A 72,089-nucleotide genomic window follows, 5' to 3' on the forward strand; every position below is an offset into this window, starting at 1 on the left:
CTCTATATATACACTGCACAATACCACTCCTCCTGTCCTGTATACTGGGTGTAATTCTGAGTATCTGTATTATTCTGAATATACACACTGCACAGTACCCCTTATCCTGTCCTGTATACTGGGTGTAATTATTAGTATCTGTATTATCCTCTATATATACACTGCACAGTACCACTTCTTCTGTCCTCTATACTGGGTGTAATTATTAGTATCTGTATTATTCTGTATATATACACTGCACAGTACCACTTCTTGTGCCCTGTATACTGGGTGTAATTCTCAGTATCTGTATTATTCTGTATATATACACTGCACAGTACCACTTCTCCTGTCCTGTATACTGGGTGTAATTCTCAGTATCTGTATTATTCTGTATATATACACTGCACAGTACCACTTCTTCTGCCCTGTATACTGGGTGTAATTATCAGTATCTGTATTATTCTGTGTGTATATACACTGCACAGTACCACTTCTCCTGTCCTGTATACTGGGTGTAATTCTGAGTATCTGTATTATTCTGAATATACACACTGCACAGTACCCCTTATCCTGTCCTGTATACTGGGTGTAATTATTAGTATCTGTATTATCCTCTATATATACACTGCACAGTACCACTTCTTCTGTCCTCTATACTGGGTGTAATTATTAGTATCTGTATTATTCTGTATATATACACTGCACAGTACCACTTCTTGTGCCCTGTATACTGGGTGTAATTCTCAGTATCTGTATTATTCTGTATATATACACTGCACAGTACCACTTCTCCTGTCCTGTATACTGGGTGTAATTCTCAGTATCTGTATTATTCTGTATATATACACTGCACAGTACCACTTCTTCTGCCCTGTATACTGGGTGTAATTATCAGTATCTGTATTATTCTGTGTGTATATACACTGCACAGTACCACTTCTCCTGTCCTGTATACTGGGTGTAATTCTCAGTATCTGTATTATTCTGTATATATACACTGCACAGTACCACTTCTTCTGCCCTGTATACTGGGTGTAATTATCAGTATCTGTATTATTCTGTATATATACACTTCACAGTACCACTTCTCCTGTCCTGTTTACTGGGCGTAATTATCAGTATCTGTATTATCCTCTATATATACACTGCACAGTACCACTTCTTCTGTCCTGTATACTGGGTGTAATTCTCAGTATCTGTATTATTCTGTATATATACACTGCACAGTACCACTTATCCTGTCCTGTATACTGGGTGTAATTTTCAGTATCTGTATTATTCTGTATATATACACAATGCACAGTGCCCCTTATCCTGTCCTGTATACTGGGTGTAATTATTAGTATCTGTATTATCCTCTATATATACACTGCACAGTACCACTTCTCCTGTCCTGTATACTGGGTGTAATTCTCAGTATCTGTATTATTCTGTATATATACACTGCACAGTACCACTTCTCCTGTCCTGTATACTGGGTGTAATTGTCAGGATCTGTATTATTCTGTATATATACACTGCACAGTACCACTTCTCCGGTCCTGTATACTGGGTGTAATTATTAGTATCTGTATTATTCTGTATATATACACTGCACAGTACCACTTCTCCTGTCCTGTATACTGGGTGTAATTCTCAGTATCTGTATTATTCTGTATATATACACAGTACAGTACCACTTCTCCTGTCCTGTATACTGGGTGTAATTCTCAGTATCTGTATTATTCTGTATATATACACTGCACAGTACCACTTCTCCTGTCCTGTATACTGGGTGTAATTCTCAGTTTCTGTATTATTCTGTATATATACACTGCACAGTACCACTTCTCCTGTCCTGTATACTGGGTGTAATTGTCAGGATCTGTATTATTCTGTATATATACACTGCACAGTACCACTTCTGTCCTGTATAGTGGGTGTAATTCTCAGTATCTGTATTATTCTGTATATATACACTGCACAGTACCACTTCTCCTGTCCTGTATACTGGGTGTAATTCTCAGTATCTGTATTATTCTGTATATATACACTGCACAGTACCACTTCTTCTGCCCTGTATACTGGGTGTAATTCTCAGTATCTGTATTATTCTGTATATATACACTGCACAGTACCACTTCTTCTGCCCTGTATACTGGGTGTAATTATCAGTATCTGTATTATTCTGTATATATACACTGCACAGTACCACTTCTCCTGTCCTGTATACTGGGTGTAATTGTCAGGATCTGTATTATTCTGTATATATACACTGCACAGTACCACTTCTCCTGTCCTGTATACTGGGTGTAATTCTCAGTATCTGTATTATTCTGTATATATACACTGCACAGTACCACTTCTCCTGTCCTGTATACTGGGTGTAATTCTCAGTATCTGTATTATTCTGTATATATACACTGCACAGTACCACTTCTTCTGCCCTGTATACTGGGTGTAATTCTCAGTATCTGTATTATTCTGTATATATACACTGCACAGTACCACTTCTCCTGTCCTGTTTACTGGGCGTAATTATTAGTATCTGTATTATCCTCTATATATACACTGCACAATACCACTCCTCCTGTCCTGTATACTGGGTGTAATTCTCAGTATCTGTATTATTCTGAATATACACACTGCACAGTACCCCTTATCCTGTCCTGTATACTGGGTGTAATTATTAGTATCTGTATTATCCTCTATATATACACTGCACAGTACCACTTCTTCTGTCCTCTATACTGGGTGTAATTATTAGTATCTGTATTATTCTGTATATATACACTGCACAGTACCACTTCTTGTGCCCTGTATACTGGGTGTAATTCTCAGTATCTGTATTATTCTGTATATATACACTGCACAGTACCACTTCTCCTGTCCTGTATACTGGGTGTAATTCTCAGTATCTGTATTATTCTGTATATATACACTGCACAGTACCACTTCTTCTGCCCTGTATACTGGGTGTAATTATCAGTATCTGTATTATTCTGTGTGTATATACACTGCACAGTACCACTTCTCCTGTCCTGTATACTGGGTGTAATTCTCAGTATCTGTATTATTCTGTATATATACACTGCACAGTACCACTTCTTCTGCCCTGTATACTGGGTGTAATTATCAGTATCTGTATTATTCTGTATATATACACTTCACAGTACCACTTCTCCTGTCCTGTTTACTGGGCGTAATTATCAGTATCTGTATTATCCTCTATATATACACTGCACAGTACCACTTCTCCTGTCCTGTATACTGGGTGTAATTCTCAGTATCTGTATTTTTCTGTATATATACACTGCACAGTACTACTTCTGTCCTGTATACTGGGTGTAATTATCAGTATCTGTATTTTTCTGTATATATACACTGCACAGTACCACTCCTCCTGTCCTGTATACTGGGTGTAATTATCAGTATCTTTATTATTCTGTATATACACACTGCACAGTACCACTCCTCCTGTCCTGTTTACTGGGTGTAATTATTAGTATCTGTATTATTCTGTATATATACACTGCACAGTACCACTTCTCCTGTTCTGTATACTGGGTGTAATTCTCAGTATCTGTATTATTCTGTATATATACACTGCACAGTACCACTCCTCCTGTCCTGTATACTGGGTGTAATTATCAGTATCTGTATTATTCTGTATATATACACTGCACAGTACCACTCCTCCTGTCCTGTATACTGGGTGTAATTATCAGTATCTTTATTATTCTGTATATATACACTGCACAGTACCACTTCTGTCCTGTATACTGGGTGTAATTTTCAGTATCTGTATTTTTCTGTATATATACACTGCACAGTACCACTTCTGTCCTGTATACTGGGTGTAATTTTCAGTATCTGTATTATTCTGTATATATACACTGCACAGTACCACTTCTCCTGTCCTGTATACTGGGTGTAATTATCAGTATCTTTATTATTCTGTATATACACACTGCACAGTACCACTCCTCCTGTCCTGTATACTGGGTGTAATTATCAGTATCTGTATTATTCTGTATATATACACTGCACAGTACCACTTCTCCTGTTCTGTATACTGGGTGTAATTCTCAGTATCTGCATTATTCTGTATATATACACTGCACAGTACCACTTCTGTCCTGTATACTGGGTGTAATTTTCAGTATCTGTATTTTTCTGTATATATACACTGCACAGTACCACTTCTGTCCTGTATACTGGGTGTAATTTTCAGTATCTGTATTATTCTGTATATATACACTGCACAGTACCACTTCTCCTGTCCTGTATACTGGGTGTAATTATTAGTATCTGTATTATCCTCTATATATACACTGCACAGTACCACTTCTGTCCTGTATATTGGGTGTAATTATCAGTATCTGTATTTTTCTGTATATATACACAGTACAGTACCACTTCTCCTGTCCTGTATACTGGGTGTAATTTTCAGTATCTGTATTTTTCTGTATATATACACTGCACAGTACCACTTCTGTCCTGTATACTGGGTGTAATTTTCAGTATCTGTATTATTCTGTATATATACACTGCACAGTACCACTTCTCCTGTCCTGTATACTGGGTGTAATTATTAGTATCTGTATTATCCTCTATATATACACTGCACAGTACCACTTCTGTCCTGTATATTGGGTGTAATTATCAGTATCTGTATTTTTCTGTATATATACACTGCACAGTACCACTTCTGTCCTGTATACTGGGTGTAATTCTCAGTATCTGTATTATTCTGTATATATACACTGCACAGTACCACTTCTCCTGTTCTGTATACTGGGTGTAATTCTCAGTATCTGTATTATTCTGTATATATACACTGCACAGTACCACTTCTGTCCTGTATACTGGGTGTAATTTTCAGTATCTGTATTTTTCTGTATATATACACTGCACAGTACCATTTCTCCTGTTCTGTATACTGGGTGTAATTGTCAGGATCTGTATTATTCTGTATATATACACTGCACAGTACCACTTCTGTCCTGTATACTGGGTGTAATTTTCAGTATCTGTATTTTTCTGTATATATACACTGCACAGTACCACTTCTGTCCTGTATACTGGGTGTAATTTTCAGTATCTGTATTTTTCTGTATATATACACTGCACAGTACCACTTCTCCTGTCCTGTATACTGGGTGTAATTGTCAGGATCTGTATTATTCTGTATATATACACTGCACAGTACCACTTCTGTCCTGTATACTGGGTGTAATTCTCAGTATCTGTATTATTCTGTATATATACACTGCACAGTACCACTTCTTCTGTCCTGTATACTGGGTGTAATTCTCAGTATCTGTATTATTCTGTATATATACACTGCACAGTACCACTTCTCCTGTCCTGTTTACTGGGTGTAATTATTAGTATCTGTATTATCCTCTATATATACACAGTACAGTACCACTTCTTCTGTCCTGTATACTGGGTGTAATTGTCAGGATCTGTATTTTTCTGTATATATACACTGCACAGTACCACTTCTTCTGTCCTGTTTACTGGGTGTAATTATTAGTATCTGTATTATTCTGTATATATACACTGCACAGTACCACTTCCCCTGTCCTGTATAATGGGTGTAATACTCAGTGTCTGTATTATTCTGTATATATACACTGCACAGTACCACTTCTCCTGTCCTGTTTACTGGGTGTAATTATTAGTATCTGTATTATCCTCTATATATACACTGCACAGTACCACTTCTTCTGTCCTGTATACTGGGTGTAATTCTCAGTATCTGTATTATTCTGTATATATACACTGCACAGTACCACTTCTCCTGTCCTGTATACTGGGTGTAATTCTCAGTATCTGTATTATTCTGTATATATATACACTGCACAGTACCACTTCTTCTGCCCTCTTTACTGGGTGTAATTATCAGTATCTGTATTATTCTGTATATATACACTGCACAGTACCACTTCTCCTGTCCTGTATACTGGGTGTAATTATCAGTATCTGTATTATTCTGTATATATACACTGCACAGTACCAATTCTCCTGTCCTGTATACTGGGTGTAATTATCAGTATCTGTATTATTCTGTATATATACACTGCACAGTACCACTTCTCCTGTCCTGTATACTGGGTGTAATTATCAGTATCTGTATTATTCTGTATATATACACTGCACAGTACCACTTCTTCTGCCCTGTATACTGGGTGTAATTATCAGTATCTGTATTATTCTGTATATATATATATATACACTGCACAGTACCACTCCTCCTGTCCTGTATACTGGGTGTAATTATCAGTATCTGTATTATTCTGTATATATACACTGCACAGTACCACTTCTTCTGTCCTATATACTGGGTGTAATTCTCAGTATCTGTATTATTCTGTATATATACACTGCACAGTACCACTTCTCCTGTCCTGTATACTGGGTGTAATTATCAGTATCTGTATTATTCTGTATATATACACTGCACAGTACCACTTCTCCTGTCCTGTATACTGGGTGTAATTATCAGTATCTGTATTATTCTGTATATATACACTGCACAGTACCACTTCTCCTGTCCTGTATACTGGGTGTAATTATCAGTATCTGTATTATTCTGTATATATACACTGCACAGTACCACTTCTCCTGTCCTGTATACTGGGTGTAATTCTCAGTATCTGTATTATTCTGTATATATACACTGCACAGTACCACTTCTCCTGTCCTGTATACTGGGTGTAATTATCAGTATCTGTATTATTCTGTATATATACACTGCACAGTACCACTTCTCCTGTCCTGTTTACTGGGTGTAATTATTAGTATCTGTATTATCCTCTATATATACACTGCACAGTACCACTTCTTCTGTCCTGTATACTGGGTGTAATTCTCAGTATCTGTATTATTCTGTATATATACACTGCACAGTACCACTTATCCTGTCCTGTATACTGGGTGTAATTCTCAGTATCTGTATTATTCTGTATATATACACAATGCACAGTGCCCCTTATCCTGTCCTGTATACTGGGTGTAATTATTAGTATCTGTATTATCCTCTATATATACACTGCACAGTACCACTTCTCCTGTCCTGTATACTGGGTGTAATTCTCAGTATCTGTATTATTCTGTATATATACACTGCACAGTACCACTTCTCCTGTCCTGTATACTGGGTGTAATTCTCAGTTTCTGTATTATTCTGTATATATACACTGCACAGTACCACTTCTCCTGTCCTGTATACTGGGTGTAATTGTCAGGATCTGTATTATTCTGTATATATACACTGCACAGTACCACTTCTGTCCTGTATAGTGGGTGTAATTCTCAGTATCTGTATTATTCTGTATATATACACTGCACAGTACCACTTCTCCTGTCCTGTATACTGGGTGTAATTCTCAGTATCTGTATTATTCTGTATATATACACTGCACAGTACCACTTCTTCTGCCCTGTATACTGGGTGTAATTCTCAGTATCTGTATTATTCTGTATATATACACTGCACAGTACCACTTCTTCTGCCCTGTATACTGGGTGTAATTATCAGTATCTGTATTATTCTGTATATATACACTGCACAGTACCACTTCTCCTGTCCTGTATACTGGGTGTAATTGTCAGGATCTGTATTATTCTGTATATATACACTGCACAGTACCACTTCTCCTGTCCTGTATACTGGGTGTAATTCTCAGTATCTGTATTATTCTGTATATATACACTGCACAGTACCACTTCTCCTGTCCTGTATACTGGGTGTAATTCTCAGTATCTGTATTATTCTGTATATATACACTGCACAGTACCACTTCTTCTGCCCTGTATACTGGGTGTAATTCTCAGTATCTGTATTATTCTGTATATATACACTGCACAGTACCACTTCTCCTGTCCTGTTTACTGGGCGTAATTATTAGTATCTGTATTATCCTCTATATATACACTGCACAATACCACTCCTCCTGTCCTGTATACTGGGTGTAATTCTGAGTATCTGTATTATTCTGAATATACACACTGCACAGTACCCCTTATCCTGTCCTGTATACTGGGTGTAATTATTAGTATCTGTATTATCCTCTATATATACACTGCACAGTACCACTTCTTCTGTCCTCTATACTGGGTGTAATTATTAGTATCTGTATTATTCTGTATATATACACTGCACAGTACCACTTCTTGTGCCCTGTATACTGGGTGTAATTCTCAGTATCTGTATTATTCTGTATATATACACTGCACAGTACCACTTCTCCTGTCCTGTATACTGGGTGTAATTCTCAGTATCTGTATTATTCTGTATATATACACTGCACAGTACCACTTCTTCTGCCCTGTATACTGGGTGTAATTATCAGTATCTGTATTATTCTGTGTGTATATACACTGCACAGTACCACTTCTCCTGTCCTGTATACTGGGTGTAATTCTCAGTATCTGTATTATTCTGTATATATACACTGCACAGTACCACTTCTTCTGCCCTGTATACTGGGTGTAATTATCAGTATCTGTATTATTCTGTATATATACACTTCACAGTACCACTTCTCCTGTCCTGTTTACTGGGCGTAATTATCAGTATCTGTATTATCCTCTATATATACACTGCACAGTACCACTTCTTCTGTCCTGTATACTGGGTGTAATTCTCAGTATCTGTATTATTCTGTATATATACACTGCACAGTACCACTTATCCTGTCCTGTATACTGGGTGTAATTTTCAGTATCTGTATTATTCTGTATATATACACAATGCACAGTGCCCCTTATCCTGTCCTGTATACTGGGTGTAATTATTAGTATCTGTATTATCCTCTATATATACACTGCACAGTACCACTTCTCCTGTCCTGTATACTGGGTGTAATTCTCAGTATCTGTATTATTCTGTATATATACACTGCACAGTACCACTTCTCCTGTCCTGTATACTGGGTGTAATTGTCAGGATCTGTATTATTCTGTATATATACACTGCACAGTACCACTTCTCCGGTCCTGTATACTGGGTGTAATTATTAGTATCTGTATTATTCTGTATATATACACTGCACAGTACCACTTCTCCTGTCCTGTATACTGGGTGTAATTCTCAGTATCTGTATTATTCTGTATATATACACAGTACAGTACCACTTCTCCTGTCCTGTATACTGGGTGTAATTCTCAGTATCTGTATTATTCTGTATATATACACTGCACAGTACCACTTCTCCTGTCCTGTATACTGGGTGTAATTCTCAGTTTCTGTATTATTCTGTATATATACACTGCACAGTACCACTTCTCCTGTCCTGTATACTGGGTGTAATTGTCAGGATCTGTATTATTCTGTATATATACACTGCACAGTACCACTTCTGTCCTGTATAGTGGGTGTAATTCTCAGTATCTGTATTATTCTGTATATATACACTGCACAGTACCACTTCTCCTGTCCTGTATACTGGGTGTAATTCTCAGTATCTGTATTATTCTGTATATATACACTGCACAGTACCACTTCTTCTGCCCTGTATACTGGGTGTAATTCTCAGTATCTGTATTATTCTGTATATATACACTGCACAGTACCACTTCTTCTGCCCTGTATACTGGGTGTAATTATCAGTATCTGTATTATTCTGTATATATACACTGCACAGTACCACTTCTCCTGTCCTGTATACTGGGTGTAATTGTCAGGATCTGTATTATTCTGTATATATACACTGCACAGTACCACTTCTCCTGTCCTGTATACTGGGTGTAATTCTCAGTATCTGTATTATTCTGTATATATACACTGCACAGTACCACTTCTCCTGTCCTGTATACTGGGTGTAATTCTCAGTATCTGTATTATTCTGTATATATACACTGCACAGTACCACTTCTTCTGCCCTGTATACTGGGTGTAATTCTCAGTATCTGTATTATTCTGTATATATACACTGCACAGTACCACTTCTCCTGTCCTGTTTACTGGGCGTAATTATTAGTATCTGTATTATCCTCTATATATACACTGCACAATACCACTCCTCCTGTCCTGTATACTGGGTGTAATTCTCAGTATCTGTATTATTCTGAATATACACACTGCACAGTACCCCTTATCCTGTCCTGTATACTGGGTGTAATTATTAGTATCTGTATTATCCTCTATATATACACTGCACAGTACCACTTCTTCTGTCCTCTATACTGGGTGTAATTATTAGTATCTGTATTATTCTGTATATATACACTGCACAGTACCACTTCTTGTGCCCTGTATACTGGGTGTAATTCTCAGTATCTGTATTATTCTGTATATATACACTGCACAGTACCACTTCTCCTGTCCTGTATACTGGGTGTAATTCTCAGTATCTGTATTATTCTGTATATATACACTGCACAGTACCACTTCTTCTGCCCTGTATACTGGGTGTAATTATCAGTATCTGTATTATTCTGTGTGTATATACACTGCACAGTACCACTTCTCCTGTCCTGTATACTGGGTGTAATTCTCAGTATCTGTATTATTCTGTATATATACACTGCACAGTACCACTTCTTCTGCCCTGTATACTGGGTGTAATTATCAGTATCTGTATTATTCTGTATATATACACTTCACAGTACCACTTCTCCTGTCCTGTTTACTGGGCGTAATTATCAGTATCTGTATTATCCTCTATATATACACTGCACAGTACCACTTCTCCTGTCCTGTATACTGGGTGTAATTCTCAGTATCTGTATTATCCTCTATATATACACTGCACAGTACCACTTCTCCTGTCCTGTATACTGGGTGTAATTATCAGTATCTGTATTATCCTCTATATATACACTGCACAGTACCACTTCTCCTGTCCTGTATACTGGGTGTAATTCTCAGTATCTGTATTTTTCTGTATATATACACTGCACAGTACTACTTCTGTCCTGTATACTGGGTGTAATTATCAGTATCTGTATTTTTCTGTATATATACACTGCACAGTACCACTCCTCCTGTCCTGTATACTGGGTGTAATTATCAGTATCTTTATTATTCTGTATATACACACTGCACAGTACCACTCCTCCTGTCCTGTTTACTGGGTGTAATTATTAGTATCTGTATTATTCTGTATATATACACTGCACAGTACCACTTCTCCTGTTCTGTATACTGGGTGTAATTCTCAGTATCTGTATTATTCTGTATATATACACTGCACAGTACCACTCCTCCTGTCCTGTATACTGGGTGTAATTATCAGTATCTGTATTATTCTGTATATATACACTGCACAGTACCACTCCTCCTGTCCTGTATACTGGGTGTAATTATCAGTATCTTTATTATTCTGTATATATACACTGCACAGTACCACTTCTGTCCTGTATACTGGGTGTAATTTTCAGTATCTGTATTTTTCTGTATATATACACTGCACAGTACCACTTCTGTCCTGTATACTGGGTGTAATTTTCAGTATCTGTATTATTCTGTATATATACACTGCACAGTACCACTTCTCCTGTCCTGTATACTGGGTGTAATTATCAGTATCTTTATTATTCTGTATATACACACTGCACAGTACCACTCCTCCTGTCCTGTATACTGGGTGTAATTATCAGTATCTGTATTATTCTGTATATATACACTGCACAGTACCACTTCTCCTGTCCTGTATACTGGGTGTAATTATCAGTATCTGTATTATTCTGTATATACACACTGCACAGTACCACTCCTCCTGTCCTGTATACTGGGTGTAATTATCAGTATCTGTATTATTCTGTATATATACACTGCACAGTACCACTCCTCCTGTCCTGTATACTGGGTGTAATTATCAGTATCTGTATTATTCTGTATATATACACTGCACAGTACCACTCCTCCTGTCCTGTATACTGGGTGTAATTCTCAGTATCTGTATTATCCTCTATATATACACTGCACAGTACCACTTCTCCTGTTCTGTATACTGGGTGTAATTCTCAGTATCTGCATTATTCTGTATATATACACTGCACAGTACCACTTCTGTCCTGTATACTGGGTGTAATTTTCAGTATCTGTATTTTTCTGTATATATACACTGCACAGTACCACTTCTGTCCTGTATACTGGGTGTAATTTTCAGTATCTGTATTATTCTGTATATATACACTGCACAGTACCACTTCTCCTGTCCTGTATACTGGGTGTAATTATTAGTATCTGTATTATCCTCTATATATACACTGCACAGTACCACTTCTGTCCTGTATATTGGGTGTAATTATCAGTATCTGTATTTTTCTGTATATATACACAGTACAGTACCACTTCTCCTGTCCTGTATACTGGGTGTAATTTTCAGTATCTGTATTTTTCTGTATATATACACTGCACAGTACCACTTCTGTCCTGTATACTGGGTGTAATTTTCAGTATCTGTATTATTCTGTATATATACACTGCACAGTACCACTTCTCCTGTCCTGTATACTGGGTGTAATTATTAGTATCTGTATTATCCTCTATATATACACTGCACAGTACCACTTCTGTCCTGTATATTGGGTGTAATTATCAGTATCTGTATTTTTCTGTATATATACACAGTACAGTACCACTTCTCCTGTCCTGTATACTGGGTGTAATTTTCAGTATCTGTATTTTTCTGTATATATACACTGCACAGTACCACTTCTGTCCTGTATACTGGGTGTAATTTTCAGTATCTGTATTATTCTGTATATATACACTGCACAGTACCACTTCTCCTGTCCTGTATACTGGGTGTAATTATTAGTATCTGTATTATCCTCTATATATACACTGCACAGTACCACTTCTGTCCTGTATATTGGGTGTAATTATCAGTATCTGTATTTTTCTGTATATATACACTGCACAGTACCACTTCTGTCCTGTATACTGGGTGTAATTCTCAGTATCTGTATTATTCTGTATATATACACTGCACAGTACCACTTCTCCTGTTCTGTATACTGGGTGTAATTCTCAGTATCTGTATTATTCTGTATATATACACTGCACAGTACCACTTCTGTCCTGTATACTGGGTGTAATTTTCAGTATCTGTATTTTTCTGTATATATACACTGCACAGTACCATTTCTCCTGTTCTGTATACTGGGTGTAATTGTCAGGATCTGTATTATTCTGTATATATACACTGCACAGTACCACTTCTGTCCTGTATACTGGGTGTAATTTTCAGTATCTGTATTTTTCTGTATATATACACTGCACAGTACCACTTCTGTCCTGTATACTGGGTGTAATTTTCAGTATCTGTATTTTTCTGTATATATACACTGCACAGTACCACTTCTCCTGTCCTGTATACTGGGTGTAATTGTCAGGATCTGTATTATTCTGTATATATACACTGCACAGTACCACTTCTGTCCTGTATACTGGGTGTAATTTTCAGTATCTGTATTTTTCTGTATATACAGTGGGGCAAAAAAGTATTTAGTCAGTCAGCAATAGTGCAAGTTCCACCACTTAAAAAGATGAGAGGCGTCTGTAATTTACATCATAGGTAGACCTCAACTATGGGAGACAAACTGAGAAAAAAAAATCCAGAAAATCACATTGTCTGTTTTTTTATCATTTTATTTGCATATTATGGTGGAAAATAAGTATTTGGTCAGAAACAAAATTTCATCTCAATACTTTGTAATATATCCTTTGTTGGCAATGACAGGGGTCAAACGTTTTCTGTAAGTCTTCACAAGGTTGCCACACACTGTTGTTGTTATGTTGGCCCATTCCTCCATGCAGATCTCCTCTAGAGCAGTGATGTTTTTGGCTTTTCGCTTGGCAACACGGACTTTCAACTCCCTCCATAGGTTTTCTATAGGGTTGAAATCTGGAGACTGGCTAGGCCACTCCAGGACCTTGAAATGCTTCTTACGAAGCCACTCCTTCGTTGCCCTGGCAGTGTGCTTTGGATCATTGTCATGTTGAAAGACCCAGCCACGTTTCATCTTCAATGCCCTTGCTGATGGAAGGAGGTTTGCACTCAAAATCTCACGATACATGGCCCCATTCATTCTTTCATGTACCCGGATCAGTCGTCCTGGCCCCTTTGCAGAGAAACAGCCCCAAAGCATGATGTTTCCACCACCATGCTTTACAGTAGGTTTGGTGTTTGATGGATGCAACTCAGTATTCTTTTTCCTCCAAACACGACAAGTTGTGTTTCTACCAAACAGTTCCAGTTTGGTTTCATCAGACCATAGGACATTCTCCCAAAACTACTCTGGATCATCCAAATGCTCTCTAGCAAACTTCAGACGGGCCCGGACATGTACTGGCTTAAGCAGTGGGACACGTCTGGCACTGCAGGATCTGAGTCCATGGTGGCGTAGTGTGTTACTTATGGTAGACCTTGTTACATTGGTCCCAGCTCTCTGCAGTTCATTTACTAGGTCCCCCCGCGTGGTTCTGGGATTTTTGCTCACCGTTCTTGTGATCATTCTGACCCCACGGGGTGGGATTTTGCGTGGAGCCCCAGATCGAGGGAGATTATCAGTGGTCTTGTATGTCTTCCATTTTCTAATTATTGCTCCCACTGTTGATTTCTTCACTCAAAGCTGGTTGGCTATTGCAGATTCAGTCTTCCCAGCCTGGTGCAGGGCTACAATTTTGTTTCTGGTGTCCTTTGACAGCTCTTTGGTCTTCACCATAGTGGAGTTTGGAGTCAGACTGTTTGAGGGTGTGCACAGGTGTCTTTTTATACTGATAACAAGTTTAAACAGGTGCCATTACTACAGGTAATGAGTGGAGGAAAGAGGAGACTTTTAAAGAAGAAGTTACAGGTCTGTGAGAGCCAGAAATCTTGATTGTTTGCTTCTGACCAAATACTTATTTTCCACCATAATATGCAAATAAAATGATAAAAAAACAGACAATGTGATTTTCTGGATTTTTTTTCCTCAGTTTGTCTCCCATAGTTGAGGTCTACCTATGATGTAAATTACAGACGCCTCTCATCTTTTTAAGTGGTGGAACTTGCACTATTGCTGACTGACTAAATACTTTTTTGCCCCACTGTATACACTGCACAGTACCATTTCTCCTGTTCTGTATACTGGGTGTAATTGTCAGGATCTGTATTATTCTGTATATATACACTGCACAGTACCACTTCTGTCCTGTATACTGGGTGTAATTTTCAGTATCTGTATTTTTCTGTATATATACACTGCACAGTACCACTTCTCCTGTCCTGTATACTGGGTGTAATTATTAGTATCTGTATTATCCTCTATATATACACTGCACAGTACCACTTCTCCTGTCCTTATCAGTATCTGTATTATCCTGTATATATACACTGCACAGTACCACTTCTGTCCTGTATACTGGGTGTAATTATCAGTATATGTATTATTCTGTATATATACACTGCACAGTACCACTTCTCCTGTCCTTATCAGTATCTGTATTATTCTGTATATGCACACATATTGGTTTATTATTTTCTAAATCCCTATGGGCAAATAAAACAAAATCTTGAAAACCTGTTTAAAAGGATTATCACGAGTTTGAAGGTTATCTCTTATCCTCTGGATAGTGGATAACTCTCCAACTGCTGGGAATCCGACCTCTGGGACCCCCAAAATCCCGAGAACCAGAGCTCTGAAGAACGCCATGTAAATGGAACAATCATATCACTGTTGCACCATTTACCTGTGGCTCTTCAAGTAACTCCTCCAAGAGATTGCTGAGGAGCATGACCAAGCAAACCAAAATTCATTGATTGGGGAGTGTTATCGCTTGTGGGCTGGTGGGATTAGTGTGGCAGAGCTACGTTTTTGTCCCAGTCAGGTTCTGCCAGTCTGTGTCTTCACTCTGAATTCTCATGTGATCTTGGAATAAAAAAACACAAAATAATGCACCAGTGGTGAGTGCCCCTTATTTTTCTTCTCTTCATTTTTGAAGATTGTACAGCTGCATAGCTGAGCACCATCATGTCTGACGTTCTGTTTTAACAAGCATTGAATAATCCAGTGGTATATACTTGCAGCAGGGCTGATCGGCTGCTTTTTTTAAAGGAAACCCTAAAAATAACATTTTGTATTTATTGATTTTTTTTTATATCAATGCTCTTCTCAAGTGCTGTACCTGATAATGCAGCTCCTTTCCAATCTGTAAACTGTTATTTATTCCATAAGCTAATGATACAAATGAGTAATACATGGAATGTTATCTTTCTTCCCTATAAAAAAATTGCTTCCCGCACTCATGAATACTTCACTAATCTCCTAATCTCTTAGTTTATTACAACTTATGATATTATTGTTCTTCTTGAGAACATGCTCGGGGTATAAGACATATCTCAAAAGTGGGAGGAACATGGCCAAGTCCACATCCCACCGCAGTGACTGAGATCTTCTCCAGGGACACTGGTGACTTGATTGTGAAGTTCTGCAGAAGTGTGGTGATAAAAATGAAATGCTCCATAAGAGCCAAGCTCTTGCCCGGACAAATTCTTTTACCTGGAAATAAAAGATGGTGAATATAAAAAAACATCTAGAATCGGTGACATATTCGGCTTTATATTACATACACATTCATTTTAAAGGGCTTATCCGGGATTTTTTATTTTTTTACTATGTGCCTAAGAACTAACAAGCAGGTATTTGCTACCTACCTGCTTGTTGTGACTGCCGTGGATTCTCTTTTGCTCTGTTGACGGGGCGTACTGCCGAAGTCATGCTTATTGACAGCCTCTCCCCACTACATAACTGCGGAGAGCCAGCTGGCAATCAGCATGACGCGGTCAGTCACACCCCGTGAAACAAAGCAGCCCAGGAGAGGAAAAGCTGCTCTGTTGACTTGGAGCAAACAAATGTTATATGGCTGGTAACACCCAGCTGTCATTTAATTTATACATTTCCAAGTGGAATATCTCCAGAATTCGATGCCCTGTTTGGTCCAAAATCCATGTTTTCACTAAAATATTAGTGTCAGAAACTAGTTTCATGTCACCCTCACCTGCAGAAAATGGCACCAAGGACTCGTTCTTCATCAGTTTACCATTTTCATCCAAAAAGTTTTTTGGGTCAAAATTCTTAGGGTTCTTGAACTGTGTCTCGTCATTGTGCACACCTGTAAGAACTGGAGTGAAAACTGTTCCCTGTGATTTGGAAAATAATTAGAAAATGATGAGTAAACTTTTTTTAATGCTTTTTTTAATTTTTAATATTTTCCTTTGTCTAAATTGGTACTTACTTTCTTGAATATATAATTGCGAATCTTAGTATCCATGGTCAATTCATGGGGAAGACCCAATGGTGTCACATCACCAAATCTCTGAACTTCATGTATAAAAGCGTCTGTGTACGGCATTTTGAATCTGTCCTCAAAATTTGGTGGACGTTGGCCAATTACGTTGTCTATCTCATTGTAAACTTTCTCTGAGGAAAACAAAAAAATTATAGAATTTTTATATGTTGTTTAAACGGGAGCTATTATCTAAAAATTACCTAATGTTTAAATCATGTTCTCGTGTTATATGTATTTTTTATATAATTTTGGAAATGTTTTTTGTTTCATATTACTATCATTAATTCTTTTCTGTAAGTCGTAATTTTGCAATTTCATGGTACTTAGGTTTTTTTTCACTCAAACCCACTGTTCTTTCAGGAAGAATTTATCACAAGGTTCCAGATTATCAAGGGCAGTATCATAATGACAAGCAACACCGCTTTAACTGATGTCATATTTTTGTCATGATTAATAACAGTTTTATGCCTGAAATGTGTCATTTTATTGCCTTGATGCAATATTATTAATGTACCTGTAATTATATAAACTGTACTAATAAATTGGTGAAGTTTTATATTCAAACAAGTGGATGCCAATGTGTCATGCCGTTCTGTCTGTATCTGCTTTTCGGTGTGACAATGCATGTCTGTGCATGACTTTCCACATGTGTCAGTGCATGCAGTCACAGCCAGATGCCCTGAGCCTCAGTTCCTGCACTGATTGTGCTGTAATGGTTTCGGTTTGTGCTAAGGGTGTGCGTGGCCACACCTCCCCTGTTTTTATCAGGGTTAGGGTGTGTACTTGAAATGCTGTCCCCAGCCAATTGCTGAGGGGCAGATCCTATATAAAGTTCCCCTGCCCTTTGGGCAGGGCTGGAGCTACTCACAAAGCTCCTGAACTTTGCTATGTGTGTTTGTGTTCATGCACCTCTCCTGTCTATGTTTTGGTATCAAAGTCCTTGCCTTGATTCCTGTTCAGTCCTGTTCTGGTGCCTGTCCTGGAGGCGGTATAGCCAGGCCTGAATCCTTGATCCTGTAACTGTCCTGTCTGAACTGTGTTTGCTGTGATTATGTTCCTGGAATACCTCTGCATCTGGAGCCTCACACCCTGTGACTTTGAGTCTCTTGTAACCGATGTTTCTGCTGAGCATCTACAACTCTGTGCTCTTACTACCATGCGGTGTTAACCCTGTTTGGTCCACGTCCAGTACGGCGGTGCTTGCACCATCACGCTTCAGTTCCTTCCTAGGTCTGATGCCCGGAGCCTGACAACCGCAGTCTGGAACCTGATGGCCCTGCTGGAGCTTGGAGCCTGATGACTGGTGCTGCTTGTAGGTCGTGTCGGATGTCCAGAACCGAACGACTCCTGTCTGATGTCTGCCGGTGACCCTGGGTCCAGATGTTCTGATGTTCTGTCTGTACCCTGATGTCGTGCCTGCGTCCTGATGACCTTGTGTACCCTGATGTCCTGTGTCTGATGTCCTGATATAACTTGTGCCCTTGGCTGCCACACCAGTGTCCCAGTCGACGACCTGGGCTGCCACGCCAGTGTCCCAGATGTCTATCCAGTATTCCTGATGTCCTGAGACCTTGCCTGTGTCCTGATGTCTGTCCTGATGTCCTGTCTGTACCCTGATGTCTTGCCTGCATCCTAATGTAAGAAGAAGAAGAACAATATGCGGCACTCACCCCAATATAGCTGTGAAGATCGTGAACTTTATTGGAGAACAACTTGAAAATACATCCGTATTCACATAATTGGAAACGTGAATATAACCACTGAACTAATGTGATTAGTGCATAACTGTGACATATTAAAATAAATCTACATACAGACGGACACTACCTAAAGGATACTTCAAATTTGATATCACATACCATACGATATTATTTTCTTTACAAGTATTATTTGACAAATCAATATTCGACAAATCAGTCTGTATGTAGATTTATTTTAATATGTCATAGTTATGCACTAATCACATTAGTTCAGTGGTTATATTCACGTTTCCAATTATGTGTACATGTTAGAGATCCTTTAAAAGGAAATGACTTGTTGTAATCTACTATCCAGACCCGTCGAAGCACCTGTGTGTGTGAAACGGCCGTCGTCCATGTGCTCCTATACCGCACCCTCATGTTTTACCTGATGTCCTGACGGATGTATTTTCAAGTTGTTCTCCAATAAAGTTCACGATCTTCACAGCTATATTGGGGTGAGTGCCGCATATTGTTCTTCTTCTTCTTACATTTGGACTTGTCGCTGAATATTCCTTATGCTGAGCACCAATACCCTGAGCTTTCGTGACGCCTGACATACAGCTGCCCATTAAGAGTCCCGTTTTGGAATACGTTACTACTCTAGTTCCGTCCTATCTTTGGTATTTCTTGCCTGCATCCTGTTGACCTTGTTTACCCTGATGTCCTGCCTGTGTCCTGATGTCTGGCCTATATGTGCCTCGGTGATCCGTTGGTGCCTTGGGGTCCACTGGGTGGTGCCCTTCTGGAGGTGTGGAATCGAGAGCCTGGCATAGTCATGTTTGGTTTGTGTACTGTGTGACTTTGCTTTGGTGGACTTTGCTTTCTCTGTGCCTGAAGTTATGCGGTGTGGTCGGGTCCTGCGTGTCTCTTTCCTTGTCCTCATGCTCAGCTGCCACAGAGCCCCGGTCTCTGCCCTCCCCTGGTTCGGGTTGCCTGGGTACCCCTCTGCAGTACAGAGGGTCCGTATTGCATCCCCGGGGGAGGTTGGTCGGCTTGGGGGCATCTATGGGGCTGGGCCGCATCAGCGGCTGCAGCTCACCATGACACTTTGTTTGCTTTATCTGCATTTCAAGATAAGCAAAGGTTTTTACTTTTTGTGCCAAAGATCTTCATAGCAAATCTACAAGAGCTGGGGAACTTTGTATTTTGTGCTCATCTGATGTCATGTCTGACCATGCTACTCCTCCCTTCCCAACGACTTTTGCCCATGCTCATTAGACACTTCAATACAAAAAGATAGTGTTTAGATCTGAATATTGAGGCTATGTACATGTGTTGTTTCTTGAAACAGCAAGAAGTTAGATTGTAAAAAAGCCCCAGTGGTCAGTGTGAAAATTGCAACATTTATAAAATAAAGGATATTGACCAAATTTTTTTCTTTAAATACTGATTTAAACGATAGGTCAATTTCTGATGATAGCTTTCATTTAAGTTCTCATAAGGCATTTAAAGATGTGTCTGATACTAGTTACATACCTGCTATACTGGGGTATTTCATAAGAAGCAATAATGTAAATCTCATAGTAGCGCTTACTGTTTCTGTCCCACCAAAGAACATGAGCAAAGTATTCATCACCAAAGTATCAGTATTGTAGATATCTGCTTTAGTCTTCCCTTCCTGTGTGTAGACAAGAGAAAATAGTGTATACAATGATAGAAAGTGCTTCTTAATATATATATGGGACAACTGATGGATATTTTTGTTTGGGAGGGGGTTACCTTCTCAATTTTGGTCAAGAAACAGTCAATAAAATCTCTTGGGTTATTACTGTCCAAAGTTTTCATGTTGATCTCCATTTTCTTCCTGATATAGTCTGCCATGAAAGAAAAGTTTTCCATCATTTTATGATGAGGTCCAGGTATATACTTCAGGACATTTGGGTAAATGTTGTATAGCTGAAATAAAAGAAAAAATATTAAATTAGATTAAATAAAAAACAGACACATCTACACCCATGTAAGGCTCCCACAGGAATTTCTGTATGCTCATTAGTTAACATATTCGGTCCTTTCTATAGTTAGGAGCAAACTTATAAATTTAACCAGGAGATGGTAATTCCTAAAAGGAAAATAACATAATTCCAATAATATTGAAAGAAGCACTTCTCCTCCCATCAAAGTTTTTATCCTCTTAGTATTGTGCATTTTTCATAATATATAGGGCTGTGTACTTACAATTGCTCATTTTACCTTTCTACCCAGATAATTTTTCTCTTTTCTGTTCTCTATGTAGAAACAGGAAGACTCTTGTCCCTACATGAATCATCATCTCTTCACCTCCGGACCCAGCTTCTCCCTCCTCTCCCTGCCAGGGACTCTTGCAATAACTCATGACTTGTACAGAGAAAATTTACCTCCTGCTCCTACATCTGCATGCGTCCTGCGTACCTATTTTTAACATTGGGTACGCAGGCCATGTGGATGTATGCGGATACATCCACGTGCGTCATTTTGACGCTGCGCTGAACTGCGTTGAATGCAACAAGTTGCATTTTGTTGCGGTTGGCGCAGCATCAAAACGATGCATGCGGACACATCCGCATGGCCTGCACACCCAATGTTAAAGTTAGGTACGTAGGACACATGCAGATGTAGGCGGAGCTGAATGGAAGAGGTGCGGCAGTGGGTGGGGCTTAACTGAGGAAATACACAGTCCTCCACAGCTCTGCCCAACGCAAATATGAAACTAACCTTAGTCAGTCGTACCATAGGCCAGTTACTAGTTTTGTAAATCTTCATGCACAATGTATAACATGTGTAATATGTATTTCTGCTGTATCATGCACTGACTGTATGTATTATGGTTGTATACAAATTCATCACTTCAATACATTATCATGTTCAATAAAAGCATAGACTCAACCACAGTCTTCTTATTGGACCACGGTATAGTGGTTTATCTGCCTGTATAGCTACATGAGTCTGCCTCATTTAGTGAGGATAGAGCAAAGCTATTTGTAGCTCATACCTTGGTGATCTAAAGCAGCTTAGTGATCAGAATGTTTTGCCCAGTGTGGTGATATGAATAATGGAGTTAAAAATAATGACAAAGGAGGTCTAGGCTTGTGACAAGGGTAAATTCTAGCATTGCTGGTAGCCTAATGTATTAAAAGATTTAGGGTTGCAGTGCAATTAATAATGTGTTTTGCTGAAAATAAGATCTACCCTGAAAATAAGCCCTAGCATGATTTTACAGGATTTTTAGAGTATGCTTGAAATATAAGCCCTACTCCAAAAATAAGCCCTAGTTACAGTCAAGGGCAAGGCCGATGCTAGGAAGGAAGGGGAAATCGTTTGATTGCAGTGATTGCCTCAAAAAGGTTGTGCAACAAAATATTAAGTTAAGGGTACCATCATTTCTGTCAAGGCCTATTTCATGAGTTTTATTTTTTAAAATTCTGTGGAGGCATGGTTAAAAAGCAATGTCTGACTTTCATTTGTTCATTTTCATAGATCTTTTATTTACTACTACTTTTGTCAGATTCAAGTTATTTATGTTAACATTGTGGGTTTTTCTGTGATTAAACAAGTGGTACCAACAATTTTGACCACGTGTGTATGTTTGATTTGGGGGGTGATTTGAACTTTTATATTTTTTTAATTTTTTTATATTTTTAAAAACTTTTGTTAACTTTTGGCATGCTTCAATAGTCTCCACGGGAGACTAGAAGCTGCCATAATCCAATCGGCTCTGCTACATACAAGCAATGATCAAATCGCCTGTATGTAGCACAAGTGCTCTCTTACTATAAGCGCCAACCACCGGGCGGTGCTCATAGCAATCCAGCACTGACAACCATAGAGGTCTGCTGGAGAACCCCGGTTGTCATGCCAACCCATCGGTGACCCGCGATCACGTGACAGGGTCACCGATGGGGGGGATTTCCAACGCGCTTGCATGAGTTAAATGCTGCTGTTAGAGTTTGACAGTGTAATTTAACGGGTCAACAGATCGGGGTTCCACCTGCAGCTATTAGAGGCACATGTCAGCTGTTCAAAACAGCTGACAAGTGCCAGGAAAAATGTGCACTCAGTGCCGGAGTCTAACATCAGAATACATTTACGCCTGATGTCGGAAAGCCGTTACGGACCTTTGGTGACTTCACAGGTCTATTAAGTTCAGTGTTTGTAAATACATACAGTATGTATGTTCAGTGTGTGTATATATACAGTTGTGCTCAAATGTTTACATACCCCGGCAGAATTTTTGCTTTCTTGGTCTTTTTTCAGAGAATATGAATAACGCAAAAAAAATGTACACCACTTATGGTTAGTGGTGGGTGAAGCCATTTATCGTCAAACTACTGTGCTTTCTCTTTTCTAAATCATAATAACAACTTAAAACATCCAAATGACCCTGATCAAAAGTTCACATGCCCCATTTCTTAGCACTGTGTATTTCCCCCTCTAAGTTCAATGACAGCTTGAAGTCTTTTGTGGTAGTTGTGGATGAGGTTATTTATTTTCTCAGGTGGTAAAGCTGCCCACTCTTCTTGGCAAAAAGCCTCCAGTTCCAGTTAATTCCTAGGCTGTCTAGCATGAACTGTGCTCTTGAGATCTCCCCAGAGTGGCTCAATGATATTGAGACTGAGATTGACACTCCTGAACCTTCAATTTGTTCTGCTGTAGCAAATGACAGGTCGACTTGTCCTTGTGTTTTGGGTCGTTGTAATGTTGGAACGGCCAAGTACTGTTAGAATCTATTTTTTTGACCATCCGCCATCTTGTTGTGGTTTTCAGGCTGCTAGCCTTTTTCCCCTAGTGCTGGGTTTGTCCTAGGTCAGGTGTTTGTATCACCCTTTATTACCCAGCACCTGTCTCCCAATCCTTACTGGACAACAGCATTAATCTGCTAGTGTTCTGGCTTGGTGCCTTGTTAGCCTTCTGTGTTTTGTGTTGTGCAGTTCTGGGATCTCTAGTTCTGCCAGTTTTGTTTTTGGTTCTCCTTTCGTTTCTGCAGCTTCCTCTATTTTACTACTAGGAGGTTACCTGTTTTTGTTTTTTGTTCCCAGTTCCTAGATCATTCAGGGATACCCTTCCCCCCACCTGTAGGTCTTTGAGTTTAGTCTAGGAAATGTTGGTGAGTCTATTCACAAGAAACAGCTCACCCACGCCATCATAGGGTTTCAGCCTAGTCATAGTTCAGGGTCAGCTTTTCCCCTTTCTATCCTAGTCCTGAGTTGCAGTTCTGTAACAAGTACGTTCCATGTGCAGCTTCCGGGCTTATTGCAAATTTGCCTCCAGTATTTGATGATGCTGCATTCAACTTTTCTTCAATTTTAACCAAGTTCCAGTGCATTTTGTAGCTCACACATCCCCAGTACATCAGTGATCCACCTCCCTGCTTTACTGTAGGAATGGTGTTCCTTTCATCATAAGCCTTGTTGACCTCTCTCCAAATGTAATGTTTATGGTTGTGGTATTTACACAATAATGGCTACTTCTGGCGACTCGACCATGCAGCCCATTTTTCTTCAAGCGCTTCCTTATTGTGCATTTTGAAACAGCCACACTGCTAGTTTTCAGAGAGTTCTGTCAGCTAATGTTATTTGTGGGTTTTTCTTTGCATCCTGAACACTTTTCCTTGCAGTTGTGGATAAAATTTTTGTTGGTCTACCTGACCGTGGTTTTGATTTTACAGGGACCCTGATTTTCCATTTGTTAATCACAATTGGAACACTGCTGACTGGCATTATTAATTCCGTCGATATCTTTTTGCATCCCTTTCCTGTTTTATACAGTTCCACTACCTTTTCCTGTAGATCCACTGACAGTTCTTTTGCTTTCCCCATGCCTCACAATCCAGAAATGTCAGTGGCTGGATGAAAGATGCAAGAGTCTGTCTGGATCCCAGAAACTCACTCAGCTTTTATGTGCATACACTGATTACCATTTGTAAAGCGTTGCGGAATATGTTGGCGCTATATAAATAAAAAATTATTATTATTATTACCAGCAAACAGGTCAGGATGTTACCCTTAGTAGCCATTCAAACCCATTTTTGTCAACTTCTGTGCATATTATCAGGCCAAAATCACCAGGGTGTGTGAAATTTTGATCAGGGTCATTTGGATTTTTTGGGTTGTCATTATGATTTAAAAAGAGAAAACACAGTAGTTTGGCAATAAATGGCTTTACCCAACCACTAACCGTGAGTGGAGAAAAAGTTTTGGTGTTATCATTCATATTCTCTGAAAAAGGCCAACAAAGCAAAAATTCTGCTGGGGTATGTAAACTTTTGAGCATGACTGTGTGTACATTTCTGACAGAAGAGCAAGGCACTTTTAAGATTCCTAATATATTAAGTGGTTTGTTCCTTTTAATGAATTGGGTGCATCTACCACCCTACCCGTGCCCTCCGCTCCGCTAATGACCTCAGGTTAGCATCCTCAATAATCAGAACCTCCCACTCCCGTCTCCAAGACTTTACACGTGCTGCGCCGATTCTTTGGAATGCACTACCTAGGTCAATACGATTAATCCCCAATCCCCACAGTTTTAAGCGTACCCTAAAAACTCATTTGTTCAGACTGTCCTACCGCCTCAATGCATTAACGTAACGATCCCTGTGTGGCCTATTTAAAAAAAAAAAATGAATGTTCTCATTCACTTTATGCAGTTAATAGCCCTCTGTGTCTGTACTGTTACATACTTAGGCAGTTAACTGGTTCATGCAGCTTTACATGAACACCCGAGCCTTACACTATGGCTGGTCCGAATAACTAAAGCAATTGTTACCATCCACCTCTCGTGTCTCCCCTTTTCCTCATAGTCTGTAAGCTTGCGAGCAGGGCCCTCATTCCTCCTGGTATCTGTTTTGAACTGTATTTCTGTTATGCTGTAATGTCTATTGTCTGTGCAAGTCCCCTCTATAATTTGTAAAGTGCTGCGGAATATGTTGGCGCTATATAAATAAAAATTATTATTATAAAAATTATTATTATTATCTTACTCCGGTGACCCAGTTCATTAAAATTGGCCTGCACAGTCTTAATGAATCAGGGCCATTTTTCTCGTTAGCACATCACCTGGTGCAAACAGGAGATGAACTGCTCATAACATTGTTTGTATAGGGACAGAATAATCTATTAGGCCACCTTCACATGTTCAGAATTGGGTCAGTATTTTACATCAATATTGGTAAACCAAAACAAGGAGTGGGTGATAAATGTAGAAGCGGTGCATATGTTTCTATTAAACTTTTCCTCTGATTGTTCCACTCCTGGTTATGATTTACAAATACTAATGTAAAATACTGACCAAATACTGAACATGTGACCACGGCCTTAGTGATCCTTCTAACCCCATCATTCTTCATCAGCTTGTGTAAAAAGTAGATTGTTGTAGGAGCAATAACCTACCTGGAAAAATATATATATATATTTTTTTTTTTTTTTTTTTTTTAATTTAGAATTTTTTTTAATTCTCTTTCTCTCTTGTATTGAATGCTCCTTTTAAGATATTCAGATAAACTACTTTAATTTACAACTTTATCCCATTCAGATATGTAGACATTCTAATACAGAATCTGTTATAAACATTATTTTATACTGCAGTTACTTGACTATGTATTCCCCTATACCAGGAATGGGGAACCTTTTTCCAGTCGGGGGACATTTGGAAATTTCTACCATCATTCGGGGGCCACACATATTCATCACTGTGGAGGCTGGGGGTAATAAACAACACTGAGGGGCTATATACATGACTAGGAAGCACAGACAGCACTGTGGGTATATATGTCCTTGGGTAAATATATGTCACTGGTGGGGTCACATACATCACTGGGGGCTATATACATCACAGGTAGGCGGATCTACAGCACTGGGGGAAATACAGTACTCAGGGGATATACAGAACTTCTGGGGTAAATGCAGCACTGGGGAATATACATATCACTTGGGGGCACATACAGCCCTGGAGGGGGATATACAGCACTGGGGGAACAGACATCACCAGGTAGGCACATAGATCGCCAGGTGGGACTCCAAGATCACCAGGGAGACACAGAGATCACCAGGGGGTGGCATGAAGATCACAGGGGGCTCAGAGATCACGGAGTGGCACATAGCTGGAGGGGACAGGGATCCCAGGGGGCACAGAGAACACATGGGAGAACAGCTATCACAAGGGGTACATAGCAGGGAGCAAAGGGGGCACATAGATCACAGGGGGGCACAAAACTGAGAACCACAGAGATCACGGGAGTGCACATAGCTGGGGGGGCACAGAGATCATGGGGGCATATAGCTGGAAGGCATAGGAATCACAGGGGGCATATAGCTGGGGGAGTAGAGAGATAACAGGGGGAACAGATCAAAAGGGGGTTGCACAAAGATCACAGGAAGGGGGCACAGAGAGTTCACAGGGGGAGGAAAGATCACAGGGGGGCACATATCTGGGGGTCACAGAAATCACAGGGGGCACATAGCGGGAAGCACAGGGATTACAGGGGTATATATAGCTATGGGGCACAGAGATCACAGGGGGGCACATAACTGGGGCCACAGAGATCACAGGGGGCACATAACTTGGGCCACAGAGATCACAGGAGGGGCACAGAGATCCCATGGGGGCACATAGCTGGGAAACACAGATCACAGGGGGCCATATAGTTGGGGGGCACAGAGATCATATTGGGGCACATAACTGGGGGAGCCACAGAGATCACAGGTGGGCACATAGCTCAGGGGCAGAGATCACCAGCAGAAAGGTACAGAGCTGTGGACACAGAAATCACCACTCATCAGCAGACAGGAACAGAGCTGCTGGCACAGAGATCTCTCTGGTATCAGCTCCTCTTCCTACCCGCCCACCCCAATGACATCATCATTCATGTGCAGGCAGCGTTCTGTAATGAACGCTGCATATCGCGCACTTGGGGGTTAAAGGGCCGGCAGCTGGCAGGATACGGCTGCCGCCCGAGCATTGTGGACTCCGGGGACCTGCCGCAGGCCACATGAAAAGTTTCCCACCCCTGCCCTATGCCAACTGGTTCCCTCATTACCTTGGTTCAGATGGTTGGCTTGATCAGGACCGCCTCTATTGCAGAGCGTCTCAGTGGGATGGTGGAGGCTATGCAGCACGCAGAGACCAGTGTCTACGGTTGCACCACCAGAGATCTGGTTTTAGAATCCTTCCCCTCTTTCTATTGTGCACAATTTGGTGTGGTAATTGCATCCCCCAATGCTTGGGAAACCACATATGTTTAGAAGGAGAGGAATATGCAAGCTGAATATGGGACAAAACAATTCTGTAGGGTTTTATAAAAGAAAAAAGTGGCAATGAGATATTTATTTATTATTTATTTATTATTATCTTTTATTGTTGATTACATTTTTTTTTCTCTCCACTTGGCAAGGTGAAACTACATACCTTTTAGGAAAGGAGTTTATTTAATATCCTTTTGAGAAGCTCTGGTCAGAACATATTGGTCTTTTTGGTCACACATGATTTTGTTGCAGGTAAGTGGAAACACATACAAGTTTTCACAGTTGTAACTGCACCCACATTGGATAGGGGTGTATATAAAACCCCCCACAAGTCATTTTGCTTTAGTCACCCGAGGAAGGCTCTTTTAGAGTAAAAACACGTTGTGATTTTAATACCTATTTAAAGTTTTTTATGATTTTTGAATTATCGCAAGCATGAAAACATCTTTAATACTCATGGTTTTTAAATGAATTTCATTTGGCAAATACAAAGTATCTTCACCATTCTGGACATCACTCGAAGGAGTGGTTCATAACTGACATCTGTTTGAGGATTCATTCCACCAGAGGGGAGCGCCTCTGATTTCTTTTCGCACATGATTATATTTAAATTTTGCTCAAAAACAAATATAGACTGTTGTTAATGGAAAAAAAATTTGACATTCCCTGAAAATAAGCGCTAACCCATCTTTAGGAGCAACAAATAATATAAGACCCTGTCTTATTTTTGGAGAATCAATTTTCTTCTACAGGTCGATCCTTGTGTCCTATGAATGTCAGCTACTCTGCAATGTAGTTTGGCCAACAATGAACCAGTAAGAGTAGTAAGGAAACATTGCTATAGAAGAACCACACCCGGTTATGTCTGTGTAATCGCCGAGTTTTACAGGAGGAAGATGCTTCAGGACAAGCTGGGGTCTTTTGTCCTGGAGAGCCTTTTCAGTAGTTTCTTCAGCGTTTTTTGCATAGTCTTCACTGGCAGTGGATTTTTGTTTATTTTTTGCATATAATGTAGTGAAAGCTGAATGAAGATTTGTCAGGTCAATTCTTTTAACTGCTTTACTGCTTTGAGAGCCTAAATTGCTTTAAAAAAAAGCTCAAAAGCCCGAACGTGTGCACATCAAGTCATTGTAATATTGCAGTGTAAATCTTCCTTATATTTAGCATTATTAAGTGCCTTTTCAGGTTTCTGAGAGGACCCACCTGAAAAAGACGATGTGTCCCCATACCGTAATATTGTCATATCTCCTCCCTGCTCCATCTACATCTGTTTCAGTCACTAGGTTCCCACTACAAGCGACGTTGGTGATAAATGTGATGTACCTCTGGACAACACACACGCTGCCCAGCCAGGGAGTTGGAGCACCCGCTAGGACCGTGGGGTACTCTGTACCGGGCCAGTTCTGTTCTTGAAGGGGTGGTTACGGTGGCAGTGACCCAGTCTGTGGCCCTGGGCATCCATTAAAAAGGATTAATGAAAATGGGAATAAAGTCTAATGTAGTAGTGTTCGTGACGCCACCTGTGGTACTCGGCCAGGGATGGCTGACGCTGCTTAAAGGGGTCCTTTGGGACTGATGGTTTTGCAGCTTAGGTAATGTTCACATTTGCGTTGTTGGGCGCAGCGTCGTCGACGCAACCAACAACGCAATACACAAGGCTGCGTTTTTTACGCATGTGTTGCCATAAACTAGTAATGTTCCTGAATTTTGGGGCAGGGAAAATGCTAAAAGTAGCGTTCTCCGCGCCCTGTCTGATGCGTCAAACTGACGCATGCGTCGTAAAACGCAATACAACGCATACCGGCGCATGTCCATGCGCCCCCCATGTTAAACATGCCCAACAGCGCAAATGTGAACGTAGACTTTGATGGTATAGCTCCCTACAGGTGGAGCTTGGTCCCCAGGGCTCCCTGGGTAGATGGTAAGAGGGATGGTTGACGGTGGGGTGCAGGATTGAGGGTTTAGGAAATAATTGCAGGACACAGGGATAAAAGTTTCCTTTACCTGTTACTGGTAGAATTCAGGTACAGTCCAGGGTACAGGTAACAGGTGATGGTGGGGTCCGGGCAGCCTGGAAACATCTTGGGATCCACTTAGCCAGGTGGGTTTGGAGGCCTTCCCTCTGCGCTGTATATCTGACCCTTGCTGCCTGAAGCTCTGCACAAGTCCTCTCAGTGTCTGTATTCTCAATCTGTATGGCTGACAGCTTGAACCTTTTGTGGGCACTGTCCTTTCTCTGACAGCCCCAGGCTCTTCACTTGTTGTGGTACCTGCAGGTGTTGGATGGGACAGGAGACTTGCAATCTCCTGCCCTCAGTGGCTGGGTCTGCCACTCCCACACCACCACGGACCCTGGTGTCCAGCCTCTTGGCGTTTTCCCCTGAGGTGAGCCCACTCGCAGCTTCAGACCCCAGATTCCTCTCCTTTTGCCTCCTCTCCTCTCACTGTTCCTAGCAGACTCTCTGCTAACTCCTCCTCCAGCCAGAATATATAGAGAAGCTACCTTGAAGCCAGGTTTAGAGCTCCACCTTCTGGCCTGGAGTTAGAACAGTGTTGCATGTCAGTATTACCTGACTAAGGGATCCCTCCTTGTTTCCAGGCATGACATCACCTCCCCCGTGAGGAAGGCAATACCATTGTGGCATCCGGACTCCTGGAGTGCCACAGATTAGTCTGGCCAAGACCTGTGGTACAACTAAGCCAGGCTAATGAGAATGTGTGCTGTCCAGCAGCCATTCAGGGATAATCATCTGTCCACTGTGGCCAATGGGGCAGTACACCACTCTATATAAACTCAAAACTGCCAGATATTGTGCCTGGAAGCTTCCTGGACAGATATAGACCCAACTTGCACTGATTTAATCTCATTCTGCTTTCCCTCCTGATTCTGACCTCAGATTATATGACTTCTCTCTGGACTGATTTTATGGTATCTGACCCCTGCTGTCCCCCTTGACTTGAATTTTTTTCTGTGCTGTACTCCCTCCTGAATCTGACCAATCCCTCCTCTGGCCAACAGCCACTTTGTGAAAGTAATATAGGGGACCCCAATGTAATTACAGATGCCCGTATAGGAGATTAAGGGTGAAAGTTGGGGTTTCCTCTGGGTTCTGCCAGTTGTATTGACTAGTGCTCAGTCTGTCCAAGGTTGTCTTACTGACCTAGATGCTTTTGACAGACTTTACATATGGCACACAGAGCACCTATGGCTCGTTAGTGCAAAATCATACACTACACGCACATGCTGAGCACATGATTCTTTAACTGGAAATGTAATGTATATGAAATGCGATCTTAAATCTAAGGTTATACTTACTATTCCCCAGCGTGAGCTCAAAACTTTGAAGTTGTCTTGAACACATTTTACAAGCTTTTGGAAATTTTCATCTTGATATTCAAACCGACTACCAAATACCACAGAGCTAGGGTTGAGCGAAACGGGTCGAACATTTTCAAAAGTCGCCGACTTTTGGCTAAGTCGGGGTTTCATGAAACCCGATCCGACCCCTGTGCGGGGTCGGCCATGCGGTACGCGACTTTCGCGCCAAAGTCGCGTTTCAATGACGCGAAAAGCGCCATTTCTCAGCCAATGAAGGTAAACGCAGAGTGTGGGCAGCGTGATGACATAGGTCCTGGTCCCCACCATCTTAGAGAAGGGCATTGCAGTGATTGGCTTGCTGTCTGCGACGTCACAGGGGCTATAAAGAGGCGTTCCCGCCGACCGCCATCTTACTGCTGCTGATCTGAGCTTAGGGAGAGGTTGCTGCCGCTTTGTCAGAAGCAGGGATAGCGTTAGGCAGGGTCCATTAACCACAAAACCGCTTGTGCTGCAGCGATTTGCACTGTCCAACACCACCCTCGGTGTGCAGGGACAGTGGAATTTTTTTTTTTTTTTTTTTTCCCCTCAGCGCTGTAGCTCATTGGGCTGCCCTAGAAGGCTCCCTGATAGCTGCATTGCTGTGTGTACGCCGCTGTGCAAACCAACTGCTTTTTTCAAAGCACAAATCCTCTTGTTCCTTCCTTTCTGCACAGCTATCTTTTTTGTTTGTCCACACTTTTTATTTCATTTGTGCATCAGTCCACTCCTTATTGCTGCCTGCCATACCTGGCTGAGATTACTGCAGGCAGGGAGATAGTAGCTGCCTGCCATACCTGGCTGAGATTACTGCAGGCAGGGAGATAGTAATTGTAGGACATTCCCTGTTTTTTTTTTTTTTTTTTTTTTGGTGGGAGATTAAGATTGGCAATTTGGCATTTCTGCTAGAGTGCCATCCCTGTGTGTGCCATCTCTCTCACATAGTGGGCCATAGAAAGCCTTTTCATTTTTCTGTATTTTTTTTTGTGGGGTGTATAAATTCTCCCTGATAAAAATACAGTGGGAGATTAATATTGGCCTTTGGGCTTGTGTGCCAGTCCTGAGTGTGCCATCTCTCTCACAAATAGTGGGCCATAGAAAGCCTATTTTATTTTTTTTTGGGTTTTATAAATTCTCCCTGAAAAAAAGGGAGATTAATATTGGCCTCTGGGCTTCTGTGCCAGTCCTGAGCGTGCCATCTGTGCCAGTCCTGAGCGTCCCATCTCTCTCACAAATAGTGGGCCATAGAAAGCCTATTTAATTTTTTTTTTGGTTTTATAAATTTTCCCTGAAAAAAGGGAGATTAATATTGGCCTCTGGGCTTGTGTGCCAGTTGTGAGCGTGCCATCTGTGCCAGTCCTGAGCGTGCCATCTCTCTCACAAATAGTGGGCCATAGAAAGCCTATTTAATTTTTTTTTTGGTTTTATAAATTTTCCCTGAAAAAAGGGAGATTAATATTGGCCTCTGGGCTTGTGTGCCAGTTGTGAGCGTGCCATCTGTGCCAGTCCTGAGCGTGCCATCTCTCTCACAAATAGTGGGCCATAGAAAGCCTATTTAAATATTTTTTTGGTTTTATAAATTCTCCCAGAAAAAAAGGGAGATTAATATTGGCCTCTGGGCTTCTGTGCCAGTTGTGAGCGTGCCATCTGTGCCAGTCCTGAGCGTGCCATCTCTCTCACAAATAGTGGGCCATAGAAAGCCTATTTAAATATTTTTTTGGTTTTATAAATTCTCCCAGAAAAAAAGGGAGATTAATATTGGCCTCTGGGCTTCTGTGCCAGTCCTGAGCGTGCCATCTGTGCCAGTCCTGAGCGTCCCATCTCTCTCACAAATAGTGGGCCATAGAAAGCCTATTTTATTTTTTTTTTGGGTTTCAGAAATTCTCCCTGGAAAAAAAAAGGGAGATTAATATTGCCCTTTGGGCTTGTGTGCCAGTACTAAGCGTTCCATCTCTCTCTCTCTCTCAGTCAGTGGGCCATAGAACGCATATTTTTGGTTTTATTTGTTTTCTAAATTCTCCCTGAAAAAATCATTTTATTTTATTTGGTTTCTAAATTCTTCCTGATAAAATCATATTTTTTTTATTATTTTTATTTCTAAAGTCTCCCTGAAAAAAAAAAAAAAAAAAAACAACCAAAAAAACAGTGGGAGATTAATATTGGCCTTTCTGCTTGTGTGCCAGTCTTGACTCCTGGGTGTGCCATCTCTCTCTCTCTCTCTCTCTCTCTCTCTCTCTCTCTCTCTCTCTCTCTCCAATTGTGGTCCATAGAAAGCCTATATTTTTTTTCCTTGATTTGGGTTCTAAAATCTACCAGAGAAAATAACTACATCAATCATTGGTAGAAAAATATTGGCCTCTGGGTTTGTGTGCCACTCCTGACTCCTGTGTGCGTCATCTCTCAGTCAGTGGGCCATAGAACGCCTATTTTTGGTTTTATTTGTTTTCTAAATTCTCCCTGAAAAAATTATTTTATTTTATTTGGTTTCTAAATTCTTCCTGATAAAATCATATTTTTTTTATTATTTTTTTTTCTAAAGTCTCCCTGAAAAAAAAAAAAAAAAAACAACCAAAAAAAACAGTGGGAGATTAATATTGGCCTTTCTGCTTGTGTGCCAGTCTTGACTCCTGGGTGCGTCATCTCTCAGTCAGTGGGCCATAGAACGCCTATTTTTGGTTTTATTTGTTTTCTAAATTCTCCCTGAAAAAATCATTTTATTTTATTTGGTTTCTAAATTCTTCCTGATAAAATCATATTTTTTTTATTATTTTTTTTTCTAAAGTCTCCCTGAAAAAAAAAAAAAAAAAAACAACCAAAAAAAACAGTGGGAGATTAATATTGGCCTTTCTGCTTGTGTGCCAGTCTTGACTCCTGGGTGCGTCATCTCTCAGTCAGTGGGCCATAGAACGCCTATTTTTGGTTTTATTTGTTTTCTAAATTCTCCCTGAAAAAATCATTTTATTTTATTTGGTTTCTAAATTCTTCCTGATAAAATCATATTTTTTTTATTATTTTTTTTTCTAAAGTCTCCCTGAAAAAAAAAAAAAAAAAAACAACCAAAAAAAACAGTGGGAGATTAATATTGGCCTTTCTGCTTGTGTGCCAGTCTTGACTCCTGGGTGTGCCATCTCTCTCTCTCTCTCTCTCCAATTGTGGTCCATAGAAAGCCTACATTTTTTTTCCTTGATTTGGGTTCCAAAATCTACCAGAGAAAATAACTCCATCAATCATTGGTAGAAAAATATTGGCCTCTGGGCTTGTGTGCCACTCCTGATTCCTGTGTGCGTCATCTCTCACTCAGTGGCCCATAGAAAGCATATAGTTTGTTACATTTGTTTTCTAAATTCTCCCTGCAAAAATCTATTTTTTTTTTTTTGGGGGGTTTCTAAAGTGTTCCTGAAAAAAATAAAAATAAAAAAAAAATAATAGTGTGACATTAATATTAACATTTGTGCTTCAGTGACAGTCCTGCGTGTGGGGCATCTCTCTAATTTGCAGCCACCAAAAAAAGAGTGTGTAACATTGGGCCTGATTTTCGCTGTGGTCTCACCAACCTGTAAAGGGGTAGCTAAATCATACAGAAGTTATAGCTCACCGTGTAAGTTGTGTGACTGCAACAAATAACGTTAGTTTGGTTACGTTTTTAAAACAATGAGGAAGTCTAGTGGAAGAGGTCGTGGCCGGGGGCGTTCATTGTCAGCTGGTAATGAGGGTAGTGGTAGTGGTGGAGCATCAGGTGGTCGTGGGGGAAAAAATATTGCACCTAAGTCTGGAGCTGTGGAGCCAGGTTCGTCGTCCGGCTACACAAGGCCTCGAACGCTCCCTTTTCTGGGATTAGGAAAACCGCTTTTAAAGCCGGAGCAGCAAGAGCAAGTTTTGGCTTATCTTGCTGACTCAGCCTCTAGCTCTTTTGCCTCATCTCGTGAAACTGGTAAAAGTAAAAGCAGCGCGTCGTTAGTGGATGTTCACGGTCAGGGACAAGTCACTTCCTTGTCCTCTTCAGCAAAAACAACAACAGAGAAGAATGCAGCAGGCGACACAACGGGTTACTCCATGGAGCTCTTTACACATACCGTCCCTGGCTTAGAAAGTGAAGCAGTTAACAGTCCATGCCCATTACAAATTGAATCTGACATGGAGTGCACTGACGCACAGCCACAGCCAGACTACTATGCTGGTCCTTTGACTCAGACCACAACATTGCCCTCGCAGGGTGCTGATCAAGAATCAGACCCTGATGAGACTATGTTGCCCCATCACGAACGCTATACCACCGAACGACACGGTGACACAGACGAAGTTGCGCAGGAGGTACAAGAAGAGTTATTAGATGACCCAGTTCTTGACCCCGATTGGCAGCCATTGGGGGAACAGGGTGCAGGCGGCAGCAGTTCTGAAGCAGAGGAGGAGGAGGGGCCGCAGCAGGCATCAACATCGCCACAGGTTCCATCTGCCGGGCCCGTATCTTGCCCAAAACGCGTGGCAAAGCCAAAACCTGGTGGAGGACAGCGTGGCCATCCGGTTAAAGCTCAGTCTGCAATGCCTGAAAAGGTATCCGATGCTAGAAAGAGTGCAGTCTGGCATTTTTTTAAACAACATCCAATTGATCAGCGCAAAGTCATCTGTCAAAAATGTTCTACTTCCTTAAGCAGAGGTCAGAATCTGAAAAGTCTCAATACTAGTTGCATGCATAGACATTTAACCACCATGCATTTGAAAGCTTGGACTAACTACCAAACGTCCCTTAAGGTTGTTGCACCCTCGGCCAATGAAGCTAGTCATCAACGCAACATCCCTTCCGGCAGTGTAGGACCACCATTTAGCGCACCACCTGCTGTATCTGTGCAGGTATCTTTGCCAGGCCAAAGCAGTCAGGGTCAGGGAATCACCAGTTTCGTAGTAGGAAACACTGCATCTAGGGCACCGGCGGCAACAATACCATCTCCCACCGTCTCTCAGTCTGCCATGTCCACCGGCACCCCCGCTAGTTCCACGATCTCCAGCTCTCCAGTCCAGCTCACCCTACATGAGACTATGGTTAGAAAAAGGAAATACTTAGCCTCGCATCCGCGTACACAGGGTTTGAACGCCCACATAGCTAGACTAATCTCGTTAGAGATGATGCCCTACCGGTTAGTTGAAAGCGAAGCTTTCAAAGACCTGATGGACTACGCTGTACCACGCTACGAGCTACCCAGTCGACACTTTTTTTCCAGAAAAGCCATCCCAGCCCTCCACCAGCATGTTAAAGAGCGCATCGTCCATGCACTCAGGCAATCTGTGAGCACAAAGGTGCACCTGACAACAGATGCATGGACCAGTAGGCATGGCCAGGGACGTTACGTGTCCATCACGGCACACTGGGTAAATGTGGTGGATTCAGGGTCCACAGGGGACAGCAAGTTTGGGACAGTTCTGCCTAGCCCACGGTCTAGTAAACAGTTGTCTGTAGCCGTTCGCACCCCCTCCTCCTCCTCCTCCTCGTCCTCCTGCAGAAGCAAGAGCTCGTCCACAGACCGCAGTCGCACAAACACTCCATCCGCACCTGCCACTGTTGCACACCAGGTCTCCCATTATGGGGCAGCTACTGGCATACGTCAGCAGGCTGTATTGGCTATGAAGTGTTTGGGCGACAATAGACACACCGCGGAAGTTCTGTCCGAGTTCTTGCAGCAAGAAACGCAGTCGTGGCTGGGCACTGTAGATCTTGAGGCAGGCAAGGTAGTGAGTGATAACGGAAGGAATTTCATGGCTGCCATCTCCCTTTCCCAACTGAAACACATTCCTTGCCTGGCTCACACCTTAAACCTGGTGGTGCAGTGCTTCCTGAAAAGTTATCCGGGGTTATCCGACCTGCTCCTCAAAGTGCGTGGACTTTGCGCACATATCCGCCGTTCGCCTGTACACTCCAGCCGTATGCAGACCTATCAGCGTTCTTTGAACCTTCCCCAGCATCGCCTAATCATAGACGTTGCAACAAGGTGGAACTCAACACTGCACATGCTTCAGAGACTGTGCGAACAGAGGCGGGCTGTTATGTTTTTGTGGGAGGATACACATACACGGGCAGGCAGTAGGATGGCAGACATGGAGTTGTCAGGTGTGCAGTGGTCGAAGATTCAAGACATGTGTCAAGTCCTTCAGTGTTTTGAGGAATGCACACGGCTGGTTAGTGCAGACAACGCCATAATAAGCATGAGCATCCCCCTAATGCGTCTGCTGATGCAAAGTTTGACGCACATAAAGGATCAGGCGTCTGCACCAGAGGAAGAGGAAAGCCTTGATGACAGTCAGCGATTGTCTGGTCAGGGCAGTGTACATGACGAGGTACCGGGCGAAGAGGAGGTGGAGGATGAGGAGGATGATGGGGATGAGTATATTTTTAATGAGGAAGCTTTCCCGGGGGCACGGGAAATTGGTGGCGTGGCAAGGCCGGGTTCTGGTTTTTTGAGGGACACAAGTGACGTAGATTTGCCTGCAACTGCCCCTCAACCAAGCACAACCGCAGATTTGACAACGGGAACTTTGGCCCACATGGCGGATTATGCCTTGCGTATCCTCAAAAGGGACACACGCATTACAAAAATGATGAACGATGACGATTACTGGTTGGCCTGCCTCCTTGATCCTCGCTATAAAGGCAAATTGCAAAATATTATGCCACATGAGAACTTGGAACTAATATTAGCAACAAAACAATCAACTCTTGTTGACCGTTTGCTTCTGGCATTCCCTGCACACAGCGCCCGTGATCGTTCTCACACGAGCTCCAGGGGCCAGCAGACCAGAGGTGTTAGAGGGGCAGAAATCAGAAGTGGCGTTGGACAGAGGGGTTTTCTGACCAGGTTGTGGAGTGATTTTTCTATGACCGCAGACAGGACAGGTACTGCAGCATCAATTCAAAGTGACAGGAGACAACATTTGTCCAGTATGGTTACAAACTATTTTTCATCCCTTATCGACGTTCTCCCTCAACCGTCATTCCCATTTGATTACTGGGCATCCAAATTAGACACCTGGCCAGAATTGGCAGAATATGCATTGCAGGAGCTTGCTTGCCCGGCAGCTAGTGTCCTATCAGAAAGAGTATTCAGTGCTGCAGGTTCAATACTAACAGAAAAAAGGACTCGTCTGGCTACCCAAAATGTAGATGATCTAACCTTCATTAAAATGAACCACAACTGGATTTCAAAATCTTTTGCCCCACCCTGCCCGGCTGACACCTAGCTTTCCTATGAAAAGGTCTTGCCTGTGGACTATTCTGAATGACTTTTCCAATCTCGTAATTTTCTTCACCTGATTGTCCAGCATACGACATGTTTCCACCTCACGAAATGGCCAAACTCCCCACACGGGGCCGTGCTATCGCCACTTTGCGCTTGGACCCTTGAGAGTGCTGTTTGTCTGAAGAGGTGGGTGTGGCCGCTTTTGGTCGACGGCACTGCCACTGGGTCCCTCATAGTACAATAAAGTGTCTCTGGCGGTGGTGGTGCGCACCCAACGTCAGACACACCGTTGTAATATGAGGGGCCCTGTGCCTGTACCGCCGGCCACAAGACAGTTCCCCCCCCCAGCTCAAACAGTGCTCTACCACTAGCAAAATTATCTCTCACAGCTTCACCAATGTGTAGTCTAGCCGCTGACATCCTTCAATGCCTGGCACTGACAATACCATTGTTTTGACATTTTTGTTATGTTAGGCCTTCGAAGCCTGTCTGCGGTCCCTTCTTTCTACAACTACTACACTGACCAGGCCACTGCTGGCCGTGTTACCCTGGAACCAATTTAAAAGTGCCTACAGTCAGCCCAATTTTGTTATGTTAGGCCTTCGAAGACTGTCTGCCGTCACTCCTTCCACTAGACTTCCACTGACCATACACTGCTGCCCATGTACCCCTGGAACCAATTTAAAGTGCCTACAGCCAGCCCAATTTTGTTATGTTAGGCCTTCGAAGCCTGTCTGCGGTCACTCCTTCCACTAGACTTCCACTGACCAGACCACTGCTGCCCGTGTACCCCTGGAACCAATTTAAAAGTGCCTACAGCCATGTGTTATTATTTTAGGCCTTCGATGCCTGTCTGCGGTCACTCCTTCCACTAGGCCTCCACTGACCACACCACTGCTGCCCGTGTACCCCTGGAACCAATTTAAAATTGCCTACAGCCAGCCCAATTTTTTTATTTTAGGCCTTCGATGCCTGTCTGCGGTCCATTCTTTCAACTACTACTACACTGACCAGGTCACTGCTGCCCGTGTACCCCTGGAACCAATTTAAAATTGCCTACAGCCAGCCCAATTTTTTTATTTTAGGCCTTCGATGCCTGTCTGCGGTCCATTCTTTCAACTACTACTACACTGACCAGGTCACTGCTGCCCGTGTACCCCTGGAACCAATTTAAAATTGCCTACAGCCAGCCCAATTTTTTTATTTTAGGCCTTCGATGCCTGTCTGCGGTCCATTCTTTCAACTACTACTACACTGACCAGGTCACTGCTGCCCGTGTACCCCTGGAACCAATTTAAAATTGCCTACAGCCAGCCCAATTTTTTTATTTTAGGCCTTCGATGCCTGTCTGCGGTCCATTCTTTCAACTACTACTACACTGACCAGGTCACTGCTGCCCGTGTACCCCTGGAACCAATTTAAAATTGCCTACAGCCATGTGTTATTATTTTAGGCCTTCGATGCCTGTCTGCGGTCACTCCTTCCACTAGGCCTCCACTGACCACACCACTGCTGCCCGTGTACCCCTGGAACCAATTTAAAATTGCCTACAGCCAGCCCAATTTTTTTATTTTAGGCCTTCGATGCCTGTCTGCGGTCCATTCTTTCAACTACTACTACACTGACCAGGTCACTGCTGCCCGTGTACCCCTGGAACCAATTTAAAATTGCCTACAGCCAGCCCAATTTTTTTATTTTAGGCCTTCGATGCCTGTCTGCGGTCCATTCTTTCAACTACTACTACACTGACCAGGTCACTGCTGCCCGTGTACCCCTGGAACCAATTTAAAATTGCCTACAGCCAGCCCAATTTTTTTATTTTAGGCCTTCGATGCCTGTCTGCGGTCCATTCTTTCAACTACTACTACACTGACCAGGTCACTGCTGCCCGTGTACCCCTGGAACCAATTTAAAATTGCCTACAGCCAGCCCAATTTTTTTATTTTAGGCCTTCGATGCCTGTCTGCGGTCCATTCTTTCAACTACTACTACACTGACCAGGTCACTGCTGCCCGTGTACCCCTGGAACCAATTTAAAATTGCCTACAGCCATGTGTTATTATTTTAGGCCTTCGATGCCTGTCTGCGGTCACTCCTTCCACTAGGCCTCCACTGACCACACCACTGCTGTCCGTGTACCCCTGGAACCAATTTAAAATTGCCTACAGCCATGTGTTATTATTTTAGGCCTTCGATGCCTGTCTGCGGTCACTCCTTCCACTAGGCCTCCACTGACCACACCACTGCTGTCCGTGTACCCCTGGAACCAATTTAAAATTGCCTACAGCCATGTGTTATTATTTTAGGCCTTCGATGCCTGTCTGCGGTCACTCCTTCCACTAGACTTCCACTGACCAGACCACTGCTGCCCGTGTACCCCTGGAACCAATTTAAAAGTGCCTACAGCCAGCCCAAGTTTGTTATGTTAGGCCTTCGATGCCTGTCTGCGGTCACTCCTTCCACTAGGCCTCCACTGACCACACCACTGCTGCCCGTGTACCCCTGGAACCAATTTAAAATTGCCTACAGCCAGCCCAATTTTTTTATTTTAGGCCTTCGATGCCTGTCTGCGGTCCATTCTTTCAACTACTACTACACTGACCAGGTCACTGCTGCCCGTGTACCCCTGGAACCAATTTAAAATTGCCTACAGCCAGCCCAATTTTTTTATTTTAGGCCTTCGATGCCTGTCTGCGGTCCATTCTTTCAACTACTACTACACTGACCAGGTCACTGCTGCCCGTGTACCCCTGGAACCAATTTAAAATTGCCTACAGCCATGTGTTATTATTTTAGGCCTTCGATGCCTGTCTGCGGTCACTCCTTCCACTAGGCCTCCACTGACCACACCACTGCTGTCCGTGTACCCCTGGAACCAATTTAAAATTGCCTACAGCCATGTGTTATTATTTTAGGCCTTCGATGCCTGTCTGCGGTCACTCCTTCCACTAGGCCTCCACTGACCACACCACTGCTGTCCGTGTACCCCTGGAACCAATTTAAAATTGCCTACAGCCATGTGTTATTATTTTAGGCCTTCGATGCCTGTCTGCGGTCCATTCTTTCAACTACTACTACACTGACCAGGGCACTGCTGGCCGTGTACCCCTGGAACCAACATCAGAAAATATAAAAATAAGTATTTTGCTTATAAAAAAGAAAATACTGGTGAGATATCAAATGCAGACATTTTAACATTAAAAACAAACACACAACTCTAATCTGGTACAGTACTAAAAATGGCCACCAGCTACAATTACTTTCTCCTGCAAGTAGTTAACTGAAAGTTTTTTTAAATTGAAAACACACATATGGCATCCACCGAGTGTTGTCCTGTCGCGTCTTCTTTATATTATTGCCGAGAAGATGCAAAATAATGAAAATAATAAAATCATTAATTACCAAAATAATAGAGAAAGTCAACACCACATTGCAAATAAACATTCATTCCAAATAAAGAAGCAGGGCGCGTCCGAGGGTGAGTATATACCTAATAAGAATATAATCACCCTCGGACGCGCAATGCTTATTTCCAACAGCCTTCCTTCCTAAGAATCAGCCCTTCCGTCGTGTAGAGAGACGTTGTGTTACACTCCAAGGTGTTCCCCAGGTTGCCTTTCCTGAGCTTCGATCTTCCGGCTCTCGTTTAGTAGTTCTTGGAAACTACTCTGCATTAGGCCTTCAAATTGGGTATGGGGTGTAGAGAGATGGTGTGTTCCACTCCAAGGTGTTCCCCAGGTTGCCTTTCCTGAGCTTCGATCTTCCGGCTCTCGTTTAGTAGTTGTTGGAAACTACGCTGCATTAGGCCTTCAAATTGGGTATGGGGTGTAGCGAGAGGGTGTGTTACACTCCAAGGTGTTCCCCAGGTTGCCTTTCCTGAGCTTCGATCTTCCGGCTCTCGTTTAGTAGTTCTTGGAAACTACACTGCATTAGGCCTTCAAATTGGGTATGGGGTGTAGAGAGAGGGTGTGTTACACTCCAAGGTGTTCCCCAGGTTGCCTTTCCTGAGCTTCGATCTTCCGGCTCTCGTTTAGTAGTTGTTGGAAACTACGCTGCATTAGGCCTTCAAATTGGGTATGGGGTGTAGCGAGAGGGTGTGTTACACTCCAAGGTGTTCCCCAGGTTGCCTTTCCTGAGCTTCGATCTTCCGGCTCTCGTTTAGTAGTTCTTGGAAACTACACTGCATTAGGCCTTCAAATTGGGTATGGGGTGTAGAGAGAGGGTGTGTTACACTCTAAGGTGTTCCCCAGGTTTCCTTGCCATTGCTTCGGTCTTCCGACTCTCGTTTAGTAGTTGTAGAAAAGTACACTGCATTAGGCCATACAAAATGGGTATGGGGTGGAGAGAGATGGTGTGTTACACTCCAAGGTGTTCCCCAGGTTGCCTTTCCTGAGCTTCTATCTTCAGGCTCTCATTAAATTGTGGTTAAATGGAACAACTGCATTTGGCGTACTAGTTGGTTTGGGGCCTACTATCGGTGTCTGCCACTCCTTGCTGTTCTCCTCCACTGAACAAAGCTGTGCCGCCTGTTTACTACGGTTGCCAATTTTGAACTGCATTTCGACTACTTACTGATTTGGCCCTACTCTCTGTGTCAGCCTCTCATTCCAGTTGTCCTCCACTGCAATGCCCCCTGGTTATTCCTGTGTTACCAATTTTGAACTGCATTTAGCCCACTTTCTTCTTTGGGCCTATATCTGTGTTTCCACTTCATCGTGCCCATTGCCCAGCCAGTGATAGATGAGTCTGCTGGTACATTGACCCATAACGCAACATTCCCCGTGCACGCTACACAACAACATTGTGACCCTGCTGAAAGTCAGGTTGCTCTTCCCGCATACCATACCACCTTACACGGGGACAAAGAGGAAGGTGCAGATGAAAGTGCAGGTTCCTTCATCAGGTGGGGGGAGGAATACTAGTTGGCGACGTCACTGGCACAGGGCCTCTCATAGTACGCAAAAGTGTTGCTGCCGGTGGGAGGCGCCCCCGCCGTGCAAACACACCGCTGTACTTTGAGGGGCCCTGTGCCAGTGCCAATGCCAACGAGTGGGCCCCCCCTGCTTGCTCAGGTTCACAGCACTTGCAAAGTTGAAATACTTACCTCTCCCTGCTCCACTGCCGTGACGTGGTCCAGATTTCCTGGGCCCACTAATTACTTGAACCAGCCCTACCCCCCACAACTTTAGCCAAATGACCCCCAATTTCAAATGCCTTCCAATTATTATAAGGTAAATTACGCTTGACAAGCTTCATTAAGAAGAATGGATGGTTTTGACATTAAAATGGGCACTCTAGGTGTTTTCCTGGCCCCCACTCACTGCCGACTATGCTGCCCCATTGACTTGCATTGGGTTTCGTGTTTCGGTCGATCCCGACTTTACGTCATAATCGGCCGATTTCACTCGACCCGACTTTGGACATAGTCGGGTTTCGCAAAACCCGGCTCGACTCTAAAAAGGTCAAGGTCGCTCAACTCTAGTTGTGGCCATTTTCCTAACTTATGGGTCTCCGCTCCAAGTGCTCCTATCAGCACTGGAATAACTGTTGCCTTCACCTTTCACATCTTCTCCAGTTCTCCTTTGAGGCACTGATATTTCTCCAGCTTCTCATATTCCTTCTTTTTGAGGTTGCTGTCACTTGGCACGGCCACATCTATTAACATTGCTGTCTTCTGATTCTTGTCTACTATCACAATGTTTGGTAGGGTAGCCAACACCTGCTTTTCCAAATTGGATCTTGAAGACCCATGGGATTTTAGCCCTTTCATTGTCTACCACTTTCTCTGGGATCTCCCACCTTTACTTAGGGGGACCTAGCCCATATGCTGTGCAGATGTTCCTGTTTACAATTCCCACTACTTGGATTGTGGCGTTCAGTATACGCTGTTCCTGCTTCATTTTGCATCCTGCCACTATAAGTTGGACGGTTTCTGAGGTTTCTGAGGTCTGCACCTTGGGTCTTGTCTTGTGTGGTAGATTCCTGTGTCTATGGATCTGGTACTTAGTGCTTGCTCTTGTGCTGCTATGATTAGTGCCTCTGTGCTGTCTTGGAGTCCAGCTTTCTCCAGCCATTGGTAGGATTTCTCCATGTCAGCGACCTCCATTATCTGTCAATGGTACATCCCATGTAGCGGTTTGTCTTGGCATGGTGCTTCATATTCCTGTTCTTCCTTCCAGATCTGTTGTTGTTGCTGCCTTAGGCTTTCTCTCAGCATCTAATTTTTTGGTGCCATTCTTCTGATCTATTCCTGGATACTCCTTGTTTCATCTGTGATGGTGGCTTGGATGCTTATCAAGCCTCAACCACCCTCCTTTCTGTTGGTATACAATCTTTGGGTGCTAGACTTAGACCTCCATGTATTGTGAGGAGCTTTTGTGTCTTCACATCCGCAGCTTCTACCTCTTCATTTGGCCAATACACTATTCCAGCAGGGTATCTGATTACTGGCAGGGCATATGTATTGATGGCATGGATTTTATTCTTCCCATTGAGCTGGCTCTTCAGGACCTGTCTTACCCTTTGATAGAATTTGGATGTTGCTCCTTTCCATTCCTCCTCATCATGGTTACCGTCTCCCTGTGGGATGCCGAGGTACTTGTAGCATGTCTGTACATCTGCTTGTACCCTCCTGGTAATTCCACTCCATCAGTTTTGTCTACCTTGCCTCTCTTTATTACCAACCGGCTGCACTTCTCCAGTCTGGAGGACATCTCGATGTCTGCACTGTAGATCCTTGTCAAGTGGATCACTGAATTAAAGTCTCGTTTGTTTTTCGCATACAGCTTGATGTCATCCAAATAGACGAGGTGACTGATGGTGCTTCCACTCTTGAACTTGTATCCATAGCCCGACTCTGTAATTATCTGACTGAGGAGATTCAAACCTATGCAGAACAGAAATGGGGACAGTGTATATGCTGCATTTGAAGGTCACTTGTGCTAGTTGTCTTGAGTTGATTTCCAATGTTGTTCTTCATAGCCCCATTGAGTTTCTGACAAAGGTTCTTAATTTCCTATTGACATTGTAGAGAACCAAGCATTCACAGATCCATGTGTGTGGCATTGAGTCATAGGCTTTCCTCCCGTGTCGGTCCCAATGCCTTTCTGAGCTTGATTCATGTACTGGTTCATATGGTTCTGTAGCTTGGTGGCTATGATGCAGGCATGACAGGAGTATCCATGTTGTTGTAAAGCAGGTTATTGGGCAGTAATTGAATGGAACTATTCCTTTGAGAGGATTCTTCATGATCAGCAATGTACTTCCTTGTGTTAGCCAAGCTGGGTGGTGGCCTGCTTCATTTGCTTTGCCATTCGTTCATGTACTGCTGTTAATTTCTTTAGCCAGTAGGTGTGGATCATGTCTGGTCCAGCTCTTCATGTTTTTGACCTACTGTTGGATGTCTGCTTCTGTAATGGTAACTGGTTCTTTCTCCAGGTGGTTGCTGTGTTTCATTTTCGGATCTTGCAGCCACTTACTCAGACCTTGTATTAGTCCCATTGCTCCCATGGTAATGTCTCCATACAGTGTTCATTCTGTGCCACCTCAAATTACCATATAAACCTCTAGTTTCTTTGTATGAGAAGTTGTCGAGCAGTACGTGCAGCGCCCCAGAGACCTGGTCGTTGCAGTATGGCCCCAAGGCGAGTAGCGGTATGTCCGATGGCACTAAGGAGTTCTCCTGACCAGGTATCACCAGAACACATTACACTTCACACTCCGGCCACTAGGGGGAGAAAAAGGCTTTATTTATTGGGCCACTCCTCACGCTGGTAAAACTAGGGGCTGGGGAGGAAGTTAGTCAGAAGCTGACTGGGTTGGAACCAGGCAACATCCCGTGGCAGGGGGTGTTGCAGGGAGAAGGCACAGGGGGGTCCCTGTCAGGCGTGGGAACCTGGCAGGTGCCTAGCAAACAGAAGAGAACGTTACGGAACCGCGCCTGCACACCTTGCGGCAGTATCCTAAGAGAGAGACACGAGGGGAAGAATATTGTGGAATAGTGTAAACGAGATCAGCACAAAGGAGAGCCAGTAAGAGTCGTGCCGAGAGAGGAAGGCAACATCTTACTGAGGCGCGTAGTCGGTGGCCGGATCACCGTAGGAGTAACTGACATCAGGCCTTACTTCAAATTCCGCTGGACAGTTGATTATAGGTTGGCTGTCTACCTTTTACACCTACGAAGACATAGGGGGCAACATTGGGAGAGGGGCGTCTCTAGGGTCCCGGAAGACCTCCAAGCCTTGCGTCAAATGGGTGGCGTCCTAGCCATAACATATCTGGGGGACGTTAGAAACTAGCAACATCTGGAACCAAAGAACGAGAGAGAGAGAGAGAAAGCTGTAGAGAACGAACGAACGAGAACAGCAGTTGTGAGGACTATTCCGAATGCTCAGCAGGGTAGGACTACAACACACAGGCGCTATTGGTAGGCAACGATTTCTATCTGCGAGGGAAACTCTGGATGTGCCCATCGGACTGGCCGGTCTCTGATAGCCCGGTTGAACGTGCTCTGGACTGAGTGTACTGAAGCCTTCAGTAAAAGGTAAAGAGACAGCAACCCTGTGTCCTCGTTATTGCCTGCACCTCACACCATCTCCATCCACACTACTGGGAAGCCCTGGGGATTTACTTCACCTGTGGGAAGGTATACCATCCGGCTGCTATCCCATCACACTAGTGGACCCCACAGCAGCGTCGGTCACCCTTACCGAACACCACAGGTGGCGTCACGAACTACTGACAGACTGTACTACCATTTTCATTGGACGCCCCTTAGCAGAGTCACGACCGGGTCCAGCCACCGTGACAACCGCAGAACCGAAGGAGAAGGGACCGATACCGAGTGACTTGTGGCCCTGTGTCTGGGGGCGCTCCATACACATACGTCAGTCGGCTGTGCCCCACCTCCCCCCATTCCCTTTGGCGTCATTTCATTTGCCTACTGCCGACTTCCGGTACCTCCTGTGTGCACATGCATCGCAATATGCCATGAACTTCCTGTCATTGGTCTACGCTGGACATTTAAACTCCCTTCCTCTAGATGATGCCACCCCTTCACAAAGGCAATGCTGAAACACACGTCGATGCAGGCGCATCTTGTCCCTTGGAGTCTCTATTGCTGGTACCACTAAGGTCATATGCCCTTATAACCCTGTGCATTCAATTGTGACATCAACTAAAATGCTACTATTATGTACTATTTTTTTCTTGTTGCATGTTCACCTTACCCCTTGCTTCGATTAATTAAGGCTATTTCTTTTTAGACTTTGTACTTATTTTGACTTCTTCTTGTTGGCGTCTTGGTGTTTCACTGATAGATCTTGTCTGCATCACAGTCTGGAAAAATATACGAACTCACTGTCTATTATTTAGACATTATTCATACTGTATGTACCTATTCATATTTACTGCATAATAATAGTGCATGAGCATTTTACATTGCCTCTTGCCTTGATTTTTCAAATTTAATGAATGCAAACAAGATAGATCACATTTCAATTAGATCTTTAGAACCTTAGAGGGGTTGTCCACTACTTGGACAACATTTACTGAAATGTTATATTCACCAGTGTCAAAAAAACAGATACTCACCTCTCGCACTGGCACCATTCCAGGGATATTACATTGTTATGCCGGGGGACAACTGCAGCCGATCAGTGGCAGCTAACAAGCTTCAGTTCTCACATTTCCCTTGGACATCTAAGCTTGATCCAAGGGAAGTATGAGTGAAGCAATGCATTAGCAGCTTGCTGATTGGCTGCAGCATTCACTTTGCATAATAATGTCTCAAATGCGACAGTGTGACAGTGTATTTTACACAGGGGAATACATTATATACAGTGGGGAAAATAAGTATTTGATACATTTTTCCAACCTACAAAAAATTAGGAGGTCTGTAATATTTATCGTAGGTACAATTCAACCGTGAGTGACAGAATTTTAAAATGAATCCAGAAAATCACATTGTATGATTTTTATGTAATTAAGTTGCATTTTACTGCATGAAATAAGTATTTGATGCAATAGAAAAACAGAACTTAATATTTGATACGGAAACCTTTGCTTGCAATTACAGATGTTTCCTGTAGTTCTCGACTAAGCCTGCACACACTGCAGCAGGGATTTTGGCCCACTCCTCCATACAGATCTTCTCCAGATCTTTCAGGTTTCGATGCTGTTGCTGGGTACATTGAGTTTCACCTCCCTCCAAAGATTTTCCATTGTGTTCAGGTCTGGAGACTGGCTAGGCTGCTCCAGGACCTTGAAATGCTTCTTACAGAGCCACTCCTTAGTTGCCCTGGCAGTTTGTTTTGGGTCATTGTCATGCTGGAAGACCCAGCCACAATCCATCTTCAATGGTCTTACTGAGGGAAGGAGGTTGTTGGCCAAAATCTTGTGATACATGACCCCATCAAATCCTCCCTCCAATACGGTGCAGTCATCCTGTCCCCTTTGCAGAAAAGTACCCCCAAAGTATGATGTTTCCCCCACCATGCTTCACATGTGGGATAGTGTTCTAGGGATGCACTCATAATTCTTCTTCCTCCAAACACGGCCAATGGAGTTGATATCTAAAAGTTCTATGTTTGTCTCATCTGACACATGACCTTTTCCAATGCCTTCTCTGGATCATCTAGATGGTCATTGGTGAACTTCAAATGGGCCTGGACTTGTGCCAGCGTGAGCAGGGGGACCTTGTGTGCTCTGTGGGATTTTAATCCATAACAGTGTAGTGTGTTACTAATGGTAATGCTTGAGACTGTGGTCCCAACTCTGTTAAGTTCCTGGTTCTCCCATGCAGTTTCGGGCTAATTCCTGACCTTTCTCAGAATCATCTTTACCCCATAAGACGAGATTTTGCATGGAGCCCCGACCAAAGAAGATTGACAGTAATCTTATGCTTCTTCCATTTTCTAATTGGGCCAAGAATTGTCGCTTTCTCACCAAGCTGCAGGGCTACAATTTTGTGATCCTACAAAAATCCATGGGGTAAGAAGTCCAATATACTCATATTAAAAGTTAAATAATTTTATTAATAATCACACAAACAAAGGAGTAACTACAGACTAACAACACAAAATCCAGTAATGATGCTTGTACAGAGGGCACAGACAACTGTAATAACACCAAGGGTATATAGAGCGAATAACCCCGTACTGAATATGGTACAACATATAACGGAAAAGTGCTTAGTGCAATGTAAGGTGCCAAAAAAGTATGAGGCTGAATCCCTATCTGAGGTAAATAACTCTGTATACGCTGTGTCACCTACAGGGCCAGAAGGTAAACAAATGTGCAAAGTGCACCGCTCATCTTACCCATGTGCCAGTGCCTGTCTCTTCAGCAGCCCCGACGCGCGTTTCGCGTTTGGCTTCCTCGGGGGGCTGTCAATTTTGTTCCTGTGTCCTTAGACAGCTCTTTGGTCTTGGCCATGATGGAGAGGTTGGAGTGTGATTGAGTGTGTGGACAGGTGTCTTTTATACAGGTAACGAGTTCACACAGGTGCAATTATTACCGGTAATGAGTGCAGAGTAGGAGGGATTCTTAATGGAAACTAACAGGTCTGTGAGAGCCAGAATTCTTGCTGGTTGGTCGGTGATCAAATACTTATTTCATGCAAAAAAATGCAATTTAATTATTTAAGACATCATGCAATGTGATTTTCTGGCTTTTATTTTTAGATTGTATCTCTCACAGTTGAAGTGTACCTATGATAAAAGTTACAGACCTATCCATTCTTTGCAGGTGGGAAAGCTTGCAAAATCGGCAGTGTATCAAATACTTATTTTCCCCACTGTAACTACCGTATATCTTGAAAAGCTGTGATGAGGCCACATTTCCTAATGCAATGACTTTATGAGGTATTATGGGGCTTGGAGTCAATAGAGCTATTGCCTGCCCTCAAAATTTCCACAATCAAGATGGCAGACAGAGACTGAATTTTTCTCTTCTAAAAAGCAAAAATGAGAAGATATAGGGAAACAAAAGAGCACTGTTATACGTATGAGGTTGTTTTGGGATGCATTCATGTACTTATTAGAGTTTCTTTTTACGAATAAACTTTTACCCCCATAGATATAGGATTTACCAATGGTGAGAGCTGGAAGAATCGCCGGCGATTTGCTTTGCTGACACTGAGAAACTTTGGAATGGGGAAAAAGAGCATCGAAGAGAGGATCCTGGAGGAGGTGCAATTCCTCATCAAAGAGTTTGAGAACACAAAGCGTAAGATCATAGACACATTTGGAATGTACAGTACAGACCAAAAGTTTGGACACACCTTCTCATTTAAAGATTTTTCTGTATTTTCACGACTATGAAAATTGTACATTCACACTGAAGGCATCAAAAATATGAATTAACACATGTGGAATAATATATTTAACAAAAAAAGTGTGAAACAACTGAAATTATGTCTTATATTCTAGGTTCTTCAAAGTAGCCACCTTTTGCTTTGATGACAGCTTTGCACACTCTTGGCATTCTCTTGATGAGCTTCAAGAGGCAGTCACCGGGAATGATTTTCACTTCACAGGTGTGCCCTGTCAGGTTAAATAAGTGGGATTTCTTGCCTTTTAAATGGTGATGCGACCATCAGTTGTGTTGTGCAGAAGTCTGGTGGATACACAGCTGATAGTCATACTGAATAGACTGAAGAATTTATATTATGGCAAGAAAAAAAGCAGCTAAGTAAAGAAAAACGAGTGGCCATCATTACTTTAACAAATGAAGGTCAGTCAGTCCGAAGGTCAGTCAGTCCGAAAAATTGGGAAAACTTTGAAAGTGTCCCCAAGTTGCATTGGCAAAAACCATCAAGCACTACAAAGAAACTGGCTCACATGAGGACCACCGCCCCAGGAAAGGAAGACCAAGAGTCACCTCTGCTTCTGAGGATAAGTTTATCCGAGTCACCGGCCTCAGATATCGCAGGTTAACAGCAGCTCAGATTAGAGACCAGGTCAATGCCACACAGAGTTCTAGCAGCAGACACATCTCTACAACAACTGTTAAGAGGAGACTTTGTGCAGCAGGCCTTCATGGTAAAATAGCTGCTAGGAAACCACTGCTAAGGACAGGCAACAAGCAGAAGAGACTTGTTTGTTTGGGCTAAAGAACACAAGGAATGGACATTAGACCAGTGTAAATCTGTGCTTTGGTCTGATGAGACCAAATTTGAGATCTTTGGTTCCAACCACTGTGTCCTTGTGCGATGCAGAAAAGGTGAACGGATGGACTCTACATGCCTGGTTCCCACTGTGAAGCATGGAGGAGGAAATGTGATGGTGTGGGGGTGCTTTGCTGGTGACACTGTTGGGGATTTATTCAAAATTGAAGGCATACTGAACCAGCATGGCTACCACAGCATCTTGCAGCAGCATACTATTCCATCCGGTTTGCGTTTAGTTGGACCATCATTTATTTTTCAACAGGACAATGACCCCAAATACACCTGCAGGGTGTGTAAGGGCTATTTGACCAAGAAGGAGAGTGATGGGGTGCTACGCCAGATGAGCTTGGCCTGAACCCAATCAAGATGGTTTGGGGTGAGCTGGACCGCAGAGTGAAGGAAAAAGGGCCAACAAGTGATAAGCATCTCTGGGAACTCCTTCAAGATTGTTGGAATACCATTCCTGGTGACTTACCTCTTGAAGCTCATCAAGAGAATGCCAAGAGTGTACAAAACAGTCATCAAAGCAAAAGGTGGCTACTTTGAAGAACCTAGAATATATGACATAATTTCAGTTGTTTCACACTTTTTTGTTAAATATATAATTCTGCATGTGATAATTCATAGTTTTGATGCCTTCAGTGTGAATGTACAATTTTCATAAGTCATGAAAATACAAAAAAATCTTTGAATGAGGTGTGTCCAAACTTTTGGTCTGTACTGTATGTTAGTGTTTTTTGTGCTCATGTTCCAAAATAGATGACAATTTCATGACTTTTGTCAAGTAGTGCTTTTCAGCCTCCCCAAAAATTGAAGCAGCATAATTTGAATTGAGCCCACATTTTAAATATGGTCTCAAATGTCATGGGGATACAATTCTGTGGGTGTATTGACTAATCTGTTTTTTGATACTTGTACTTTTTTGTAGTTGGGTATCTATCAAATTTTAAACAATAGAGTTCCCGCAGCCAGACTTGGCACTAGCCAACTCTGCTTGGCAAGTCCCAGGGAACACCCTGGTTTCACCCTTCCATCCCAGTAAAGGGATCTGTCCTTCATTGCAGAGACTCCTAGGCTGCATCCACGGAGTGACTACTGGCCGGTGGAGCAAGCTGGTATTAGAATGCTATACAGGACAGGTCAGAGTCAGAGATAGGGACAATGACAACATCTATAGAAAGGGGCCGGATAAAAAAAGAAAGCTGAGGGAAGTCCAGGGATGAGGCAGAGATGCAAGGGTAGTAGTATCAAACAGTCACTATCTGGTTGGATGGCAATTACATTTCCCAGCATAAGATAGCAGGACATGATACCCTCACCCTTGCTATCAATGCCAACCACAAAGTCAGAGCTGCAGAGCCAGACAATGATGACAGAGGGCAATAGAGCAGGATCAGGTAAATGAGGACTAAAGGTTTATTTGAAGCCATCAGACACATGGTTTTGTTCCCAGTACTGTAAATCCCAAGAGTAAGCTTTGTACAGACACAGAGCCATCAAGTAATGCTGGGAGATTTGCACTCCGAAGCCTGCAGAATTATAAACGCAGCTCGGACTGTAATACAAGCTGAAATTCTAGATCAGTACAAGATAACTAATGCAACGTATGTATGAAATGGCCTAACATTTCATATAGATTTGATCTACTGTATATGTAAACCATAAAATGCAAATTTACACTTTGTTTAATTAATATAATGTAATGTCTTTTGTGCCTTTTGTTGCTTAGAATCTCCAGTGGATCTTACAATATTCTTAGCTCGGGCAGTCTCCAATGTGATCTGCTCCATAATCTATGGGAATCGCTTTGATTACGAGGACAAGAGACTGTTAGCAATCACTGCCAGTATCTACAACAACTTCTGTGTCATGAGCAGCACGTGGGGGACTGTGAGTATAAAAATATAATATGCAGTACAATGTTTATAGTGATGGCTCCAGCCTTATAATTTGGCATCCAACTGAGGCAATTACAAGGCTCGGAGTCTAAATGGCAGAAGAGGCACAGTTCTGTTTAAAGGGTTAATCCTATCTACTTACTCCCACTTCAAGTGATAGATTAAGCAAAAATGATAAACTCATGGATGCCAATGATGTCACAAGTAGTGTTGAGCATTCCGATACCGCAAGTATCGGGTATCGGCCGATACTTGCGGTATCGGAATTCCGATACCGAGATCCGATACTTTTGTGGTATCGGGTATCGGTATCGGATACATAGAGATGTGTAAAATGAAGAATTAAAATAAAAAATATTGATATATTTACCTCTCCGGCGGCCCCTGGTGAGTCCGCGGGTAACCGGCAGGCTTCGTTGTTCAAAATCAGCACTTTTAGGACCTGAGAATCACGTCCCGGCTTCTGATTGGTCGCGGGCCGCCCATGTGACCGCCACGCGACCAATCACAAGCCGCGACGTCACCGCAAGCTATTAGCGCGCTCATTTTTGAAAAATGAGCGCGTTAATGGCTTTCAAAGACGTAGCGGGTTGTGATTGGTCGCGTGGCCGCGACCAATCACTAGCCGCGACGTCACCGCAAGCTATTAACGCGCTCATTTTTAAAAATGAGCGCGTTAATGGCTTTCAAAGACGTAGCGGGTTGTGATTGGTCGCGGCCGCGACCAATCACAAGCCGCGACGTCACCGCAAGCTATTGACGCGCTCATTTTTAAAAATGAGCGCGTTAATGGCTTTGAAAGACATAGCGGCTTGTGATTGGTCGCGTGGCCGCGACCAATCACAAGCCGCGACGTCACCGCAAGCTATTGACGCGCTCATTTTTAAAAATGAGCGCGTTAATGGCTTTGAAAGACATAGCGGCTTGTGATTGGTCGCGTGGCCGCGACCAATCACAAGCCGCGACGTCACCGCAAGCTATTGACGCGCTCATTTTTAAAAATGAGCGCGTTAATGGCTTTGAAAGACATAGCGGCTTGTGATTGGTCGCGTTGCCGCGACCAATCACAACCCGCTACGTCACCGCAAGCTATTGACGCGCTCATTTTTAAAAATGAGCGCGTTAATGGCTTTGAAAGACATAGCGGCTTGTGATTGGTCGCGTGGCCGCGACCAATCACAAGCCGCGACGTCACCGCAAGCTATTGACGCGCTCATTTTTGAAAATGAGCGCATTAATGGCTTTGAAAGACATAGCGGCTTGTGATTGGTCGCGTTTCAACTTCAAGAGTTTCAACTTAAGCGACTGGTTCAAGACTTGTGCACTTGCCCTCAACCTGATCTGTAGTCCTTCAAATAGCACAGAGCAGCTAAGCTTCAACTTTCATTCAAAGGGACTTACCCACTAACAGGGCAGGATTTCAAAATCAAGGACAGCATGGATTATCAGAAAGTTGGAAAACCCCTTTGATGGAGCAAAAGGCATATCGAACACCATTATCAGATGTCTACATGTGGCACTTCGTGTTTATCTAAAATCAACACTATGTATAATGAGAACAGATATTACAAATCTGTACACGATGGATCACAGAGGGATAGCAACCCTCACTCATCTTTTCATGTGCCAATCTCAGCATGGATTCTTATATGGAAAAGCTCTATGATTAATCTTTGCTCTGAAACTCAGGTTAACATTTCCAATCATCCGGTACAGGAAGTCATGGTCCTTCCATGCCATTTTTATAGCTTGGGAATATATACAGTTAGGGCCAGAAATATTTGGACAGTGACACAAGTTTTGTTATTTTAGCTGTTTACAAAAACATGTTCAGAAATACAATTATATATATAATATGGGCTGAAAGTGCACACTCCCAGCTGCAATATGATAGTTTCCACATCCAAATCGGAGAAAGGGTTTAGGAATCATAGCTCTGTAATGCATAGCGTCCTCTTTTTCAAGGGACCAAAAGTAATTGGACAATGGACTCTAAGGGCTGCAATTAACTCTGAAGGCGTCTCCCTCGTTAACCTGTAATCAATGAAGTAGTTAAAAGGTCAGGGGTGGATTCCAGGTGTGTGGTTTTGCATTTGGAAGCTGTTGCTGTGAGCAGACAACATGCGGTCAAAGGAACTCTCAATTGAGGTGAAGCAGAACATCCTGAGGCTGAAAAAAAAGAAAAAATCCATCAGAGAGATAGCAGACATGCTTGGAGTAGCAAAATCAACAGTTGGGTACATTCTGAGAAAAAAGGAATTGACTGGTGAGCTTGGGAACTCAAAAAGGCCTGGGCGTCCACGGATGACAACAGTGGTGGATGATTGCCGCATACTTAATTTGGTGAAGAAGAACCCGTTCACAACATCAACTGAAGTCCAGCACACTCTCAGTGAAGTAGGTGTATCTGTCTCTAAGTCAACAGTAAAGAGAAGACTCCATGACAGTAAATACAAAGGGTTCACATCTAGATGCAAACCATTCATCAATACCAAAAATAGACAGGCCAGAGTTAAATTTGCAGAAAAACACCTCAAGAAGCCAGCTGTTAGGGGTCGAGTTCCCACTTCTGCACAGGGGGAATCTCGAGCCACCTCCGCTGCGGTCTCCCATTCTTGTCCAGCCGCAGTGGAGTCTTCTCAGCAAGGACGTCGGTCCCAGCGTCTTGCTCATTCTCACTCTGTTCTGAGAGTTACTGCTGCTTCTCCAGTCTCTGCTATTAAAGTCTGTGCTGGTCAGCAGCGAGCGGACTTCTCTGGGACTAAGTCCTTGTCTGCACGTACTGAGCATGCCCAGCGTAAGGTTCCCCGTTGGAGATCGAGGGTCATGTGCTCAGGCTCTGCAGCACATTCCATTGGTCCACTTGGCAGGTCCTAGAAGGGCAAAAGTGCTGTGGCCACTTCCTGTGCTGCTGCTATATAAACTGCGCATGACCGCACGGCCATGCGCTAGTATTGTCAAACAATTGCTAATGTGTGTATGTTGTGAGTGCAAGTCATCCTTGGATACCCCTACCCTATAGTATGACTGTTCGCGGAAGGTGTATGGCTGCTACCTAGCGCCCGACTTATCCTACAGCACTAGTCACACATTATAGCGTCCAGTTGCTGTGACCGCCAGTACGGCGCCGTGCACTTCCTCTGCTTTCCTTACCCAAGCCTGGGTGGTTAGTGGCGTTCGTCAGTGCGGCACTGCATGCTCTTCTGTTTCATTTCACACCCAGTTGCGGTGTTGCGCCAGCAAGGGTCTAATCAGACTTCAATCCCAGTTGGGGTTGAGTTCGCTGACTACTTGCTCGCGCTTTAGGTGCGGTACCGCGGTCCTGTGCCTTAACAGGATTGCTTCTTTCACGCTGGGTGAGGTTAACCCACGCGTGTATACTCTAGTGTACCGCCATATAGTCTGCTAATTGCTAGCAGCAGGTTTTCACCTGCACGGTGGACCCCGGACTGCGAACGCATCTATACCATCTGTCTTGGTGCGTTCCGCCAGTCCTAACAGAATACTAGCGCCAGGGTCTGGCTAGTAAAATGGCAGACGACCAGCGTTTACAGCGGTACATCCAGCAGCTGGAGGGAAGGTTGGTGTCTCTTGAGCGTTCAACCTCAGCTGTGGATGTTACTGCTGTAGCTGTTCAGGCTGCAAGTGTGGCTGCAGCTACCTTGTCCACTGCCGCTCCTGTACCGACGCTATCTCGCCTCCCGCTACCAGAGAAATTTTCTGGTGACAGTAAGTCCTGTAGGGGTTTCATGAGTCAGTGCTCAATACATCTCGAGCTTCTGGCCTCTCGTTTCCCTACAGAGCGGGCTAAGGTGGTCTTTATAATTTCCTTATTGTCGGACAGGGCGTTGCAGTGGGCTACGCCGCTGTGGGAGCGTGGCGATCATGTGGTGCAGAGTGCTCCGTTATTCCTGAGCACTCTGAAACAGGTCTTTCTAGGACCTCGTGTCACCCATGACACGGCGCTCCAACTGTTGGCACTGACTCAGGGCTCGTCCTTGGTCAGCCTTTTTGCCGTCCATTTCCGCACTCTGGCATCTGAGCTGGAGTGGTCGGATAAACCCTTATCCCTATATTTTGGAGGGGGCTGGCTGACCACGTTAAGGATGCTCTGGCCACTAGGGAGATTCCCGCCACACTGGAGGAGTTAATAGCAGTATCTACTCGCATTGACCTCCGTTTTCACGAGCGGAGGTTAGAGTGAGCCCAGTGTAGGCAGAGGTTTCGGCTGCCTCCCACCTTCGCCAAACCTTTGGAATCTCCAGTCCAGGCTCCTGAGTTCCAGGAATCTAAGGTGGTGTCACGAGCGGGATCTAAGTCCCAGACCGCTCGTGCACTCCAGGGTTGCCATGTTTGCCAACAGTCAGGACATCTTGCCACCAGATGTCATCAGCGGTCGAGGAAACGTCAGCGTCTAGTGGTAGTAGGTGGAGGTGCACTAGACACTGCGACGTTTGCCTCCAAATTGTCCTTTAAGGGGACAATTACCTTTGGCTCATCCTCCCACTCGGTAGACCTCTGCGTGGATTCTGGGGCGGAGGGCAATTTTATGTCTTCTGCCTTCGCCCAACGTCACGCAATACCCCTGGCTATGCTATCTCAACCAGTAACGGTACGAGTGGTGAATGGGTCGACACTTCCCGCACAGATAACACATGAGACCATCCCTGTTACTCTGTCCCTGTCGCCATCCCATCAGGAGATTATTTCTCTGCTCGTCATTCCTGAGGGTATTGATGAGGTCCTGTTGTGGATACATTGGCTACGGTACCACTCTCCTCACATCGAGTGGTCCTCAGGCAGAATTCTGGGATGGGGTGAATCATGTGGGGGTAGGTGTCACCGAGAGTGCGTCCAGGTTGCTACTACTGAGGTACCCGCAGATCTATCCTCTCTCCCCAAGCAATATTGGTCTTACGCAGACGTGTTCTCCAAGAAGGCGGCGGAGACCCTTCCGCCCCATCGCCCCTATGACTGTCCTATTGATCTCTTGCCTGGTGCGGAGCCTCCCCGGGGTCGAGTTTATCCATTATTTCTCCCGGAGACGGAGGCCATGTCTCAGTACATTCAAGAGAATCTGGCAAGAGGGTTTATCAGGAAGTCAGTGTCACCTGCTGGGGCAGGGTTCTTCTTCGTGCAGAAGAATGGGGAGCTACGTCCATGCATAGACTACAGGGGTCTTAACGCTATCACCGTTAAGAACAACTATCCTTTGCCCTTGATATCTGAGCTCTTCGATAGGCTTCGGGGAGCAAGGGTATTTACTAAATTAGATCTGCGGGGTGCTTACAACCTGATTCGCATCCGTGAGGGGGACGAATGGAAAACGGCGTTTAACACCAGAGATGGGCACTATGAGTATCTGGTGATGCCCTTCGGGCTCTGTAATGCCCCAGCCGTTTTTCAAGACTTTGTCAACGACATCTTCCGGGATATGCTTTCCACCTCAGTTGTAGTCTATCTGGATGATATTCTCATCTTTTCTCCAGATATTGACTCCCATCGGAGAGATGTTGGCAGAGTCTTCGACCTCCTACGGGCAAACTCTCTTTACGCTAAGTTGGAGAAGTGTATGTTTGAGCAGGAGTCTTTGCCGTTCCTGGGCTATATCATCTCCGCCCAGGGATTGGCTATGGATCCTGCCAAACTACAGGCTGTGATGGACTGGCAAGAGCCCCATTCTCCTAAAGCGGTGCAGCGCTTTATGGGGTTCATTAATTATTACCGCCAGTTCATTCCCCACTTCTCAACTCTGGTCGCTCCCTTGGTAGCCCTCACGAAGAAGGGAGCGAATCTTAAATTGTGGTCGGAAGAGGTCTCCAAGGCCTTCACTTCTATTAAGTCCCACTTTGCTAGCGCTCCCATCTTACATCGTCCTGATGTGGATAAGCCATTCCTAATGCAGGTGGATGCCTCGTCCGTGGGTGCTGGAGCAGTCCTCTACCAGAAGGATGCTCAAGGTCGGAAGCATCCATGCTTCTTCTTCTCTAAGACTTTCTCGCCAGCGGAGAGAAACTACTCCATCGGGGATAGGGAGCTGCTAGCAATGAAGTTGGCCTTTTCAGAGTGGAGACATCTTCTGGAAGGTGCGCGGTTTCCCTTCCAGGTTTACACTGACCACAAAAATTTGGTCTACTTACAGACAGCCCAGCGGCTAAATTCTCGCCAAGCCAGATGGTCCTTGTTCTTTTCCCGGTTCCACTTTTCTCTTCATTTTCTCGCCGGGGAGAAGAATATTCGTGCTGATGCTCTCTCTCGCTCCCTTATGTCAACTGAAGAGGAGGAAGAGGAGCCTCGGCTTATTGTTCCCTCTGAGAGCCTGAGAACCGTAGCACCGGTTTCGCTTGAGTCTGTGCCTCCGGGCAAGACTTTTGTGCCCATTAATTTGCGACCGGAGGTTCTCTCTTGGGCTCATTTGTCCAGAGTGGGTGGACACTTTGGGACAAAGAGGACATCTGAGCTACTGGCGAGGACGTACTGGTGGCCGCATATGGTCCGGGATGTCAGGGATTATATTCTGGCGTGTGTGCCAAAAATAAATCTCCGCGTCAAAGGCCAGCTGGGTTGCTCTATCCCTTGCCGGTGGCAGATAGGCCCTGGGAGATGGTCGGGATGGACTTTGTCGTGGGTTTGCCCAAGTCTCTCGGCTGTACCATCATTTGGGTCATCACCGATCATTTCTCGAAAATGGTGCATTTGGTGCCGCTACCACGGTTACCTTCTGCACGGGCCTTGGCTGCGTTGTTCATTAAGCACATCTTTCGCCTACATGGTATGCCTGACAAAATTGTCAGTGACCGGGGTCCCCAGTTTGCGTCTCGGTTCTGGAGAGAGCTGTGTCGTCTTCTCAGTATTGAGTTGAATCTCTCTTCCGCTTATCATCCCGAGACGAATGGGTTGGTAGAGAGGGCCAACCAGACCTTGGTCACATACCTGCGACATTTTGTTTCAGCCAGGCAGGATGACTGGGCATCCTTGCTATCATGGGCAGAGTTTGCGCTGAACAACGCCGTAGCCGACTCCACTGGACAAACCCCATTCCTCCTCAACTATGGTCAGCATCCACGGGTACCTGTGCCTATGTCCGTGTCTTCCACAGACTCCAGGGTGGCAGACTGGGCTGTGGAGGCACGAGATATTTGGGACCGCACTCAGGATGCCATTCGGGCCTCTAAGGAGAGAATGAGGTCCTCCGCCGGTGCTCATTGGCGCCCCGCCCCGTCCTTTGCTCCTGGCGACTTGGTGTGGCTCTCCGCCCGTAACATCAGGCTGCGAGTTGAGTCCACTAAATTTGCTCCTCACTACTTGGGTCCCTTCAAGGTCCTCGAACAGGTTAATCCTGTGGTCTACCGTCTGGCCCTTCCTCCACGCCTTGGTATCACCGACACCTTTCATGTGTCCCTCCTTAAGCCCGTATACATGTCTCGGTTTTCTGAGTCATCTGCCAGGACATCGGGTTCGTCTACGGACGATTTCGAGGTGAACGCTATCTTGGGGTGCAAGGTGGTACGTGGCAAAAAAATTTTTTTGGTGGACTGGAAGGGTTACGGCCCTGAGGATAGGTCCTGGGAGCCTGCTGAGCACATTCGGGCTCCGCAGCTCATTGCTGCCTTCGAACGTAGCGAGGCCCAAGGAGGGGGGGGCCCTAGGAGGGGGGGTAATGTTAGGGGTCGAGTTCCCGCTTCTGCACAGGGGGAATCTCGAGCCACCTCCGCTGCGGTCTCCCATTCTTGTCCAGCCGCAGTGGAGTCTGCTCAGCAAGGACGTCGGTCCCAGTGTCTTGCTCATTTTCACTCTGTTCTGAGAGTTACTGCTGCTTCTCCAGTCTCTGCTATTAAAGTCTGTGCTGGTCAGCAGCGAGCGGACTTCTCTGGGACTAAGTCCTTGTCTGCACGTACTGAGCATGCCCAGCGTAAGGTTTCCCGTTGGAGATCGAGGGTCATGTGCTCAGGCTCTGCAGCACATTCCATTGGTCCTCTTGGCAGGTCCTAGAAGGGCAAAAGTGCTGTTGCCACTTCCTGTGCTGCTGCTATATAAACTGCGCATGACCGCACGGCCATGCGCTAGTATTGTCAAACAATTGCTAATGTGTGTATGTTGTGAGTGCAAGTCGTCCTTGGATACCCCTACCCTATAGTATGACCGTTCGCGGAAGGTGTATGGCTGCTACCTAGCGCCCGACTTATCCTACAGCACTAGTCACACATTATAGCGTCCAGTTGCTGTGACCGCCAGTACGGCGCCGTGCACTTCCTCTGTGCTTTCCTTACCCAAGCCTGGGTGGTTAGTGGCGTTCGTCAGTGCAGCACTGCATGCTCTTCTGTTTCATTTCACAACCAGTTGCGGTGTTGCGCCAGCAAGGGTTTAATCGGACTTCAATCCCAGTTGGGGTTGAGTTCGCTGACTACTTGCTCGCGCTTTATGTGCGGTACCGCGGTCCTGTCCCTTAACAGGATTGCTTCTTTCACGCTGGGTGAGGTTAACCCACGCGTGTATACTCTAGTGTACCGCCATATAGTCTGCTAATTGCTAGCAGCAGGTTTTCACCTGCACGGTGGACCCCGGACTGCGAACGCATCTATACCATCTGTCTTGGTGCGTTCCGCCAGTCCTAACACCAGCTCAGTTCTGGAAAAGTATTCTATGGACAGATGAGACAAAGATCAACCTGTACCAGAATGATGGGAAGAAAAAAGTTTGGAGAAGAAAGGGAACGGCACATGATCCAAGGCACACCACATCCTCTGTAAAACATGGTGGAGGCAACGTGATGGCATGGGCATGCATGGCTTTCAATGGCACTGGGTCACTTGTGTTTATTGATGACATAAGAGCAGACAAGAGTAGCCGGATGAATTCTGAAGTGTACCGGGATATACTTTCAGCCCAGATTCAGCCAAATGCTGCAAAGTTGATTGGACGGCGCTTCATAGTACAGATGGACAATGACCCTAAGCATACAGCCAAAGCTACCCAGGAGTTCATGAGTGCCAAAAAGTGGCACATTCTGCAATGGCCAAGTCAATCTCCAGATCTAAACCCAATTGAGCATGCATTTCACTTGCTCAAATCCAGACTTAAGACGGAAAGACCCACAAACAAGCAAGACCTGAAGGCTGCGGCTGTAAAGGCCTGGCAAAGCATTAAGAAGGAGGAAACCCAGCGTTTGGTGATGTCCATGGGTTCCAGACTTAAGGCAGTGATTGCCTCCAAAGGATTTGCAACAAAATATTGAAAATAAAAATATTTTGTTTGGGTTATGTTTATTTGTCCAATTACTTTTGACCTCCTAAAATGTGGAGTGTTTGTAAAGAAATGTGTACAATTCCTACATTTTCTATCAGATATTTTTGTTCAACCCTTCAAATTAAACGGTACAATCTGCACTTGAATTCTGTTGTAGAGGTTTCATTTCAAATCCAATGTGGTGGCATGCAGAGCCCAACTCGCGAAAATTGTGTCACTGTCCAAATATTTCTGGCCCTAACTGTAGCTATAACTAAATAACTGTTAATACTGATGAACTTAGGAACTACATACTGTACCTATTCTCATTCTCCCCAAGAATTAACATGGGAACAAGACCAACTTGGAGTTGGATACCTCTTATACAGTCTCTACTATATGCCTACCATTCAAATAAAAAGCTTGGATGTACCGCTCCTGTCAGAGCTTATTTCTGTTTTGAGGAGTTTAATGACTTCCATGTTGCCAAATAGGACATTGAGATGTGGATTTTTTATAAAAGTCAGTAGAGGGTATGCTGTTCACCAGAAAATCCTTTGACCTGACCGATCCATGTGGACGAGGAACACAGCCACCCGTCAACTGAGTGTATGAATTAGTTCGAAAAGACAAAACAAAAAGAAGTAATGCTGGATCCTTGAGATAAAAATGTCCTTGTTTTTATTTGAAAATCATTTAAAAAATCAAATCAGGGTAGTCAGTAACTGGTTAACGCATTTTAGCAAGAGCCTTAGTGGATTTTTGATGGTTAGAATACCCATTTAATATGTATCATTCATGACATCATAGAAGCAACAAACATTTTAATCACTATATCTTGGAATAAAACTAAGTTCCCCAATTAGATGTGTTAAAAAATGTTCATATGCTAAGATAGTATTATAAATATGCCCCTGCTATGTACTGTGTAATGGCTGTGTCTGACCATGCAGAGCTGCTCCAGTTCATGGTCAAGACATACCACTTGACCACTTGTGATAATTGAGTATACAGACGACATAGCATGAGGTCTCAGCCACTTCTTTATGAAGTGAAACATTTCTCTTCCTAAGATAACACAGGAGTGAGTGTTTCTTCCACGTTTCCAGCCCACTGAGCTCATCATAAATCAAGTAAGTCACATAGGAGCTCCACTGTCTACTAAACCTATATGTCACTGATTCAAATGATGATGAGTTCACAGGAATTGTGATGTGGCAGAAAGACTTGGTCCAGTGATAAAACAGGAAGAAAAATGTGTTAACTTAGAAAGGGGCAGTTGGGAGGCCCTCCTGTTTAGTCTGTATACTCACTTATCATAAGTGATATATTCTTCCTTCCCTGACAGTGGGATGTGCCTGAAGTGGAGAAGCTCTACATGGTTGGGCACAATCATTACATAGTTGATACAATTACTTTTATCATGACTTCATTAAGAACTTTGGTGCTGGATGAATCTTTTTTTTCCTTCATAACATTTATTTTCATAAACAAAAGGGTATTTATTTTTATTCTTTCTTAGCTCTACAACATGTTTCCAAATCTTATGGACTATTTGCCAGGTCCACATAAGAAAATATGGAGAAATTTTCAAGATATCTATGATATCTCAGCAGACTTAATAGAAAATCACGAGAAGACGCTTGATCCAAAAAATCCACGAGATTATATAGACTGCTTCCTCATCAAGATAAAACAGGTAAAATGACCAATTCCAAAATATTCACAATATGATCATCTGATTTATAAAATGTTTTATACATACCATAATTTGGAATATAAGAAGGGTTCTTGTTTAAAACCCCTATCTATCTGCCATACACTACTTGGGATTGACTACACAGAGTGTATCTTTCTCTAGAGGATCCAACATGCTAATTTATTACATGAATAGCTGACTGATTTTAATACAATCTCTGTAATGCTTCATTTTCCCTCTGGAGGCACTGCAGGAAAAATGAGCCCTTTGAATCCTTTGAGATTACAGTTGACCATCGGTGGAATCGGAAGTGGGACATGGCGTGATCAAGTTATTAATAGTGGATCCATATAGTAAATAGGGATTTCCAAAGTGGACTTTGGAACCACTTTAAAAAGGACTTTTGCCAGACGTAAAAGGAATTTGTCATCAGTAAAATGCTCTATTCTTTATATTAAGTTTTGATTTGAATGTATTTTATACATAATAATTAAAACACCCAACAACTACTTTCTTGAGCTATGTTGTGAAATTCACTGTTTCAAGTGAATTCGAACATTTTGAGATTAAATTTGTGGTTTGCAAAATGAAAACAAAATTATCCTGCGTTATCTACTGTATATATAGGTGTTGTTAGTCCTTGTACAGGAGGAGGAGGTGAGCTGTGACATCACCTATTGTGAATGGTGGATCCTGTGTTCTCTACTGAATATATAGGTGTTATCAGTCATTGTACAGGAGGAGGAGGTGAGCTGTGACATTATCTATTGTGTATGGTGCATCCTGTGTTATCTACTGTATATAGTGGTGTTATCAGTGATTGTACAGGAGGAGGAGGTGAGCTGTGACATCCCCTATTGTGAATGGTGGATCCTGTGTTATCTACTGTATATAGAGTTGTTATCAGTCATTGTACAGGAGGAGGAGGTGAGCTGTGACATTATCTATTGTGTATGGTGCATCCTGTGTTATCTACTGTATATAGTGGTGTTATCAGTCATTGTACAGGAAGAGGAGGTGAGCTGTGACATCACCTATAGTGAATGGTGGATCCTGTGTTATCTACTGTATATAGAGGTGTTATCAGTTATTGTACAGGAGAAGGAGGTGAGCTGTGACATCCCCTATTGTGTATGGTACATCCTGTGTTATCTACTGTATATAGAGGTGTTATCAGTCATTGTACAGGAAGAGGAGGTGAGCTGTGATATCACCTATTGTGAATGGTGGTTCCTGTGTTATCTACTGTATATAGAGGTGTTATCAGTTATTGTACAGAAGGAGGTGAGCTGTGACATCACCTATAGTGAATGGTGGATCCTGTGTTATCTACTGTATATAGAGGTGTTATCAGTTATTGTACAGGAGAAGGAGGTGAGCTGTGACATCCCCTATTGTGTATGGTACATCCTGTGTTATCTACTGTATATAGAGGTGTTATCAGTCATTGTAAAGGAGGAGGAGGTGAGCTGTGACATCACCTATTGTGAATGGTGGATCCTGTGTTATATGCTGTATATAGAGGTGTTATCAGTCATTGTACAGGAAGAGGAGGTGAGCTGTGATATCACCTATTGTGAATGGTGGTTCCTGTGTTATCTACTGTATATAGAGGTGTTATCAGTTATTGTACAGAAGGAGGTGAGCTGTGACATCACCTATTGTGAATGGTGGATCCTGTGTTATCTACTGTATATAGAGGTGTTATTTGTCCTTGTACAGGAGGAGGTGAGCTGTGACATCACCTATTGTGAATGGTGGATCATGTATTATCTACTGTATATAGAGGTGTTATCAGTCATTGTACAGGAGGAGGATGTGAGCTGTGACATCATCTATTGTGTATGGTGCATCCTGTGTTATCTACTGTATATAGTGGTGTTATCAGTCATTGTACAGGAGGAGGAGGTGAGCTGTGACATCCCCTATTGTGAATGGTGGATCCTGTATTATCTACTGTATATAGAGGTGTTATCAGTCATTGTACAGGAGGAGAATGTGAGCTGTGACATCATCTATTGTGTATGGTGCATCCTGTGTTATTTACTGTATATAGTGGTGTTATCAGTCATTGTACAGGAGGAGGAGGTGAGCTGTGACATCCCCTATTGTGAATGGTGGATCCTGTATTATCTACTGTATATAGAGGTGTTATCTGTCATTGTACAGGAGGAGGATGTGAGCTGTGACATCATCTATTGTGTATGGTGCATCCAGTGTTATCTACTGTATATAGTGGTGTTATCAGTCATTGTACAGGAGGAGGAGGTGAGCTGTGACATCCCCTATTGTGAATGGTGGATCCTGTATTATCTACTGTATATAGAGGTGTTATTTGTCCTTGTACAGGAGGAGGAGGTGAGCTGTGACATCACCTATTGTGAATGGTGGATCCTGTGTTATCTACTGTATATAGAGGTGTTATCAGTCATTGTACAGGATGAGGAGGAGGTGAGCTGTGACATCTCCTATTGTGAATGGTGGATCCTGTGTTATCTACTGTGTATAGTGGTGTTATCAGTTACTGTACAGGAGAAGGAGGTGAGCTGTGACATCACCTATTGTGAATGGTGGATCCTGTGTTATCTACTGTACATAGAGGTGTTAACAGTCATTGTACAGGAGGAGGAGGTGAGCTGTGACATCACCTATTGTGAATGGTGGATCCTGTGTTCTCTACTGTATATAGAGGTGTTATTTGTCCTTGCACAGGAGGAGGTGAGCTGTGACATCACCTATTGTGAATGGTGGATCGTGTGTCATCTATTGTATATAGAGGTGTTATAAGTCATTGTACAGGAGGAGGTGAGAGTTGACATAGCTTATTATAAATGGTGGATCCTGTCTTATCTGCTGTATGTAGAGATCTTTCAGTCATTGTACATCAGGGGGAGAAGGTGAGCTGTGACATCACCTGTAGTGAATGCATACATTTTTGTTATCTACTGTATGTAGAGGTGTTGCAGAGTGATTGTATAAGAAGGAAAGGAGGGCAGGGCTATCACATATTGTCAATAGTGTATCCTGTGCTATCTACTGTATCTAGAGGTTTCATTGTACAGGAGGAGGAGGTGAGCTGTGATTTCACATGCTATTGTGAATGATGGATTCTCCTGTGTTATCTACTTCATACAAAAGCGTTATCTTTCATTGAAATATTGTCTGTAATGATAATGAAGCTGCTGAACATAGAAAAGAAATGTAAATTTAGTATAACGCTTAGCGGCCAATGTGAACATTTCAAGCTTTTTAATTTTATTTCATAATTGATAGTTATATAGAAATTGTCAGAAAGAATGTCAAATTTATAAATATTTAGTTGTTTTTATTTTTCCAAAAAAGAGATTTAACATAAGAACTTGATTCAAACAGTATTCCATTTAATGTGGTGATTCCTTGAGTTTTCCTGGCCTGTTTCTACTCAAGAACACCTTTATCACTTTGTTACCTGTCTGTTATGACCTGGTGGTTAGGAGCACCCGGAACGACCTGATGGTTAAACACACACAGGAAATGCTCTGGGAAGTGGGAGCTCTGCCGACCGCAACCCCTAATCCTATCACACAACTAGAAATAGCCGTGGAGCGTTCCTGACTCTCCCTAGACGCCTCTTCACAGCCTAAGAGCTAACTAGCCCTAAAGATAGAAAATAAAGCCTACCTTGCCTCAGAGAAATTCCCCAAAGGAAAAGGCAGCCCCCTACATATATTGACTGTGAGATAAGATGAAAGTCACAAACACAGAAATGAAACAGGTTTTAGCAAAGGGAGGCCAGACTTACTAAACAGACTGAGGATAGGAAAGGTATCTTTGCGGTCAGCACAAAACCCTACAAAAAGACCACGCAGAGTGTGCAAAAAGACCTCCGCACCGACTCACGGTGCGGAGGTGCCACTCTGCATCCCAGAGCTTCCAGCTAGCAGGGCAAGATCATGATAGCCAGCTGGACAAGGAAACAATGAACAAATAAATAACTAGCAGGGACTTAGCTTCTGCTGGAGTAGACAGGTCACCAGAAAGATCCAAGAGCGAACTGAACCAGTACAAGAACATTGACAGCTGGCATGGAGTAAAGATCTGAGTGGAGTTAAATAGAGCAGCTAGCCAAAGAATAACATACGTCACCTGTGGAAGGAACCTCAGAAGCAGCAGCTCCACTCACAGCCACCAGAGGGAGTCCATGGACAGAACTCGCCGAAGTACCATTCATGACCACAGGAGGGAGTTCGAAAACAGAATTAACAACACCTGTCATCTGCATCACTTCTCCTGGAAGGCGTTAAAGGGTGTGTCATTAAAGGGGTAGCCGCTTACTTCTGTTAGTGCTGCTTCCTCAAATTGACCAGAACTTCTGTCTGTATAATGGTTTCAGATGGAGGAGCGCGTAACCAGATCCATCCATCCAGGCCACCCTCAATTGTAAAACACTTCACATGGGAAAGCTACATTTTTATTTTGAGGAGGGTGATGTATATGTCAGGTCATATGATCCTCCAACAGCAGCCATTGTATGGACAAAAATGTAAGTCAGTTTGTAAGGAAAGCTACAGTAACAAGAGAAATGGGACAACCCATTGAGGGTTGTCATGAACCTAATGAACACATCTTTCTAGTAATTTAACAAAACCAACCTGTTTTAGGTAATTTAAGATTTTTACATTCTTAGGAGGCGGATATCCCAGATACCAGCTTCTATATCAAAAGTTTGCCAAGAACCATTCAAAATCTGCTTTTTGGTGGAACAGAGACTGTCAGTACGACTCTGCGATATGGAATCCTTATCCTTATGAAATATCCCGAGATAGCAGGTGAACTCAGAACACGTATATGATGATTATTGTATTATGAGGAGGTCAGGGTGGCAGTCGTGGCGAAGTGCTGTTGCATTCCCACACCCTGGCACCCCACAAAGGAAATATAAAGTAGAACACGCACTTTAGATTTCAGGATTCCTTCTGCTTCAGTGATCCCAGCTCCAGATTCCCGGTTCTCACAAACTACTCCAGAATCTATGTCCATGCTTAACAGTCCTACTTTGCTTAGCAACAGGGTTCTTATAACAGATGAAGCGCAGTTTTAATGCAATGGCATTCCTGATTCCTGGTGCTTTCCTTGTCCTCCCTTGCAATCTCTGCCTCGTCCGACAATCTCTGTCCCTCCCGGCAATCTTTGCCTTTCCCGGAAATCTCTGCCTTGCTGGACAATCTCTGTCTCACCTGGCAATCTCTGCCTCGCTGGACCACCTCTGTCTTGCCTGGCAATGTCTGCCTCACTGGACAATCTTTGTCCCCCCTGACAATCTCTGTCTCTCCCAGCAATCTCTGCCTCGCTGAACAATCTCTGTCCCATCTGACAATCTCTGTCTCTCCTGGCAATTTTTGCCCCTTCCGTGCCTTTAGGTCTACCAACTTCCTCCCATTTCCTATGTCCAGTTTCAAAAGGAAAATATAAAAGGCGTGCTCAGCTCTGCCTAATTCCGGTCGTAGGCTCGGATTCTCTTTGGAAAGGTTACCATTTAAGATGATGACCACTTGCACGCTACTCAGCCTGGGGTCCCTTCTTGCCTTAGCAACTTCACCCCCATGGCTATCTGACTTCCTTTCTTCACTGCTACATCACTACTCCTCACTAAAACCAGGAAGTCACTCACTATAGCTCACTGTTCTGTAGGACACCATCTGTAACTCCTCCCAGTCTGGAAAACCCTTATGCTACTGCTGCCCTCTATTCTATCCCTAATCCTATGCACAATACATGTCAAGAACATACACATTTAGAATAACAGTAAATGAATACAATAACAGTCATAAACTCTATGGAACCACACGTTTTTAATATGAACACTGTTTAAAGAGAGGGAGGCATATGACGGCCCCTGTCACCTCCTTACACTATCATAATCAAAGAATGAATACTAGGGATGAAAGAGCCACTGAAAGGCTCATTGAATTTACATTGAATTTCACAAAAAGTTAGGATTTGCAATAATCCAAATTTGTTTGAAGATACGATTCACGCGAATTCAGCAAAATGGTGACCAATCAGACACCATTTAGCTGGATTCAAAGAAGCTGAAAATAGATTTAAAACCAATTTTTTGAAAATGATTCAATCAGCCATTACCCTTAGACTTCGGGAGGCTTCTGTCCAGTGACTAGTGAGGTCGTCAAGGTGTCATCTTCAGTATCTTCTGGAGCCCAGCAACTTTGAAATCTTCTGTGTTGAGTAGGCCATGATGAACACCACACAACATTGTGAGGTTACTGCCTTGCCAACACATGAGGTGCCAAAGATGAAGTGCACTGGAAGATGCCGAAGATGTCTGTCGCTGGAGGATGCAGAAAATATCTCAATAAGCATAAACAGCCAGACAAAGGGTTGTGCAGGAGGACAGATGAGGGCTGAATTAGTATAAATAGCTTTTAAAAAAAACATTTTTTAGATATGTTTATTATTCTGACTCCATAACTAGGCTGCAGATGTGAGGCTCATGAGACAGTGTTTCTATGGATGTCTGTATTGAAACAGTACTCACACCAAGAAACTTCATCAGATAGCTTGACTCGACTGCAGAGGCACTTATGAAAATTCCAGGAGAACTTTATTCTCAAGCTGATTTTTTATATTGTGCACAATAGTGACAGCAGCAGCTGCAACAATTGCTGTTTGTAAAAGACAATTCTGAAACAGCGATATGCAAAGATTAACCTAGCAAGATGGATGACAAAAGCTAACCGAGAAGGAGGAAGGGAGGAGTTACTTACATTAGAAATGGGCTAGAGTAAGAGAGAAAGGACAAACTTGTGAAAGGCAAACCTGATTTTGTAGCAGTGTAACAACAACAATACAAAGACAATTCCATTCTTATATGATTCTCATGTTGTGAGAAATGACATTTAACATACAGTGGGGTATCTCAAGACCTCCAGGAATAACAATGTAATATCAATTCACATTGAATAAAATCAATGCAAATCAAATTTCCTGGACAAATACTGCATGAATTTGAATTTCAGCAGATTAGGCCATCACTTAACACCAACCCTTCAGAAAATGTCACGTCCATTGATATAAATACATCACTGAACTAAATGGTGTATTTTTAGTATTTTGTTTTTCGGATGACTTTAGCTTACTTTTTATGATACCTGGCCCATTATACAATCATGTAGTAACACGTTTCTTCACTCTGGTCCAGAGAGAATCCAAAAGGAAATTGATAACGTTGTGGGACGAGATAGAAGCCCATCAATAGCAGATAGGAGTAAGATGCCCTACACCGAGGCAACGATCCATGAATTCATGAGATT

The 72,089-nt window shown here is 43.1% G+C and overlaps 2 protein-coding genes across 2 annotated transcripts in view; one reads left to right on the forward strand and one right to left on the reverse strand.

Moving 5' to 3' along the window:
* Positions 1-16,106: 16,106 nt before the first annotated feature.
* LOC138666241 (cytochrome P450 2C42-like) lies at positions 16,107-49,193 on the reverse strand. Its single transcript, XM_069754475.1, has 9 exons — positions 49,067-49,193; positions 45,309-45,675; positions 44,354-44,527; positions 31,525-31,630; positions 20,716-20,892; positions 20,473-20,614; positions 17,201-17,385; positions 16,964-17,105; positions 16,107-16,464 (listed from the first exon to the last, which is right to left on the reverse strand). Exons 1-9 carry the CDS (start codon positions 49,191-49,193, stop codon positions 16,262-16,264), a joined length of 1,623 nt encoding a protein of 540 aa, XP_069610576.1. The 3' UTR covers positions 16,107-16,261.
* A 1,672-nt stretch (positions 49,194-50,865) lies between these two features.
* LOC138661803 (cytochrome P450 2F5-like) overlaps positions 50,866-72,089 on the forward strand; it is a 32,269-nt gene continuing 11,045 nt past the window's right edge. The window contains exons 1-5 of the mRNA XM_069746730.1: positions 50,866-51,014; positions 53,687-53,847; positions 64,603-64,779; positions 69,446-69,587; positions 71,978-72,089. The exon at positions 71,978-72,089 is cut by the window's right edge and continues 76 nt beyond it. Coding sequence (XP_069602831.1) covers positions 50,939-51,014; positions 53,687-53,847; positions 64,603-64,779; positions 69,446-69,587; positions 71,978-72,089 — 668 coding nt within the window. The 5' untranslated portion in view covers positions 50,866-50,938. The remainder of the gene's footprint in view (positions 51,015-53,686; positions 53,848-64,602; positions 64,780-69,445; positions 69,588-71,977) is intronic.

The sequence above is a fragment of the Ranitomeya imitator genome, chromosome 2 (assembly GCF_032444005.1).
Source record: "Ranitomeya imitator isolate aRanImi1 chromosome 2, aRanImi1.pri, whole genome shotgun sequence".
Lineage (NCBI taxonomy): Eukaryota > Metazoa > Chordata > Amphibia > Anura > Dendrobatidae > Ranitomeya > Ranitomeya imitator.

Excerpts from the sequence above, each read along its gene's own strand:
- LOC138666241 (XM_069754475.1), bottom strand. The coding sequence starts at position 49,193 with ATGTATCACAAGATTTTGGCCAACAACCTCCTTCCCTCAGTAAGACCA. Across the intron at positions 17,106-17,200 it reads GCAATTATATATTCAAGAAA|GGAACAGTTTTCACTCCAGT; the intron begins GTAAGTACCAAT and ends TCCAAATCACAG. Across the intron at positions 16,465-16,963 it reads CTTGGTGCCATTTTCTGCAG|GTAAAAGAATTTGTCCGGGC; the intron begins GTGAGGGTGACA and ends TTTTATTTCCAG.